This window comes from Peromyscus maniculatus, chromosome 13 (genome assembly GCF_049852395.1).
Source record: "Peromyscus maniculatus bairdii isolate BWxNUB_F1_BW_parent chromosome 13, HU_Pman_BW_mat_3.1, whole genome shotgun sequence".
Classification (NCBI taxonomy): domain Eukaryota; kingdom Metazoa; phylum Chordata; class Mammalia; order Rodentia; family Cricetidae; genus Peromyscus; species Peromyscus maniculatus.
This window is the reverse complement of record NC_134864.1, coordinates 21,690,567-21,762,655: the sequence shown is the minus strand read 5'-3', so window position 1 is coordinate 21,762,655 and position 72,089 is coordinate 21,690,567. Positions and strand designations below refer to the sequence as shown.

Genomic DNA, 72,089 nt, shown 5'->3' with positions numbered 1-72,089 from the left:
GGCAATCTCTTTTAACAAACTCCACTATCTTGATGAATCAGCTCCAAAAATGTTTTGTTCTTATGCTGCTCAATATTATAACTCCAAGGAGAAAAGGAGAAGAGTGCTAATTGACACTGAGTAATGTATGCATTGCTTAGCCAGGGATATGATGAGCAACTTAACTGAGGAATCCCCCCAAGATTGTTGGCAATAGGAAGGGGGTTCTTTATCAATGGGAACCCGAGGTATTATCGTAAAAAGAGGAAATGTACCATAAACAGACAAGCAATGGAGCTCCTTGCTGTACCAGACAAAGACATGTTGGGAAACATATCAACTAAATTGTAGTAAAATCCTAATGAACAAATTTAGTTTTGCTGGCGTGGAACCTGTAACTAGCCTTTATAAGGCAGCAACAGGAAAGGAGTGTGGATTCCACTGTGTAGAGCTGTCCTTGAATAACCAGGTGAAAGAGTCTGAGTCAATGTCAGAGGAATGCACAGCTAGAGAAGGTCTCAGGATGAGGAATACCAGAGCTGGAATTATCCTGGGAGCCTAGAATAGTGGCTTCATTAGCAAATGGAACCAGAAGTTAACTTTAGAGATCTATTTATGCCACAAATCTCACCTAGTTATTTCTACTCTCACTTGTATTAGAAATTCAACTTCTGGTTAGTGACAGATTAGTCTGGTTTACTAGAAACCAGGGGCTTCTACAGATCTTTGGGGGACAAAGTAAGATTTAAGGTCGCTTGTGACTGGGGCTGGGACGTGGCTATGGTTCAGGGACAGGTTTTGCCTAGTGTGTACAAGGACCTGGTTCCAGTCCCCAGTGCTGGGGGAAGAGAAAGATTTTCTGTGACTTCACCTCTCTAAGGCCCTGCACACAGTTGCTGTACAACCTCACATAACAATGACTACCAAACAGCAGACACGAAATTGTCCTTTCCCCATTTTTTCCTTTACGACAGCCAGATGAAATGATTTTCTCTCTTTGTTCTTCCCCCAGGAGACCTCTCCCCCAGTTCTTCAGTGAAGGAATTATGCATTCAACCAAGCAGAGTCCTTAACTGAAATACACTCCACGTGAAATTGCTAGGTGATGTGATCTTCAGGCTTCTCAAGGAGAAATGACTAAAGTAAGTCATTTGAAGGTTAAAAACATGTATAGTGTAAATACACACAACAAAGATAAAAAGAATTCTTGGTCACAACTACTCCTCGGGAATCCCGGAGGCAATGTGAAACCCAAGCTGAGACTCTCAAAAGGAATGTAAAGTATTAGCAAGTACCATCATCACTGCCTAGAAATATTTCCCCCCTGCTTCTGAAACATCATCCTTTTTATCGGCTTTATAACAGCCCCTCTTCTCTCTCACTTGTTTTGCTGGCCAGTGGAAGAGATGAGTCATCTTACCATCTGGGCTAAAAGAAAGAGAGATGTATGGCTGAATAAAGCTGAATATTATCTGCATAATGATGGCCCCACAGTCCAAAATATCTCTTTTTCAGAGTGTCCTTATCTACACTTGTATCTCTCCAAAATAAAATTAAAGGGTATTCTACAAAAGCAATTTTGTGGCTACTTACTCCTGTGTCTAAGATGACATTTCCAAACTTTTGGCAATATAGACTAGAGGCAACACTGGGTTCTCGACAATCTGGGAAAGTTGGATTAAAATAATTTAGCAAAAATATGTAGTGCCATGTTTTGTTTTCTAAGTGTCATTCAAAATCCTCAACAGCGCCAATCCCTCAAACCAAAGTCAAGAGCTTAAAAAAGAAAGCCAGTGTTTGTTTGTAGGTAGAATCAGTGCTGTTCAAAGGCTGCAAATTGTGTGTGTGTGTGTGTGTGTGTGTGTGTGTGTGTGTGTGTGTGTGTGTGTATGTGAGAGAGAGAGCGTGTGTGTAAATGCTGATAAATGCCAAGTCAAGAAAGTAGACATATTTTCTTACTCTCATAAAATATAAAGATGAGTAAGGTAAAAATTGTATTTTCTTTCTCTAGGAATGTGAGCCATTTACTCAACGTGTCAGCAGATAATCAACTCTTGCTTACCTAAGATTAGAGTTATTTCTTTCATAATTAGAGAAGACTACATGGTTTGTGTATTCTATTATAGATTTACCTATACCTTTATACTCTAGCTTTAATTTTTTTCAAGTATGAGTAAGAGTTTCAGTTCCTTGAAGGAATACGTTTACTAATACTAGTCTAAGTACTATATTCTAATAGTAGCATTGGCAAGCATTTCTGAGGAGGATGACAAAATCTATGTGTCTTGGAATCAAGTGATACAATATTGCAACATAATACAAACTATAATGCTGTGGAATGTCGTTCAGTATGCTGTGAATATGTGTTGCTCTGATTGGTTGATAAATAAAGCTGTCTGACCAATGGTGAGGCAGAATAAGGTTAGGCAGGACATTCCAACTAGAGAGAGGGGAAGGAGAAAAACAGAGCTGAGGAGGAGCTGCCAGCTGCCCCCGCCAGAAGAAACAAGATGTAAAGTACTGGTAAGCCACAAGCCACGTGACAAAGTATAGATTTATAGAAATGGATTAATTTAAGATGTAGGAGCTATCTACTAAGAAGCCTGAGCCATTAAGCCATATAGTTTGAAAATAATATAAACCTCTGTGTGTTTATTTGGATCGGAGTGGCTGCAGGACTGGGTGGGATACAGAAAAACTTCCAGCTACACTATAACTTAATTTTTCCCTTAGTTTTTAACAACACGGGTCCTAAAATCCTTGTTATTCTCTGAGCTACAGTGGTGAGCGGATTTTCTTATTTTGCTATTTGGTCTTTGGCCATGGTTCCTAACTCAAAGTTCATTTCCTCAATTATAGGAATTTCTCTTGTTCTAATGAGATGCTCTCTGTTGTTGTTGGTTTTACTCTTTACTATTTATTCTTTTGGGGACCTGCCACCCAGCTTCCAAATAAATCACACACGGAAGCTTATTTTTAATTATAAATGCCCAACCTTAGCTTGGCTTATTTCTTGCCAGCCTTTTCTTAAGTAATTATCCTGTCTACATTTTGCCTCTGAGCTTTTACCTTTCTTACTTCTGTATATCTTACTTCCATTCTTACTCCATGGCTGGCTGAGTGGCTGGGTGGCTGGCCACTTGAGTCCTCCTCTCCTTGTTCTCTTGCTTTTTCTTCTTCCTTTCCTCCCAGATTTCTCCATCTGTTTATTCTCTCAGCCTACCAACTCCACCCATCCTTTCTCCTCCCTCAATATTGTCCATTCAGCTCTTTATTAGACCAATCAGGTGTTTTAGACAGGTAAGTAACACAGCTTCACAGAGTTAAACAAATGAAATATAAAAGAATGCAACACATTTTTGCATCATTAAACAAATGTTCCACAGCATAAGCAAATGTAGCACATCTTTTTTTTTTTTTTTTTTTTTTTTGGTTTTTTTTCGAGACAGGGTTTCTCTGTGTAGCCTTGCGCCTTTCCTGGAGCTATCTTGGTAGCCCAGGCTGGCCTTGAACTCACAGAGATCCACCTGGCTCTGCCTCCCGAGTGCTGGGATTAAAGGCGTGTGCCACCAACGCCCGGCTGCACATCTTAAGCTAATATTCTACAACAGCTCTCTGTGAGTCCTGGATAGTTTCAGGATAGAGACTGATCCAGAAAGACCAATCATGATTAGCAGTCTAGAACTTTCAGCCTGTCCCCCTCTTCTCCAGGAAGAGGAGCGTGTCTGACTATTAAGGGTGATCATGTTGATACCTCATGAAGCTGGCATGAAATCCCAGAATCAGAAGTTTAAAAGTTACCACTGAATATATATGCACACACTCACTGAGAAGGAGTTGCCCAGCATCTTCACAGGCAGCTCTGTGTTCAGGCCACTCCTAAACCTTTGAAAGTACTTGATCATGTAGCGTGTATCTGAATCCTTCATCATACCCCTTATAACATATGGTGAAGATGCTTCCCTGAGTTCCCGGCTTAGCTGTAGAAATCCTGATTTGTAATCAAATAAGCAAGAGGTAGAGTGACTTGGCAACTCACCAGGTGTGGTTGACATCTCAATCTGAGGGTAGTCTTGAGGACTGGGAAGCTCTTGGGTTACTAATGCCAGGTAGAAAATGCCAGGGTTGAATTGTAAAATACTTGGCCAGTGTTGGAGAATCAGCCAGAGTAAGGAAAAACAAACAAAAAACCCTACACATTTGATGACAAAAGTGTTGAAAAGGTTAAGTATAATGGAAGAAAATTTGTTTTTTTTTTTCATTCAGTTTCATATATCATTTATATAAAGAATAGCGGAGGGAACTGTGATATTCAGTACGAAAAACAGATGAGACACGTGAATATAGATCTTGGAATTTTGGGCCATCAGACCTACAACTCATGGGGATGTGTTGAGAGAAGGAATCTTATCTAAGGAGAAAATTTCTAACATTTCGCTTTTAACAATTTACAGTTAGAATGAAACTTTATTTCAATGAGCTCCACAAATATTGTTAAATGTTAAACTATCTTGGAGAAGAACTTCTTGTTGAATTAAAAAAAAAATCAATATAAATGTCCTGGCTAGCTCTATGTCAACTTGACACAAAGCTAGAGTCATCTGAAAGGAGGGAACCTCAATTGAGAAAATGTCCCCATGAGATCCAGCTGTAGGGCATTTTCTTAATTAGTGATTGATAGGGAGGGCCCAGGCCATGGTAGGTGGTGCTATGACTGGGCTAGTGGTCCTGGGTTCTATTTAAAAAAAAAAAAAAAGCTGCTGGGCAAGCCATGGGAAGCAAACCAGTTGGCAGTACCCCTCCATGGCCTCTGCATCAGCTCCTATCTCCAGGATCCTGCCTTTCTTGAGTTCCTGTCCTGACTTCCCTTGATGATAAATGGTGATGTGGAAGTGTAAGCCAAATAAACCCTTTCTTTCCCAACTTGCTTTTGGTCATGGTGTTACATTAAGACACTTAACTAAGACAGTCAACTCTTAATTTTTCAGATTTTAATTTTTTTCACTACTCAGTTCATAAAGTGTTGTGGATCACATAGCTTATTTGTCCCTGTGTTTTGCAATTACTGTAATTAAAATATATATGGCAAGTGTCCTAAACATCCACATTTTAGAAAGTTAATGCTAAATGCTGTTCTGATATTGGCTTAGTGCCCTGCAACGGATGTTTGTCGTTTCTTTTGGGATCTGAACTTCTTTCCTATTCGGACAATTCCCTACCATATACATGTTATGCAGAGGCAGATCTTCCTATTATAGTATCAGAAAGCATTAACTACTGCCATCCCTCTTTCTGCTGGCACATGACTTTAGGCTCTGGTAACCAGACACCCCTTCCAGGGACTTTGGCTCAGGAGCAGGTGAGATACAGAAGCATGGTCAGAGAAGGATTTGTTTTGGCAGAGCCGCAGCCAGTTTTGAGGAGCCAAGTTGTTGGAGCCTGGACCAGAGCAAGCCATGTCATCCCATCCCATGCCCAGTGGAGTGGCTGCAATGTCCTTGCCAGGTTGGCTCTGCTGCAAGTCTCAAGCTCTAAAGCCACATATCCAACCTCCTCTTGCACCCGCCAGTTTCCCAAGTCAGTCTCTCCAGGCTTCTGGGAACTACCTTTCAGAAAATAAGCCTTTCAATTATGCCTTTTGTTCTTTAGCCAGCCTGTTTCTATTACAGCCCTGTTACTGTTTTCAATATAAGGAAATATAAGTAGACACTTTCAGTTTGACGTCTTCCCCTTAAAAGTCGGAGATTCGTTATGAGTAGAAAGAATCTCTACTATCTATAGTGATCTCTTCTCGCCAGTGCCCAAGACACACATGGACATATAACTCAGAGTGTGCCTGCTAGATTTGAATAATCTATTTGTGTGTGTGTGTGTGTGTGTGTGTGTGTGTGTGTGTATGTGTGTGTTCAAAATAGCACGCTATCTCTTATTCCTCCTGAATATATTAGGATAATATTGGAGAATTTTCTAACCACAAGTCAAAGTCATGAAGATTACGGGAAGGGGGACAGAGATACAACACATTTTTTTAGAAAATAGTTTTCGGTATTACTGATGGATTCAGACAGGAAAGCTACAAACTCAGAATTGCTTGGAAGGGGTCCTAGTGGAGTGGAGAAGGAGGAGAGTTAAGCCTTTCCCCCAGCTGTGTAGGATTTGAGAATGCTAGGTTTTGTTGCTACATCAGTCGGCAGTCAGAAAGGTCTGGCTCGGAAAACAGGCCCACCAGAACAGGTCAAATCAATACATCATTTGCAGTTTTCCAGTAGCCCAACTTAAAAGGTATAAAGGAAGGTTAAAATTAAATTTAAAACCTAACATATAAAATATTAATACTTAATGTAGAAATTTTTAATGACATATATATTTTGGGGGATTAAACCTTTAAAAAATTGTCTTCATACTTCTATTTCCATGTATCTTAGTAGGGTGTGCAGTGTCCTCCACAACCACATGAGTTGCCATACTGGACAATGGAGCACTCCATGATGCTGTATGTACAAACATTTAAAAAGCAAATATCTTTTCTCTCCGACAGACAAAGGTTTAAAAAATTTCCCTTTAAATAAGTTTAATGTTCCAATTCACATGTTGGCACTATAATATTTGGGGGGTTCACCAGTAAAACAGTCAGCTACTCCTCAAATAAGGTCAGATCATAGTCACAGAATTTCCAATAAATAGATTATTTTCAGTTCCAAATGCATACCGAGTATCATCATGCACTTGGAGAAAGGGGAATGCTAAAATGGGAAGACGCTATCAACGGTACTGAAATAAATATGAATTCATTCTAGAGAGAGGAGGAGACCCCCCCATGAAAAGGAAACCTGGAAGTCGAATCTTTGGAGGAATGAAAAATAATGTTATGTTAGTAAAGAGCAGCGTGTTATGAAAAGAAATCATAGAAATGAAAAATAAAGTGATCGAAATAACAAGTCCCAAGAAGCGATTAAAGGTGAAGTTTAGAACACCCACAGAAAGACAGGCAAAAAGATGACAGGGTGATGGTAAGGAGAGTGCGGAAGTACAGAGATAGGAGGCTGTTCTAGGACAGTTTCTCTCTAGATTCAAGTCTGTACACGCAAGGATTTACCCAGTGCCCAGCAAGAAAACCCCAAACAACCCACATTCAGAAGTCATAAAATTTGAGTTCATATACACAGTGACACCATACTCAGTGTTTCTAAAGGGAAAACCAGGTCACCCGCAACACCATTTAGAATCATTCTAGCAAGTTTAGGCAACATTCACACTACTTTACAGAAGGCTGGTAGAATAGACTCAAATGTAAGTATCTATTAATTACATATAAATAATATATTTATATATAATATACATAGATATAAGTAAATATAGAATTACATCTAAGTCACACTGGTCCACCAAGAGAACTTCTATCCACCCCACAAGAAAACAAAACAAAACAAAACAAAAAAAGCCCAGAGTACCAAGAGTACTTGTTGCTCTTTCAGAGGACCTGGCTTCAGTTCTCAGCACCCCTCTGGTAGCTCACAACTAAACATAATGTCAGTTCCAGAATGTCCTACACCCTCTTCTGACCTCCATAGACACCAGGCACATGTGTGGTACATATACATACATGCAGGCAAAACATACATACACCTGAAATAAATAAACCAAATTAAAACAAAACAAAAACAACCTTAGCTAACACTGTGGTGAGACATGGAGGTAGACACAGCACCTGTGGAATCTGTAACTCCAGGAGCAGAGGCCAAAAAACAGATTGAGGCTGTCTAGCAAAGGATAAGATGAATCAGATGAGCTCAAGCAAGAAGTGGCTACTTGTAAAAAGAGTAATTAAACGAATTCCAGAAATTTTGAACTACAAATGAATAGAAACATGAGCCTCCAAACTGTAAGGTTAAAAAAAGCAAGGAGAGGTTTTGTTCAACAAAGGCTAACCAAGACTCAGGTCTGCGTCTCCCACCCAGGCGCTATACGGTCTCCAATCGGTCACTGTTAAATTGAATGACAGGCAAGGAAGAAAATAATTAAGCAAGATGAGAATTAAATTTGGGGAAAAAATACTGAATATGGCTAATACTGGAAGGGAAGGTACCAGAAGTTCACCAACATTTGGAAGGAATTCTAATGCTGAAGAACTATGCGTCTAGACCAAAAATGTGTTTCCCTGCAAAACTTCAAAACACCTTTCCAGTAGGCTCCTGGTTGCAGCTGCTCCTGATTACTTCTCTCCTTCCGAAAGACAAGACAGAAGCAGGGAAAACGTATGAGGAGCATCTGAGCGCCGCCAAGAGTTAACAATGCTTCGGTCATGACTGTGAAAACACCTGAGCTAAGCTTACCATTCAGCCTGACATTGGTCAAAACATGTGTCAAAGAGAAGTCTAAGCAAGTGACATCCACAATGGCCTTATTTCCCAGGAGACAAGGATTTGGGTTCAAAACTGCCCAAGGGAATTGTTTTAAAACCTTCATCAGAGAGTGCTACAAAGAAGGACCTAAGAACCTCTGTAGAAATCCCCTCAAATCACTGACTGAATCAGTTAAGACACATCCAAGGAGCAACTGAAAAACAACAGCAGGTGGAATGTGGCAAGTCTACCTGTCACTAAGCTTGCTGTGTTGCAGACTGTCTTGATAAATGAGAGGACTGAGCAGATGCCATGACAGGCTGCTCAGTCTTCGCTCAGAGATCAGGTCTCAATTTCAGTTTTCCTGAGACTGGACAGGCAATTTCTCTAAGAGCCACGAACATAGGACAATTAATCACTGTTGCCCCTGACCACAGGGACAAGGGAGACAGGACGCATCAAGCCTGGTCCACTGAGCCAGCCTCTATGATCAGTGCATACTAGAACAGCCAGCCTCCACAGCAGCTCAAGGACAAAGCCTGAGACTTGTCCAGGTCTGCCCATAATTGGAAAACTACAGCCTTGACCAGCCCTTAACCAGCCCTAGCCAATTAAAACGTACTAATATGATTGCCACTTGCTTAAGCCAATCATATCTAAAATGACTTAACTTCTCTAAGACATCCCCTTGTCTATGCTTAAAAGGAGCCCACACATCTCTCTTGGAGTCTTTGCCATCTTGCCTATGCGTTGGATGGCAGGCCCCAGCATGCTGGAATAATAAATGCTCTTGTTGATTGCATACTTGGATGGTGTTCTTTTGTGAGACTTCTCCAGGATCCTAACAATAAACAATTTTTTTTGAATGTTGTAGGCTCTTGGTTAATTTCCAGAGTTCTGGGAAAGTTGTTTCTGACCATTTTGCTAGCATTCCCAAGGCTTATATCAGTGGTTCTCAACCACAACCATAAAATTATTTTTGTAGCTACTTCATAACTGCAATTTTGCTACTGTTATGAATTGTAATGACTCTGATATGCAGGAAATCTGATACGCAACCCTTGTAAAAGGGCTATTTGAAAGGGAGTCAAATCCACAGGTTGAGAACAACTGGCTTATATAGAAAAGAGCATTTTCAGAGGTCTTTGTATCTCCATGTTTGTTGACCTCACTCTAAAACTATGATTAGAAGGCAGGTACTCTCTTTCCTGGTTGATTCTTTGGCTTATGCCCATGACTATTAACATCTATGTGCATCAGGATTACCTGGAAGGTTTGTTAGAGATAGCTGGGTCTTCACAGGGGTTCTGATTCAGGCCTGAGATTGTACCTGCAAACTTGCATTTTCAAAAAGTTCTCAGGTAAACCAGATGCTATTGTTCTGGTGAGCATTCTTTGAGAGCACACCACACTGTGTGGTGCCTGCTTCAGGGACTGCTTGCCAACTACGCAATCAACAATACATTTACATTAATACATACTATTATCTCACGCCCATACAATAATACAGTTCATAAACCCATATGTATTTAGTACTTCATTCTAGGCATGATGTTTTTCATGTAATGGGTTGTTTAACCTGTACCAACAATGCAAAATGGGTACTATTACTTTCGAATATTAAAATGGTAAATTCAGGCCAGAGAGGTAAGTAGATTACTCAGAAGCACACAAGTTTGAGTGCAGGAGCTAGTGTGAGAGTGTATCTGTCTGGGTTTAGAGTTCAGGCTTTAAGGCCCCACCCCAGCCCTTCTCTGCAACACACATCATTTGTGATGCCTTGGATGACTGTACTTAGGGCATGCTTGCAAGATGAAAAACAGTGACTCAGATAGTGAGAAAGTGATTGCTATTTTGGGTCTATTTTTATATCCTTTGATGACATCGCAATAAAAATGTCATTTAAGTGCTGTGTCTTTATTATATGTCTAATGTTTGATAATGTACCCTTTCAAGAAAGAGCCTTCAGTTGATGTATTAGTCAGGGTTCTCTAGAGCCACAGAACACACACACACACACACACACACACTATATATATATATATATATATATATATATATATATATATACATATATATATATATATATATATATATATATAGAGAGAGAGAGAGAGAGAGAGAGAGAGATGGAGCTAGAGTTTTCCTGCCTGGCCCACAGTCAGGACAAATCTCTGTCACCCGCCAGTCCCACAGCTGCTTAGACCCAACCAAGTAAACACAGAGACTTATATTGCTTACAAACTGTATGGCTATACAGGCTTCTTGCTAACTGTTCTTATATCTTAAATCAACCCATTTCTATTAATCTATATCTTGCCACGTGGCTCATGGCTTACCGGCATCTTCATGTGTTGCTTGTCATGGTGGTGGCTGGCAGGTCTCTCCGCCTCAGTCTTCCATTTTCCCCAATTTTCTTCTCTTTGTCTCGCCTATACTTCCTGCCTGGCTACTGGCCAGTCAGTGTTTTATTTATTACCCAATCAAGCATCATACATAACATACAGAAAATCCCACGGGGGGGGGGGGGGAGAGAGAGAGAGAGAGAGAATTCCATATATGTGTGTAATTTATTGGAATGACTTATGGGCTGCAGTCCAACTAATCTAACAGTGGCTACCTATGAATGGAAAGCCCAAGAATCTAGTTAGTTAGAGTTAGTTGCTCAGTTTCATAAGACTGGGTTTCTCAGCTGGGCTTCTTTATATGCTGGAAACCCAAAGAAGTAGGCTCTTATGCCAGTGAAGGAATGGATGTCCTAGTAAGGTGAGGGCAAACAGGCAAAAGCTTCCTCCTGCCATGTCCTTGTATAGGCTTCCAGAAGAAGGTGTGGTCCAGATTAAAGGTGTGTGTCTTCCCACCTCAAGATGTGGATCAAAGGTGTGTCTGCCTACCTCAAACGTCAGGACTAGAAGAGGATTCACCCAGTTTGAACCAAGCAGAATATCTCTTACAGGTGTGCCCTCCATATCGGGATTGTAGTTCATTCCAGATATATTCAAGTTGACAACCAAGAATAGCCATCACAGTTGGCAACAGATTTGGACAGCTATTATTTTGCATTCACTTTTCTTAGTTACCCTCAACTTAGTTGGAAGGTGGTATTGTTTTCCACTTACAGTACTTTCATAATTCTCTCTTTAGAAATGGAAGAAAAATAGATTCATATGAGAAAAATAATACTGAAAGCAGTATACACAGATATGGTATGGAAACAATTGAAAGTTGAGAAACCCTGCGCTTGCCCACTGGTTAGTGTGTTCAATTGAATCAACCTGCAAGAATCTAAAGGGAAAATTAGAGGAATGTAATTAAAATATAAATTCTCTTTCAAGAAGACAAGGACTTGGAAATGCGTAAAAGACAGAGTAGTATCATTTTTTAAATAAAATATGTGCTACTGTGGTAGTCTGGGAATTAAACGTGGTTTCAAAAAAAATGTCTAGCAAATTCTCGTAGCCTGGGATTCTATGGGAAATTTCGGATAAATTGTTTACATCAATGGCGGAAAAAATAGTTCCAGTTCACTGGCGGATTTTACAGTTAAAGGACATCAGAAGAATTGGGGTTCTTAATTCGTAGGGGAGGCGACGCAACGTGATAAATATATCCCGGGCTTTGGGCACTAGGCGATGGAGCTGCAGATGGGGGCGGGGAGTAAGAGAAGAAAGCTAGACTGTAATCAGAGATGGGGGCAGGCTTCGGGATGAGAAAAGAGGACATGTGTGTGCATCACTGACATAATGAACTGAAACTGTAACTGGGTTTAAATTAAGCAAGGTGTCCAGGGACTCCAGCTGTTGTATTTATTTTGGTTACATGTGACGAGAACTGTTACCTCCCAGCCTGACAACCGATTTAGCTTAGAGATGTCAGCTGCTAAACTCTGGTCAGGCCAAATCTACATGTCACCTTATACCTGCCCTCTCTGAACAGAACCAGAGAGCAGGGCGGGGGGATCTGGCTGGTGGCGGACTAGGCTCTGCGGAGAACCGTGAGGGCGAGCCAACGAGCTCTTCCTCGGGTGATTTTCTTCCCTCCCACCCCCCACCCCCCAACCCCCGGCTGCCATCAAAACTGCAATCGCTCGAGGGGGGTTTCTTTTCTAGTACTTAAACCGCAAATATTGGGCATCTTGCACCTAGACTGCAAATATTGGGGATCTTGTACTTAAGCTGCAAATCCTAGTGGGCATCGGAACCGAATGCAGCACCTCCTCCATTTTGCCGGGGGCCGCGGGGATGCAGAGAAGTGTAACTGCGCCAGTGCCCGGCTCGGCTCTCCACACCCCTTTTCCCCTCCAGGAGACCCCGCCCTTTTCTCCCAGCCCAAACCACAAAAGGCTGAACCGCCTCAGCCGGCCGCGGCGCCCCGCCCCCGCCCTAAACGTCGCAGTGCTTGCTGCAGGGGAAGGCGCAGGGCCAGGCAGGGGGCGGAGCCGAATGCGTCTTCCCGCTCGTCGACCAATCCGCGAAGGCCCTGGGAGAGAGCCTGGGGAGCCGGGCGGGGCGACAGCCCGAGTTATTTTCCCTTTTTCTGCCACGTCCAACCACTGACGTCAGCCCACTCCTCGGGCTCCGATTGGGCGGGCGCATTTCCCCCGCAGAGGGCCTTGAAGTCTATTGGGTACGCCTCCGAGGGGGGGCGGGACCAAGGCACTCAACTTCCTCCGCCTCCTTCGCGGCGCAAGGGGCGGGACGCGCCGCCGCCGCCGCCGCCGTCGCCGCCGCCTCTGCTTCCGCCGCCGCCACCGCCGCCGCCGCCGCCGCCGCCGTCGCCGCTGCAGCCGCTGCGCGTTCGGCGGGGGAGGAGCCGGAGGCGGAGAAGAAGGCGGTGGTGGCGGGTGGAGGATCGAGCGCTGTCCTCGCTCTGGAGCCGCTGCACATTTCGGTGAGGGGGAAATCTATGTCTCTCTATTTTTTTATTTTCTCCAATCTGGCTGGTTTGGTCGGAGGGTTTTGGGGGGAGGAAGCGGGCCGCCTCGGCGCCTCGGCTTCCGTGGGTCCTGGGGAGCGGGCCTGGCCGCGGCCGGCCATGGTGGGTGGGGTTGGCGGCTGAGAGGCCTCTCTCGCCCTCCCGGGCCTCGTCCAGCCCGCTCGGGGACCGCGCTCTAGCCGGAGCCGCCGCACCCGCCGGCCGCTCGCTCCCGCCGGCTCTCCGCCGTCCTTGGTGCCCCGGGCCAAGGACCTGGCGCCTTCCCTCCCTCCCCCCCCGCCCGCCCCCCACTCCGCGGCCCGGCAGTGCCGCCCACCCCTCAGGCCCGCCGCGGTGGACCATGGCGCCGCAGGCCTGCGCAGGGGCCCCTGCCCGTCCCCCCCCAGTATCTGCGTCTTCCCCCCCGGTTGTCACCGAGGCCCTGTCACACGGTGCCAGTGGCCTAGCGCCTTCTCGATCGGCAGCGTTAGGCCCGAGCACGCCTGTCAAGAGGCACCTTCAGGGCTGCCGTCCCCCCACCCCCACCCCCACCCCCACCCCAAGATTCCTCCCGGTTAATCCTTTTTGCGCATCTAACAAGATGGTGAGTTGAGAGCTGCCCAGACCCAAGTTGAAGAAGAGGGGAGAAGGTAAACAGTTTTTGCTGGAAGAAGAATCGGGGGGGGGGGGGGGAGGAGGTTTCCCTCATCAGGCATTTAAAAAACAAAAAATGTCTGCATGAGACAACTGCCTTGAGTCTCCCCGGTCTGTCAAGTATAGGATTCCCTGTTTAAAGAGGCCTTACTCTATTTCTAATCACGAAATGTTTGCTCGTATTTCTTTTAAGATGGCAGTCATCGTTGCTGAAGACTAACAGGTCATTTGAAGAGTATGTCAATAAACATAAAAATAACGGAAATAAACGTAACAATTTTTGTGATTGTCTTCTGGATTTCATGTCGTTTTTATATAAAATAACTTTAATCTTTTATTACAGGCATGCAACCTTGGTGTGAAATTCAGCAGTATAAAGACAGGAGTATTAAGTCAAATGTGAATATTTTCCTCCTCCAGTGCCACAACCAGTATTTAGAATTGCTGCTCATCTTTCAAAGTGCTTTCACAAATGCACATTTAAAGACACATACACATGCAGAGTTGTCTTATGCAGGGGTGCGGGTGAGGGTTATACTGAGCACATTTATGTAAAGCTTGCTTCTTCACCTAATTACATATCTTGGACATAGCCCCATGTTTTATGTAGGTCTCCCTAACACTTTTCTAAGAGTACATATTTCTTTATTTTGATGGGCTTGAATTAAACTTTCCTATTGAAAACCATTTAAATTGATTGCAGTTGAAAGTTAGGCTTTATACTAAAGGTGATTCATTGATAATTGATGATGAATTGTAAGCTTTAAATCCTTGATTTTAGAACATTTCACGGTGTGGGAGACTGTAATGGGAAAAGAGTCTTTTCCAGTTTCCCTTCTAGTGTTTCCTCCATCCCAAGATTTAGCCACTGTAATAATTGAAAAAACTGTGATCATTTCTGGGGCACAGGTCCATGGGAATAGAATTGCAGAGGTAAAGGATTTGAATATTTAAATTTAATAGCCACCTAACCCTCATTATTACTCTTTTCAAAGATATTTTGAGTATTTCTTCTAGGTGATGTTTAGACCAGTTGTGATTTAAATTTTAAAAACCCCATTTTGAATAAGGTTATATATAAATTCTTAGAACTACTGTATAGTCTTTAAGCCCCCCCCTTTTGTTCTCACCTTTTTTTTTCACATCCTGCTTTATATTAAAGCTTTAGTTATTCCTCATATATATTTGACATTCCTTTTCAGTATTTCCAGTTCCTTTATGGTTGGGTTGCTGTTTGTAGATGAAAACATAACATTTCTTTTCCCTGTCCCTGGCAATATAAAAGCTTTTGGTTTGTTTGTTTTTCATGGAGCCAATACTTTTATTCAGTTGTTAATTACCTGAAAAGTCAGTTTTGTGGTTTTCTAATTTTTTTGTTTTTTGTTTTGTTTTTTTGTTTTTTGAGACAGGGTTTCTCTGTGTAGCTTTGCGCCTTTCCTGGAACTCGCTTTGTAGATCAGACTGGCCTCGAACTCACAGAGATCCACCTGCCTCTGCCTCCCGAGTGCTGGTATTAAAGGCGTGTGCCACCACCCCCCAGCTGGTTTTCTAATTGTTATAACATTGTATTCATTGCATTGTCCAGTAGGTACTACATATTGTTGAGTAGCAGAGCTAACAGTTAAAATATGGTGTTATTTCTTACTTTAAGGTAAGCTAGCATTAAATATACTTCACAAAGCTTCCTTATAGCCAATATTAAATTAAAACATGGCCTTCTATTTTTAGTTTGCCAAGATAATACTATTTTTATTTTTAAAAACATTATTTGGCACTTACGCACGCGCACGAGAGGTCAGAGGACAACTTGTAGGAGTTGGTTCTGTCCTATCACACGGGGTTCTGGGAGTGAATGCATACTGTCAGGCTTTGTGGCAGGCACCCTTACCTACTAAGCCAACTCATTGTCTCCTATTTTTTCATTCTTGTTAATATTTTTTAAAATCCTTAAGTAGTGGATGTTAGGTTTCTTTTTTCTTCCTTTCTTTTTCTTTTTCTTTTCTTTTCTTTTCTTTTTTTTTTTTTGACATCTTTTCAGTTACATATGTGGTTCTGTTTGGGTATTACCAGTACTTCTTGTATACTAATTCCCTGAAAGAGATTATCTTCTCAAAAAGTCAGCCTTGTGGAGAGTACATTAGAAATAATGAAATGTACTTATTTAAAATGTGCAGCTCATTTGTTTTCATAAAGGTATACCCTTGTGGTCATCACCTGGAGAATAGAATATACAATATAATCAGGATAGTACTTTCATCTCTGCAAACTTTCCTTCCATCCTTTGTAGTCAGCCACACTGGGACCTGCATTCCCAGGAAACCACTTAGCTTTTTCTCACTATTCATTGGTTTCACTTGGTCTACTATTTCATATAAATGAAAGTATTTCTTTTGTATCTGCCATTTCCAGTATCATTTTTGGAGATCTGTGTGTGTGTGTGTGTGTGTGTGTGTGTGTGTGTGTGTGTGTGTGTGTGTGCGCTCACTTTTATTGTGAAGAAGTTCATGATGGTTAGTTTACTACTGTTTTAATCATTTGATCTATTTATGGATATTTGGGTTGTTACTGATTTAGGATTGTTATTAATAAAGGTGCTGTGAACATTCATTCTGAGTTCTTGTATGAACTAAAAAAATCACTAGAAGTGATATTTATGGGCTTGTATGGAAGCCAGCCAGTCTACCCAATCAATGAGCTCCAGGTCCAGCGAAGAGACCTTGTATTCATACATACACACACATGCATGCATGCATGCACTCACACAAACATAAAATGAGCAATAGAGTTACCTGACCCAACTCCTAACCTTGACCTCTGGCCTCTAGCTCTTCATGACAGATGGACACACATGTACATATAAACACAGACACATATATACTACTGTGGTTTGAATTAGAAATGTTCTCCATTGCCTCATGATTTTGAACACTTGACACCCAGTTGATGGCACTGTTGGGGGAAGTTTAGGTGGTACAACCTTGCTGGAGGATGTATGTCACTGAAGGCAGGCTTTGAGATGAAAAAACCTTGCCTACTTCTAGTTTGCTCTGTCTTTGTGTCATTGTTTCATGGAGATATGAGCTTCGTAGTTTTTGCTTCAGTTTCACCATGCCAGCTGCTTACTGCCATGTCTGTGCGCCATCCTGAACTCTGATACCTCTGGACCCAGAAGCCAAGATAGGCTGTCTCATGCTTGAAGTTGTCTTTGGTCTTGGTGCTTTATCATAACAACAAAATAGTAACACGCGCACACACACACACACACACACACACACACACACACACACACACACACAATTTCGGCTGTTCTAGTTCCTCATAAAACCTGTAGACGCATTTTTTTTTTTCAGCAAAAAAAAAAAAAAAAACCCTTAGGAATTTTCATTTGGATTGTGTTGAAGCATAGGTCAATTTTTTGAAGAATTAATATCCAACTGAATGTCCTAGTTTGCAAACATAACCTATTTCTAGTTATTGAGGTCCTTTTGGTCATCTTTTTGTAAGCATGCTATAGTTTCAACATTTAGATATTATCACCAATTTTGTTTGTGCCTTATTCATGATGCTGTTATAAATAAGTATTTTCTGAGATTTGTTTCTGGTTGTTTACTGCTATTATATAGAAATGCAGTTGACTTTTGCTTATTGGTCTTGAAATCTGAAGCCTTCTAATTTGTTGTGGTAACTATTTCATAGATTCTTTGGAATTCCTTTGTCACTGTGGCTAAGGAACAGTTTTACTCTTGTTTTGTGTTGTGTCTTCGCCTCCCCTCTTTTCCCTTACTGCACTGGTAGACCTTCCATCGTACTGATGAAGAGAGAGGCAATAGCAGCTGCCCTTGACATCTTCCTGATTGGAGTCTTGCAGTACCATTAATTATGATAGAGAATTACCATAGGCCAAGTGTTTGTGTCCTTCTCAGACTTTCTGAGTTGACAATTGTCCCCAGTATGGAAATATTTGGGAGGACTGGATTTTTGGGGGGTGTGATGTTGACCCTCCTAGGTAGATTATTACCTTTTCAAAAGAGTTCCCCAGCCACTTCACCCTTAATGAAGATGCAGTGAATGTCTGCAGCCTCTCAACTGGAAAGCCATCCTTTGCCCCTGAGACCTGCTCAGACTTGGGTCTTAGACTGTCTAGAGTTTCCGCTGTCTAAAAACCACCCAGTCTCTGAAACCGGTCTTACTAACCAGCCTTAATAGAACAAGGCAAGTGACCTTTTGTCACATTAAGTTCATTCCCATTCTGTTAGAGACATTGAATTTTAACTGTATAAGTATTGAGTTTGGTCAAAAAAAGTTTTTGTTTTTCACTATAGGGAGTTATTTTCTGTAGTTTTTAAATATAACAACTTCATTTTCAAAGGTATTACTTTACACCTTGCGTTCTATGGTTAAACCTCAACTAGTAAGAGGTTTGCTCCCCCATGAAGATACCTTTTCATTTCTTTCTTTCTTTTTTTTCTTTTTTGGTTTTTTTTTGAGACAGGGTTTCTCTGTGTAGTTATGGAGCCTGTCCTAGAACTCACTCTGACCAGGCTGGCCTCAAACTCACAGAAATCCACCTGCCTCTGCCTCCCGAGTGCAGGGATTAAAGTTGTGCATCACTGCCACTCGGCTCTTTTCATTTATTTCTAAAAAAAAAATTGTGCTATTAGTGTTCTTTATCTTATAAATTTTTTTACAGGATTTTTCAAGCTAAACATTTTTGGTGTTGGTTTTGGTTTATAGAGACAGGGTTTCTCTGTATAACAACTCTGCCAGTCCTGGAACTCGCTCTGTAGCCCAGGCTGGCTTCATACTCAGAGATCCGCCTGCCTCTGCCTCCCGAGTGCTGCGATTAAAGGTGTGCTGCACCACCACCACCACCACCACCACCACCACCACCACCACCTGGTTTAAAGTTGCACTTTTTTAATTCTCTTACTGTGTGATATTTTTCCTGATTTTTTTTTGGGGGGGGCATTGTTTCTTTTTCTTCTCTCTCTCTCTCTCTCTCTCTCTCTCTCTTGTCTGTAAGAGTTTGGTTTGGTTTTAGTTTTACCATTCATTGTTTATATTGCTCTTTGCAAAGAACCAGCTTGTTAATTTATTTTACTATTTTCAGTTTTGGTGGTTTGTATTCATGCTATTTCTGGGTGCTTTCTTTTCAAAGCGCCTTGCTGATTTCTCAAGGTGTAAACTTGCCTTGATGACTTGAGACCTGCTTTTCTTTCTAACTACTGTGTTCAGTGCTCACATAAATTTGATAGTTAATATTTTCTAACTTGTTGCATGATTTCCATCTGACCATGGTGATTGAAAAGTTTGTGGTTTCCAAGTGTTTAGTGATTTTGATTTTTTTGAGGGGGGGGGGGTCTTCAATTTGGTTAGTCTTGGTTTTGTTTCATGTAGTCTTCAAAACTGTGTGCTTTTTTATTTTGAATAGAGTGGTCTCTTACGTGTCAGGTCAAGTTGGTGTGGGGTTTTTTTTGGGGGGGGTTGGGTTTTGTTTTTTTGTAGTTATTTTGTGAATCATTTAGAGAAGACTTGAAGTCTCCAAGTATAATTGAGGATTTATCTTGTTTCTTTCTTGTCTGTTTTTACTTACTGAATTTTAAACCTCTCTTGGTACACATGGATGTCTAAAATTATTATGTATTGTGATGTGTAGACCCCATTATTATTAACTAATGCCCCTCATTTCTGAAATATTCCTCACTATTGAGTCTATTTTAATATTAATACAGATTTTCTATCACTCTGTTGATCAGTGCTTGTGTGATAGATCTTTCCCATCCTTTCATTTTCATTCTCTGCTATTTTATTTAAAGTGTATTAAACAGGTCACTTTTAAAAAAAAGGATTTGTCTGTGCATGTGCCTAATTATATGGATGTGCACTCTGTACATGCAGGAGCTCGAAGTCAGAAGAGGTGTCGGATACTCTGGAACTGGAGTTACAGACAGTTTAGAAACATGTGGATGCTGGGAACTGAACTCCCTTGTTCTGCAAGAGCAATAAGTGCTCCTAACCACTACAGAGCCATCTCCAACCTGCAGCTCACTTTTACTAACAATTTATTTTTTCATTGAGATGTTTAGGTCCTTTACATTTAATGTAGTTATTGGTAGGTGTGATGGCTGTCTTAGTTAGGCTGTAAAGAGACACCATGACTATGGCAACTCTTCTAAAGAAAACATTTAATTGGGGTGGCTCACAGTTTCAGAGGTTCACTCCATTATCATCATGGTGGGGAGCATGTTGGCATGCAGGCAGAAGTTGTGCTGGAGTTGAGAGTGCGACATCTTTCAGGCAACAGGAAGTCAACTAACTGTCACACTGAGGGAAGCTTGAGAAAAAGAGATTTCAAAGCCTGCCTCTACAGTGACACACTTCCTCCAACAAGGCCACACCTCTTAATAGTGCCACTCCCTTTGGGGGCTGTTTTCTTTCAAACCACCACAATGTCTATTCTTGGTTTTCAACTTGAGTATATCCGGAATGAACTACAGTCCAGAAATGGAGGGTACGCCTGTAAGAGATTTTCTGCTTGGTTTGAAGTGGGTGAATCCACCTCTAGTTGGACCTTTGAGGTTGGAAGACACACCTCTGATCTAGATCTTAAGGTGAGAAGACACACCTTTGATCCAGATCTTGAGGTAGGAAGACACGCCTTTAATCTGAGTCACACCTTCTCCTGGAAGCCTATATAAGGTCATAGAAGAAGGATTTGTTCTGCTTGCCATGTCTTGCTAGCAAATCCGTTCTTTCACTGGCATTGGAGCCTACTTCCTCGGGATTACAGCATATACTGAAGACCAGCTGAGATACCCAGCTTTGTGGAACTTAGCAACTACCAGATCCTTGAACTTTGTGTTCACAACTAGCCATTGTTGGATTAGTTGGACTGCAACCTAAGTCATTCTAATCAATTCCCTTTATATATAAAGTTCTCTGACTCTAGAAAACCCTGACTGATACAGTAGGGTTATCTGTTAGCTTACAAATTGCTTCCTGTTTAGCTTACCTGTTCTTTACTTTGTTTGTCTGTCAGTTTTTTGGGGCCAAATGATCCTCCTGTCTCACCCTCCAAATAGCTGGGATTGTCTCATTCTTTATACATGAAGAGGCCATCTCAGGCTTCAAACCTTCACCACCACCCCTTCTCCCAGGAGTGTTGGAGCATCCATGTAGTAGACAAGTGTTTTATATCAGAGCTGTGATTCCACCCATCTACTACCCAATTTTAGCTTAGTTTAACTTCATTACTAGATCATCATTTATACCTGTGTTTTCTTCTAAAAAACATTAAGTTTTGTCATGGCTGCATGTAAAATGTTACCTCCAGGCGCATGCCTTTGAATACTTGGTCTCTGGCTAGTGATTCTGTTTTGAGAGGTTGTGGAATCTGTAAGTTGCTTCTTGTCAGGTATGTATTGGTCACAGCAATAAGAAAAGTAATAATAGCCCGGTGGTGGTGTCACACGCCTTTAATCCCAGCACTGGGGAGGCAGAGGCAGGTGCATCTCTGTGAGTTTGAGGCCAGACTGGGCTACAGAGTGAGTTCCAGGATAGGCTCCAAAGCTATACAGAGAAACTCTGTCTCGAAAAACCCTGTCTCAAAAAAAAAGAAAGAAAGGAAGGAAGGAAGGAAGGAAGGAAGGAAGGAAGGAAGGAAGGAAGGAAGGAAGGAAGGAAGGAAGGAAGGAAAGAAAGAAAAAAGAAAGAAAGAAAGAAAAGCAAAGAAGTAATAATAGAATTTCTCTGTGATTTATATTACAAGTCTCTAATCACAGGCTGTATTCAAGCAATATATATAACAGGTTATTTCTTCCTTCCTACTGTCATTTATGTAATTGTACATTTTATTTTACATATGCTATAAATTTATAATTGCTTCTCACAATTGTCCTTTGGCATCTGTAGGACTTACTTCTGAGGATTCACTGTGGATACTGACACTCAGGGATATTAGTCCTTTATATAAAATGACATAATTTTCACATCTGCCCACATTCTTGCACATACTTGAAATATTTTTTACAATGCCAGTGTGATGAGTAGTAGTTATCCTATATTGTTTGAATAATTAAAACAGATCAGAAAAAGTCTATTAATGTTCAGTGTTGGTGCAGTTTTTTCCCTTGAGTATTTTCTATCTGAGCTACATAAGGTAATCACTAGGGAGTGTAGCTATTTAAATTGGAGTCTGTAATAGTCACTATATGGGGTTGGAGCGATAGCCACTCTTGGGGAGCTTTGCAGGGATGCAATCATTCGCAGTATCACTGTTATCTTGTTTATTTCAGAGTTTTTTTTTTCGAGTCACTTTTTGACTTTAAAAATAGAGTTTCCAACTTTGTAAAATTTCTTTAATCATCTTTACAGTTGTTCATTTGTGGCCGTTGGCTGTTATATATTGAAATATTTCTTGTGTAGCTTCCAACTACAATGGTTATAGTAGTAGAGTACTTGTTTGTTTCTATAGTTAGCTATAATGTTGTTTTCTAGTTTTTAGTGAAATACAGGGATGCTATCACCTGTCCTTTTTTATCCTGTATCTACCTGTTAGAAAACAGATGTACATAGCAATTTTTCAGTTGTATTATAAACAAACATACATGCTTATGGATAGAGGATAGACGAGCTAACTGCATAGATAAGAAGAAAGGAATAAGCTGGTGTGATAAATCATTAAGTGGAAGCTTTGATATTACTCAGAAATTTTCACATATTAATCTCTTGGAATATGTGCTTTGCCTTAGCGGCTGAAAATAGGAAGATAACAGTGTGAACTAAACTACAGTGTAGTTGATTCCAAGATGTATGAAACAAAAGTTAGAAACATTTGTTGTAAACTCGTTTTGTCAGTTTTATTATTAATTTGTAGCTCTGGTGTAATCATTGGTGTAGAAATTTCCAAATTCTGTGTTCCTGAGGTATTACTTTTTATCTAGGTAATGCAGGTTATATAATCAAAAAGAATTTTAAGTGCATTTTAGATGACTTTTGAAGCATATAATGATAAAATGTTGGCAAATATAAAACAAATCCTGCAATAGAATTGGAAGAATAGGGGAAAACTGACTTTAAATAAGAATCAAATTATATTTGTTTCTCAAAAATAAACCTCCCCTTTTTTTTCTAGAGAAAACACTTGTTATTTTTATAAGGGCATGGACCCAAGCCGTCAATTAAAACATGTCAGCTCAGCTGATTTTACCCTTTCTCTCCTAAAATGGCATGTAAATTAATTCTAAAAGTAAATGTTCTTGCTTTGGTAGTTTAGCGTGTACCTATTAGGTGATAGTGTATTGTGGGTACCAAGCAACTGTTCTGAAATTGACAGAAAGCAAAAGACCAGTATATTTAATATACTCCCATCCTCACATCTGTTCTCATTCAAAATTTTTTTTAAAAAAATGTATTTTCATGAGATATTGTATAGAAAACTTTGTCCTAATAATTGAAAATATAAGAAAACTCAGTATCTAAATATTTTTTACATTATTTATATGTCATATATTGAAGGATAGCTAGTAATGTGTTACCCTTAGTAAACTTAGCAGCTTGGATATGTATTGTCTCACAATTTCTGTGGGCCACAAATTTAATAGCGGCCTGGCTATGTGGTTTGTTTTTTTTTTTTCTTCAAGGCTTCTCCTAAAGTTACAGTCATAGACAGCAGTTATGAGGGCTTGACTAGAATCTGTTTCCTCCATGTGAAAGAAGACCTCAGTGACTCTTGGCAGGAAGAAGATGACCAGTATTTCACCATGTGCCTCTTTGCATTGGGCTAGTTGTGTGATCTCCCAATGGGGCACCTGCTTCTCCCAGAGTGAGCTGAGAGAGCACAAGGAGAAACGATAGTTCCTCTATCCTTGTCTTAAATATTACACAGTCACAGTTACCACTTCTTTAGAGACAAGTCACAAGAGGGGGCTCTACTACTGAAAGCAGTTAAGTGTCAGGGTTTGACCCAGTGTATACCCCAGCTCCTAGCCTTCTTTCTGTTACAATATTTCCATCAGTGAAAGGAGCTCATTTATTCAGCTACTGTTTAAGTATTAACATGTTTTTATTATCAGAGTTCTCTAGAGGAACAGAACTTCAAGAATGAAAAAATTTATGTATATATATCATGAATATATATGAATGAATACACACACACACGTGTGTGTGTGTGTGTGTGTGTGTGTGTGTGTGTGTGTGTGTGTGTGTGTGTGAGATTAATGGCTTACAGTCTGTGGTCTGTCTAGCCCATTAATAGATGTCTACCAACAGAAGGTCCAAGAATCTAGTAGTTGTTCAGTCCACAAGACTGGATGTCTCAGCTATAGACACCAGAATTCCAAAGAAGTAGGCTCTAATGCCAGTGAAGGAATGGACTTGCCACCAAGAGCAAGAACAAGCAGGCAAAGAGAGCAAGCTTCCTTTTTCCATGTCCTTTATATAGGCTGCCAGAAGAAGGTATGACCCAGAATTTGAGGTGGATTTTTTCCACCTCAAAAGATCCATGTTAGAAGTGGGTCTTGCCACTTCAAATGATTTAAGAAAAAAATAAAAAATCTCTCACAGTTGTACCCAACCACTTGGGTTTTAGTTAATTCCTGATATAGTCAAGTTGATAAATAAAAATAGTCTCTTAGATAATGTAACAGTGTTTCCAAGTAAAATAAAACCAGGCCATTGTAAGTTCAGTAGTTTACTGTAGGCATTTTTGTCCCATGCCCATGCCTGTCTTTCTGTTTTCTGTTTGTTTGTTTTTGTTCGTTTGTTTTTTTTTTTTTTGTTTGTATAGCTTCTCTGGAGCTAGTGTCATAATATCTTAGATAAAGTGATGGTTGGTATCTGAGCTACTAATGGGAAGATTTCAGACTAATGCTTCCTTGACCCTCTTTACAGCAACACACACTTTTAATTAGAACCGTATATAAAAATCTCAAAGCATTTGGAATGAATAGTTACCACAAATAGAACACAGTCATACTAATTCTGGAGGAAAATATTGAAAAAATTCAGAGACTAAATACTCCTTGTTTTCTTTAGAAACAAACCCAGAACTGGTGAATGAATCATTTCATCTTGACCCTTAACTATAATCTTTGTATGTCTCTTCTCCCTGTTCTAGGTTTCATACTCCAGAGGGGTGTGGAAATAGATAACACTGTCATAGATAGTTGATTATCATGGCATCAGATAAAATAGAGAAAATTGGTATATGCAGAGACATTATAGTCTGTCTAACACAAGACCCATCATTGAAAGTAATAAAGAAAAGGGAAACAAGAGAATAAAGGCAATTAATTGTAAATTATTACAGAGTAAAGGAAAGTGATTTAAATGTCTTAGTCCATAGAATGAAAATATGGAAGAAAGTTTCAAAAGATTAAAACAAAAGGTTAGTCCCTGTTGGTCAAATAGAGATAATAGGAAAGAAAAAAGACGTCTTTGTGACACTGATAGAAGTTTTTTAATTAAAATAGCCCAGTTATTATTATGAAGGAGAAAATCTTAATAGCCTGCCACTAAGTACATCCTTTTGAAATTATAGGATATCAGCTTATTAAGACGAGATCCCAAATAGTGCACAGAGAAAAATGTAGTTTTCCTACTGAAGCAGTAGTAAATTGGTTTGATATTTCCCTAACAGGAATAAGTATATTAGGAAATAGTACCTTCAGGGTTTACAAAAATGAGTTTGGGTTTTTAACTGTACTAAATGGTGATAGACTAATGAGAACATTTTATAACATGCAAAAAAGTCAAAGTTTGCCTTCTCCATAAATTCTCTGAAATAGTTATTTGAGGATCTTCTATTAAAGGGAAAGTGGGGGGACAGGGAAGAAATATGATTCAAACCAGTGATCTCAGTTCAATGTGCAATCAGAATATACTACAACAATAACTGGTAATGAGCCTTGAAAATAAGTGCATTTAGGTCAAGATGGTGAGAGCCTTTGTGAGTTTGTGTTTTTTGTTTGTTTTTTTAAAACAGTGTCTCACTATGTAGTTCTTGCTGGCCTTGGTATTGGATGTGTAGACCAGCCAGATCTCAAACTCACAATGATCTGCCTGAGATTAAAAGTGTGTACTACCACATCCAGCTTCGAATGTTTAAGAGATTTTCACAATGTAGTAAAATAATTGCTGTTCTGTAAGACGAATTGCTAAATGTCATATTAATAAAAAAAAAAAAAAGCAGAGCCAGATATTGGAGTGAAAACCAAGAGATCAGAGGAATGGGACAACCACAGCCAACCTCACCTCACCATACCTCAGCCTCCAGAGAGACCTACTTCCTGTATACCCACACCTGTATGCCTTTCTGCTCTGCCATCTCACTTTCTCTCTCTGCCCAACTATATTACTTCCTATCTGTCTGTACAGACCTCCACACCTCTATGGTTAGTGCTGGGATTAAAGGTGTGTGCCACCACGCTTGGCTCTGTTCCCAATGTAGCCTTGAACGTGCAGAGATCTGGATGGATCTCTGCCTCCTGAATGCTAGGATTAAAGGTGTTGCTACCACTGCCTGACATCTGTGTTTAATACAGTGTATGTCTTTCCCCCCTAATCTCCAGATAAGCTTTATTAGGGTACACAATATATTGGGGGACACAAGCTGCAGTCAGCAAAAACATGTTTTTCCTTAGAGGCCTATAAACAATTAACAAGAGCCAGTTGTAATGAATAATTTGAAGTAAATTCATTTCTATCTGCTATACCTGGGAGGGGCATGAAAGCATATTCCAAGAACAGTTCCTTGTTTTTGAAAAAACTGAGGTCACAAGACTCTTGTCTTAGTTCCTTGGAGTTTTCTCACAAGCACTCAGAAATCTCCTCACATGTCTCCATTCTTGCACCATGTTCCTTCATCTCCCCCTTTTAAATTCAGAGTATCCAGAGTGGTTTTGATTTGAGATGTTTTAGATAAATATAATTGTCATTTGATGCATCAGTATCCGATAAGGAAACAATACTAGAACAGTGAAAGCTTTGTGTGTGATATTCTGCCACTAAGAACAGGGATCTGAACTGTCCAGTACTGTTGTTTACATTATCATATTGATCAGAAAAAATCTAGAAAATAGCTTGAAAAGAGACTCATATGATTAGTAGTTCTGGCTTCTTATAGTACATTAGCCCATATTTGCCCTTTAGTAGGAATACACCCTTTAATAACTCTTGGTTCTTTTCTTTAACCTAGGATAAAGGTCTATGGCATATATTTATTCCTTATTTTTATTCTGTACTGTAGTTTTAGGTCAGCAGATACATCCATTCATTTTATTCATTGTTATATTCTCAGCTCTGAAAATAGTGCTTGGAACATGTTAGACTGTAGCCTGTCCTAAGAAGACTGGATATGGATAAAGTATTTGTGATGTGAACTTAAATCTGTGATGATTCTTAGAGATTGCCATATACTACACAGTTATCTGTGAAGTCAGGTTATTTCAGACTTTCTTAAGAAAGCAATGTTAATGAGAACCTGTGTTTTTTGACAGCATGATAAAATTATGATTTTTATACACTCCTTTGATTTGATCCAGATACATTAGAAGATGGTATGTCCTCATATTTGTTATTTTTATAAATGAATATAGATATATGCTCTCTGATGTATCCTACTGTTTAAGTAACAGTAGTCAGGCATAAAAATACATTTTCAAAGTGCTTATCTAATAAGTTTGTGTTAATGGTAGAAAATTAGTGGTAGTTTGTATGCTCAAATATTTAAGTGTTTAAATAAGAAAAAAGCTTCTGCTAAACTTAAAAAAAGATCTTCAACATCTGTAATAGTAAATGTATTAATTTCAAATTGAGAAATTGGGTTTTTTGTTGTTAAATGATAAGTGTTAGTCTTTACTGGTTTAGATTAGGTTCTGGGGTTAAATTATATGATCATAATTGATAAGGACATCATTACTTGTATACTGTAGCATGAATCTTAAAAGATCTTATTAATAAAAAACAAACCCGGGAGCCAGGTATTGGGGTGAACACTGAAAGATCAGAGAGACAGAACCAGCCACAGCTAACCTCACCTCGCCAATTTCTCAACTGATCTAGTTTCCTCAAACTGGAAACCTCTGAGTCCTCATCTGAAATGAATCTCAGCTGAATTGCTGCTCAAAACCTAAAAGCTTAACCAGGCTCTAGTTCTTTGTTCTCACGCATTGCATACCTTTCTGCTTCCTACCATCACTCCCTAGGATTAAAGACATGTGTCACCATGCCTGGCTGTTTCCTGTGTAGCTTTGAACTCACAGAGATCCAGACGGATCTCTGCCTCTGGAATGCTAGGATTAAAGGTGTGTGTGCCACCATTTTCTGGCCTCTATATCTAGTGGCTGTTCTGTTCTCTGATCCCAGATAAATTTATTAGGGTGCACAATATATTGGGGAACACAATATCACCATAGTGTAATTTATATATTTCAATTTTCCATTAAACATTTTTAAGGTAAGAATTGTATTTTTAAGCTTAAGAATTTCGCCAATGAAAGCTAAATGAATCTATGGAAAAGCCAAGATAGCATGGTGTGGTAGACACCACCATAGTTAGGTTACTATTTCATCACTGTTGCTGTGATAAAACAATGACCACAAGCACTGTGGGGAAGGAATGGGTTTATTTGGCTTACGGGTTACAGTCCATTGTTGAGGGAAAACAAGACAGGAACTCCAGGCAGGAACTGAGTTGGAAACCATGGAGGAATGCTACTTTCTGGTATGCTTTCCACAGCTTGCTCAGTTTGCAATCCAGGACCACCTGCCCAAAGGTGGCTGTACACCAATCATTAATCAAGGAAATTCTCCTTGATGTGCCCGTAGGCCAATCTATTATAGACAATTCCTTCATTGAGGCTCCTTTTTCTCAAATGTCTAGGTTTCTGTCTAATTACACAAAAACTAACGGTGTCACATTTTCCAGTCAGTTCTTCAACAATGTATTTGATTATTTACTTACAAATTAGTTCTGTATATGATTGTTTGGGGTGTTTTTTGCCTGTTTGTTGTTGTTTTTGTCAGATCAAGTTACATTTCTGTAAGTGAATAAAAGGTCAACAATCTTCACTATTATTGTCAATTGTGCCATTTTTCGTTTTCTTCTTTTCTTCCTAGTATTTTGTTCAATGCATTGTTTCTTTGCAGGAACCGTTTGCAGCTTATTTACTGTACAAGTAAAAACCAAATCCCACCCGTAATTCTACTGAACCGGGAGCCTAGCCGCTGCCCTCTATGTCGCAGTACACTGAAAAAGAGCCCTCAGGTAAGGAAGAGTGGTGCTTCTTCTACATCTGCATTGAGTATTCCCTTTCTGTTTCCTGGGTTCTTGAGATAGAGTATGTGAAGCCAGACATAGTGGCTCACACTTTGAATTCCAGCACTTGGGAGGCACAGTCAGGTGAATCTTGGTGAGTTCAGGGCCAGCCAGGGCTACATAGAGAAATCTTGTTTCAAAAACAAAACAAAACACAGACAAATGAAGAACATTACATATGATGTGTTATATCCTCTGATAGGTGATCTTATATCTTTACTCATTTTAAGTCATCTATACCTATTTAATATTTGTAAAGATTAATTTCTTTTTAAAATATTTTTATTTATGTGTGTATGAATGTTTTGTCTGCATGTAAATCTGTTTGCCACATGTGTGCCTGGTGCTTGTGGAGGTCAGAAGAGGGCATTGGATCCTCTGGAACTAGAGTTACAGGTGGTTGTGAGCCACCATGTAGGTGCTGGGAATTGAGCTTAGGTCCTCTACAAGAGTAGTCAGTGCTCTTAACCACTGAACCATCTCTCCAGCCCCTTAATTTCTAACTTAATATAAAACGCCCCCTCATTTCTATCATATGTCCATTTTGGAGGCTGTTCTTTTGGAGGAGTGGTTAAAGATGTTGATTCTTATTGAGACAAGTGATAAAATACTTTTTCCCTTTTTGTAATAAAATGTCATTGTGTAGCTTAGGCTGTGCTTCAGTTTACCATGTCCTTGCCTTAGTACTGGGGTTACAGGTATACATCTCCATGCCTAACTTCTCAACATTTATTTTGATTTTTAAAATAGATAGTGGTTAACATCTCAAGGTTGTTGAAGGGATTAAAAAATAGTGTAACACTTGATAGCATTTGAGAAATACAAGTTTGTCATTTGTACTTTGAAATGATTGTTTTACTTTATTGCAAAACAAAAATAGAAAACTTTCATTTATTAATTATACTGTGTACTGTGAGGAAATACCCTATTCTTACATAGATTATATAATAATTGACTAAGCAAATTTAGTATATTTGCATATAATACTGTACTGTTTAGTAAAAGGTGAATTAATATTCAAGTTGTTTAAATGCTGGTGGCTTTTCTTAATTTATAATAGCCATTTGTAATTTAGAAGATGGAATAGCATGTATTTGATTTCTCCTGTGATTATTTCGTTTTAGAGAATTTAATCTGACCCTAGGCTTCAGGGCATAACTATTTAGTTGTTTCTTGTCATCTCTACACCATTTAAACAAGACACCTGTTCAGTGGTATATAGTTTAGTAAATAATAGCATACTTGTGGAAGCACTTTTCCCCCAACTTGTTGCCATAGTGAAGGTCATTGCTGACCTTCTTTAATTTAATTTATATTTTCAGTAATGGATCAAGAATCCAACAAAGCTGCTTGGCCTAAACCAGCAGGAGGATATCAGACTATTACAGGCAGGAGATACGGAAGAAGACATGCTTATGTCAGTTTTAAGCCATGTATGACCAGGCATGAAAGAAGCTTAGGTCGGGCTGGTGATGACTATGAAGTATTGGAACTAGATGATGTTCCAAAGGAAAATTCCTCAGGTATGTAACATGGAGTCAATTAAAGGCTATTATTTTAAAATTCATATTTTTGATTCTAAATATAGTACATTTTCTATTTGGAATTTTTTATTGAATTTAATAGAAGTACCATATACATTAAATAGAGAAGATTCAATATGGCCAGTCACTAAGGTAACTAATTGTTATGGTAATGATCACACAGTCACATCCATCAGCTAACTCCATTTTTAAATCTCATCTATATTTGCCTTTATAGCTGAAGTGACTGAATATTACTTTTCCACTCACAAGCCTTGCTGTCCTTACAAGACCTAGGAGAGTTGAGGGATTTGTTCTCAATGCTTTACTTGGGAAGATAGACCATGCCAAATCTTTCCTGTGAACTGAGAATGTTTTTCCCTGCATACTATATTTAAGTAACTTTTAACTTCCTCTAAATAGTTTAGCTTAGCTTATTTATTTTTCTTTATTTTGTAAAATATCTGGTATTAGTTATTCAGTTAAACCTTCTTAATTATTCAGTGGTTTGAAATGTTATATACAGATTTCTTATACCATAGTTACATAGTTATGTTTTATAAAACTATGTTTTTTAAACGAGAAGATTTTACATATTTATGTATATATCTGTATATATATTTATATATGTATATATATATATATATATAAACTAGTTTCATTTTTCTGGTTCTAAGTAAACTGGATAATTCTAGAATATTTTTATTGTCATTTGTATATCAGATTCTGAATTGATAGCTAAGTGATTCCAATAAAGAACCTTTTCTGTTGTAAGATTAAATTTCATGTATTTTATGATTTATGCATTTGGTTATAACAAATCTCAATATCTTTGTGAAATTAATTATAATAAAAGATAAAGTTTAAAATAATTAAAGATATGGCTTTAAGTGTCAGAATTCTAACAAAGTATGGCAAATTGAATCAGTATACTCACTTTTTTTTCAGTTGTATCTCTAATACCTAAATTATAAATGTATTAACAATATATTTTGGGCACAGAAATCTGATGCATGTCTAGAACCTTAGATGTAATTTTTTAATTAACACTAAAATTTTTAAAATTGTATAATTAAGAGGTAGAATTGGAGAGTAGTTAGAGGTTAGATTATTCTGACTGCTTTTGTTTCTCATTATGTAGCTTTCTATTAGCTTCTTTGGGGGGGGGCGGTCAGAAAGCAGATTTTGATATTGGGACTTAGGTTTAAGAAAAAAAATCTGTAAAAGAAGCACAAGGAGAGAGTAATGAGAGGCTGTCCAGGGGGCAGAACTGAGTTCGCAGTGTAACCAGTCTGACTGTAGTAAAGTTAGGGAATATAAAAGCACTTGGCATATTGTCAAACCGAGAATGATTTCTTATGGAACTGATATTATATAAAATTTTATCTAAATTAGTCCCTCCAAAATGGTTTCTTCTGTTCTTTTTATGAAGGTTCCAATTCACTGGATCAAGTCCATCCTTCTTTACTCAATGAACCTACATTTGAAAAAAGTGAAACAGAAATTTCCACTTGTGGTCCAGCACTGAATCAAACCACTGAGAGCAGTCCATCCATTGCCACAGTATGTCCTAGTGAGGAAGTCAGGGAGACTTTAGAAAGCAATGCGGATCATCATAATCACACTGAGGCAGAGTATTATTCTCCATCAGTCTGTAAGGTCTCAAGTGTCCAGAATGGAATTGTGTTGGTTCCTACTGACTTGAATAATCCAGACAGCAAACATGATGAGAAGAATGACTCTCTTCAACTCTCTGCAGAAGCTGTGGAAGGTGGTAGATGTCAGGAAGTATTAGGCAGTACAGTGTTTGAGCTGGGAAATGGAGAAGCAGAGGTGTACGCTGATCTTTCATCATCAGTTCCCTCTCTCAACTGTGAAATAAGTGATGAGTTTGAAGAGCTAGATCCAGCACCTTTAGAGAACAGTTCTACTGGTGATGCTGAGCTTCTCCATCAGAATGGGCAGGAATTTCAGAGGTCTTCTGAAGATGGCATTGTTAGAAAGAGGCAACAAGGTAATGCTGATGAGGGAAGACAGACAGAAAATTCAACTGAAGACGTAGACTGTGTCCCAGGACATATTTGTAGTGAACAGAATACTAGTGGTAGAGCCAACCACCATGCAAGTTCTCCTGAGCAGGTAGTAAGGCCCAAAGTTAGAAAAGTGATAAGTTCAAGCCAGGTGGACCAAGAAATTGGTTTTAATAGGCATGAGGCTAAACAAAGAAGTGTTCAGAGATGGAGAGAGGCTTTAGAAGTTGAGGAATGTAGTGCAGATGACCCTATAATGAAGTATGACGACCCTGATGTAGAACAAGATTGTATGTTCTTGACTCCACCTTATTCAAGAGCTGCACGAAGGGAAGCAGAACATAATCGTGCAACATCAGAAAATGGAGCCACAGCTTCAGGAAGGCCAGAAGCTCGGGATAATTCCTTCTGGAATGGCTGTGGAGATTATTACCAACTCTATGACAAAGATGAAGATAGGTAAGCTTCATGCAGTATTTGGTTGATGTGTGTATTGAGCCAGGTTCTTTTCTTTTTAAAAATAGTATATATTCATTATACAAAGTTTAAGGGTCTCACACATGTACGTCTTGTGCTTTGCCTGATTGCCGTGTTTTAGCCTGCCTTTCCACCATGCTGGTTACCTTTCTCTTTCAGATAGTTCCCCTTCCACTTTCATGTCCAGATTCTGCACAAGAGAAAGCATGCGATGGTTGTCTTCTGGGTCTGACTTGCTTTGTTTTACATGAGAATCCCCAGTTCCATCCACTTCGCTAAAATACCAAAGTTCTTTATGAATGAACCAAACTACATTGTTGATGTACATCACATTTCTTTATCTGTTCATATGTTGATGGACATATGGTCTGATTCCTCAATTTGGGTATTGTGAATAAGGTTACGATAGAGCCAGTGAGATGGCTCAGTGGGTAAAGGTGTTTACTGCCGAGCTGAGCCTGGTGACCTGAGTTCAGTCCCTGTGTTTCATATGGTGGAAGGAGAGACTTGATTCCCAGTAGTTGGTCTCTGACCTTCACACATACACTGTGGCACACTTAAATCTACATACCTATACATGTACATATAAAATAAATAAGATTTTAAATTTCAGTAAAATGGTGCTGAAATAAACACATGTGCAGGTTGTCTGTGATATGCTGACTTAGATTCCTTTGTATATTTATACCCAGGGTGGTATAGTCTGATCATATTATAGTTCTATTTTCAGTCTCTTGAGGAATCTCCATACAGATTTCCATAGTGGCCGTACAGATTCCCATTCCCATTAGCAGTTAGATGGATTCCTCCCTTGGTGTATACTCCCTGGTATCTTGCTTACAGCCATTCTGGCTGCGGTTAAATAAGACTCTCACTGAAGTTTTGTGTTTCCCTGGTTGTTGAGGATGCTGAACCTTTCTAAGTAACTTTTGGCCATTTGTACTTTTGAAAACTGTCTGATCAATTCATTGGCAATTTGTTGATTGTATTAGCATTACTGTTCCTGTGTGCTTGCTTTTCTGCATTAATCCTCTGTTGGATGTATAGCTGGGAAAGATTTTTTTTTTTCTCATTTTGTAGGCTCTTTACTCTGGTAAGTGCTTTGTTGTACAGAAACTTTATAATGTCATGCAGTCCTACTCATCAGAAAGTCCTTGCCTAGTCCTATACCTTAAAGTGGTTCTCATCTGTTTTTGTAGAGGGTGAGGGATAGGAATCACCTTTGACCGTTTTCCAGGTGGAGACTCAGTTTCTCCAGCACTATTAAAGAGACTGCCTTTTCTCCAGTGTGTGCTTTTGACTTCTTTGTCAAAGTCAGGGGCCACAGCTGACGGGTGTGTTTCTGGGTTCTCTGTTGTATTCTATTGGTCTGCGTGTCTGTTAACAAAGTGCTCTATAGTAATAAGAGGTTTGATGGGCTGTCTTTGGTGTTAGAAATTAGACATCTTGATGATCAGATACTCTGAGTATGAAGCATACATGCAAACTGCAGAGTATTTTGCTTTCTTTGAGGCATTTTAATAACATATGGGCATTAGACTTTTATATACATAATGATTATTACAAAGAATATAGATGCTGATTATTTTAATTCACAGTATTTCAGTGAATTACATGCAAAATATAAATTAGTTGTGTTTTTTTAAATTCGTGTTAAGAGGTCTATTTAAAGAGTGATTAAGGTCACTTGATTGGCAATACTGCATTACCTTTGTTAATAGTTAATGTCACCCATTTCTTTATTGGGTCCTTGTTCTCTCTTCCTATCACTAAGCTACTTATTGCTTATTTAAAAATTAATTTCTGAGTATGGTGCTATAGACCTGTTATCCCATCATTCATGAGGTTGAGATGCAAAGATCATGAATTCAAGGCTAGCCTGGCCTACATATGGAGACCATATTCAAGCAAAAGGTCTCATTATCAGTTCTGTATGGTAGCTTCTATTTTTTCCTCTGTTTATAGATCAAGAAACAGAGGTATAGAGAATTAACTAATTGGTATGTCATAAAGTATGTAAGTATTTATTACAGCTAGAATTTGATGCCTTGAACTCCAAGAGGCTATATTCTCTATGTTGTACTGTTATTGTCAAGACTTTCTAATTCCTTTTCAAACATAGATTACTTCTCCCGTCCCAAACTGTAAAATAGCAAAGGGAGGGGGGAGTTTTTGTATAGCTGCTCCATTTTTATTGCAGAGTCCAGATTTTTATAAATCTTTTTAAGCTAGTTGCAGCCCCAGCAGTACTCAGTTACACACATATTTCATAAACTATTAAAACATTATTTTAACTAGAAAGTTGTATAAAGAGAATTTACTCATTTGGACTTACTGTTTCTTGCTTTGTTTAAACAAGAGAAAAGTCATTTTTTTATGTGACTTTCAGAGTTCAATACATAATTGTTTAAAAAAAAAGATCAGATACTGAAGGAGGCAAGAAAACGTGGAGAATAGCGGGTGGTGGTGGCGCACGCCTTTAATCCCAGCTCTTGGGAGGCAGAGGCAGGCAGATCTTTGTGAGTTCGAGGCCAGCCTGGGCAACAGAGCGAGATCCAGGAAAGGCGCAAAGCTACACAGAGAAACCCTGTTTGAAGAATAAAAAGGAAGAAGGAAGAAAGGAAGGAAGGAAGGAGGGAGGGAGGGAGGGAGGGAGGGAGGGAGGGAGGGAGGGAGGGAGGGAGGGAGGGAGGGAGGGAGGGAGGAAGGAAGGAAGGAAGGAAGGAAGGAAGGAAGGAAGGAAGGAAGGAAGGAAGGAAGGGAAAACAAAACTAGGAGAAAAGGAATAATGGAGAAAACAACTTAGATTTAAAATTGCCATATCACTGAAAAATATGTGTTGAAATTGATCAAGAAAATGGAAAACGTACCAACCAACTCAGTGTCAACTTCTAACTTGGAACTAATCCAGAGGTAATTCCTTGTGCTTTATGTAGACCTTCATTAAGCCTTCCTAAATTCTTTCTGCTATGCTGTATTTGACAGTGATATTATATAGAAGTGCAGGTTTAATTATCATGGCTATATATTTAATAGCAGAAACATTAAATATTTGATCAGATGATATTGTTATAAATATAAATAGCTATTACATAGATTGGCATGTGCTACAGAAATACATAGGATAAGTTCCTCGTCTCTAAGAGTTAGGAATTGCTAGAAGACATACAGCATACAGAGCTGTAATAACTAAATCCATACTGCTTTGACTAAGCTGTAGATCAACAGATTTCCTAGGAGAGTAGAAGATAATCAAGATTCATATTGATTTGTAAGACCTACTGTTGTTAGGTCAACCTACTGTTGAGAGTAAAGTTAAGGTATTTCTCAATTTATATGTATCAGTTGGAATCCATTGTCTTTTATTCAAAATTTACAAAGTTTCAAAATCATACATTAGCCACAAAACTCGATTTGAAATTAACTTTGGTAGATACTCTGGATCAAAACTAAAATGAGATACTTTTTCAAGCAATCATATTTTGCTCTAGAAATATTGATGTGTTTAATAACTGTTTGCTGGTCTGGATTCTATTGAGTGATGTTAGCCATTGCTTATGAGCTTGGGAGAAAAAAATTAAATTCTAAAAAATTCAGCTCCAAGATTTTTGGATTTGATCTACTTGTAGATCACTATTAAAAAGAAATAAATTTGCCATTGTAAGATTGTTATTGTTTTTCCCTAGTTACACATTTCTTGAAGAAAAGTATTTAACTTGTCTGTGTCTTTACTATTGTGGACCCACTAAAGCAAAACGAAATAAAGGCCCTTAAGTTTGACTTGCTTTTTCTTTTTCTTTTTTTCTTTTTTCTTTTTTTTTTCTTTTTCTTTTTTTTTTTTTTTTTTTTTTGGTTTTTCAAGACAGGGTTTCTTTGTGTAGCTTTGGAGCCTGTCCTGGAACTCACTCTGTAGCCCAGGCTGGCCTCGAACTCACAAAGATGCACCTGCCTCTGCCTCCCGAGTGTTGGAGTTGCTTTTTAAATGAAACTGTTAAAATCTTTTTTAAAAAACATCCCTAAAACAAAATATAGTTGTTTTCATGGGCCCTGCTTTTTAAGAGTTGGTTGTTTTTCCCCCTAGTTGTAGAAAGTGTATTTGTCTAGGGGAATTTTAACTGGTTATAGCATGTTTTCTTAGTGTATTTAGAAGTGATGTTAGTATTATGAACAATGGTAAATTTTTGTAAATACAATGGACAGCAGGAGAAACATTTAGTGTTAATAAAACCTTTCCTTTCAACTCTGTTGTAGTGTATCGACTGGTAGGACTTGCAGTTGGATGTGCCAGAGTGATGGAGTTAAAACTCCCTGAAATGCTAGAATAGGTTTATGTTGTTCAGTTAAGAATCACAGAAGGTGAGCATGGAGGCACACATCTGTAATCCCAGTATTTGGGAAGTAGAGGTAGGAGATTAGGAGTTCATGATTTTCCTGACTATGTAGTAAGTTCAAGGCCAGTCTGGCCTGCATGAGATCCTGTCTTTAAAAAAAAAAAAAAAAATGCAGAATAAATTCTGAGAGATAGCGAGTTTACTTTAGACTTCAATTGTATTTTGTAAGATTTAAAATGAATTATATGATTGAATTAATTCAATCTATTTCCTGCTCTTATTATCTGACTCTACTAAGTATTTGTTACCAGATGTCTTTTAATCTTGTACCAGCCTAATCCAAAATGGAGTAGCCACGGACTGTAGTTTAATTTGACCCCTACTCATCTGCATGTTCACTCTCTGTAAAGCTCTAACAGTAGTTCACTAGAGGAAAGGGGAAGCAGGGACCACTTTTCTAAAGTGTCTGAGATGGAAAGTATACAGAACTTTATTTTAGAGTTAACTCTCTCCTTTGTAAAACTTACCAGTGACATACTTGAAGATATTTTTATTGTGTTTGTATTACAAAGGTAACACAGAACATTTATCAAGAATACAACTAAAATGCATTTGGACACTATTAGATACTTGAATTTGTCTACTTTAAAATAATAAGTGGCGGGGGCTGGAGAGATGGCTCAGAGGTTAAGAGCACCGACTGCTCTTCCAGAGGTCCTGAGTTCAATTCCCAGCAACCACATGGTGACTCACAACCATCTGTAATGAGATCTGGCGCCCTCCTCTGTATACACAATAAATAAATAAATCTTTAAAAAAAATAATAATAATAGATGGCTCACCGGGTAAGAACATTTGTTGCTCTTGCAGAGAACCCAGGCTTAGTTCCCAGCAACCACATAATGGCTCACAACCTTCTGTAACTCCCAATTCCTGGGGATCTGACTCCCTCTTCTGACCTCTGTAGGTACCAGGCATGCATGCATACACCAGGTAAAAGCTAAATACACGTAAAATAAATAACTCTAAAAACTTTTAGTAATAATTATACATTTCTTTATAAGTAGAAAAGGATTTGATTAATGTGTGGTCACTATCTTCCTTGAAAAAGTCTTAAGTGATGGCTTAATCATATCAGAACACTGCAGTCTATAGGATAAACATTTGTGCCGGGCGGTGGTGGCGCACGCCTTTAATCCCAGCACTCGGGAGGCAGAGGCACGTGGATTTCTGTGAGTTCAAGGCCAGCCTGGTCTCCAAAGCGAGTTCCAGGAAAGGCACAAAGCTACACAGAGAAACCCTGTCTCGAGAAAAAAAAAAAACAACAACACAAAACCATTTGTGCTAGTAGCATTGTTCTGAGCTGTTTTACAGAATATAGGTGCTACATTATTGAATTAGAACTGCAAAGGAAATTGTAGCAGGCAACATAGAATTACCAGACCTGGGATCAGACCAAAAGACTAAGGTTAACACTTCCTCTTTTGAAATATACCCTGAAAACTGTAGTAACTGAGGACCAGTGAGGGGAAGGAGAGAGAACTAGCTTGCTTTCAGTAATACTGGCACATTTTAACCTTGGGCCTAACTGTTTTGAAGAGAGACATGCCCATCTACTGACTATTTCTTATAGTACTTGAGGCTTCTTTGAGAGATTTTCCTGTCACTAGGACTTAATCTTGCTTAAAAGGTTAAAGCAAAACAAAAAAACACCTTAACATTAGGGAAAATTTCCAAGACAAATTTGAGTCAGGCCTGGAGTCCCAGCTACACAGGAGGCCAAAGCTGGGATTACTAAATTTCTTTTGAAAACAAGACAGAAAAAGTCTGTAAAAATGCTTAAGCATGTGATAGAAGGACTTTGTTTTGGCTGCTTGTGGATGTTTTAATGTTTTCTTAGCTGTGGTACCTGCATGTCAGAGAAGCTCTTTCTGTTTGATACTCAGACAAATTATAAAGAACAGGAAAGAGGCAATCTCAGCCTTATAGCAATGAACTTGTGTATTCTGGTCATTTCTCTGTAAGGCTGCTGGTCACCATGGGAACAGGGAGCATTATTATGTATTTAGATAACACCTGTAACAGAGTCTGGTACCTTTTAATATATCAAACTAAACTCAAAAGCTAATCTGCATTTATCTCCCACCAATGTCAATAAACACAGGTTTTCTGGTTTGCACTGTGTGGTTATAGGGATTAACCCTAAGGCCTGCCTCACACATGCAAAGCAAGCCTCTCCAGCTGGGCTGTGGCTCCTCCCAGATCCACCTCTACCTCCTGCCTTACCTTCAGTTCTACTGCCTCTATAGTTTTTTCTCATTATAAACATTTATTTTAACAGTTCAATCAAGTAAAATATTTTAATTGTAAATCTCAGCTGAAAGTAAGATCAAGTACCATCCAAGAGCAACATCTCATTCCCTGATTCCTCAAAGAAGTGCTGTGTGTGTGTGTGTGTGTGTGTGTGTGTGTGTGTGTGTGTGTGTGTGTGTGTGTGTAAATGGTATTCAGGGTAGACCCACATCCATATGATGGTATCCTTTGTCTGGACCTCAGCTCTGAAGACAGTTTTTAAAGGATCGCTATAGAGTGGATGTTTTTGAGTTTGTGAAAAAAACAAAGGAAAAGGTTATTAATTTGAAATATATAGAACTACTTAGATTTAAAATTGGAAAATGAGAGTCCGCCAGCACCCGATTGGACTAAGAGTAACATGGAGCTGAAAACTCACCTGGCCATTGGAGGCAAGAAGTTTGCATCTAGTGGGTTCAGTATCATGGTGTCGACTTCTCAGAACTGTCAGACTTTCATTACGTCAGTCATCAAATTCCTGTCAGCCAACACAATTTTGACTGTCTGAACCTGGACTGGCAGTACCCTGGGTCTGGTGGACGCCAGTCTAAGGACAAGTATCTCTTTACTCTCCTGGTGAAGGAAATGCATGAAGCTTTTGAGAATGAACCCTTAGATGAACACAAGACCAAGCTGTTAATCACTTCCACAGGCGCTGGTATCATCTCCATCATTGAGTCTGGCTGTAACATCCCTGACCTGTCACAGTCCCTTGATTACATTCAGGTCATGACATACGATCTCCATAGCTACAAGGATGGCTATACAGGAGAAAATAGTCCCCTCTACAAAGGTCCAAATGACCAGGGCATTAGTGGCTGCCTCAATGTGGACTGTATCATGACTTGCAGGAAGAACCATGGGGCTGATCCTAAGAAGTTCATTGTTGGATTCTCCTCCACATGTAGACAAACCTTCACCTCGAGTGACCCCTCTGAGCCTGGAATTCATGCCCATACCATTAGTGCTGGACAACCAGGGAAGTACATAGACAAAACAGGACTATGACTCTACTATGAGATTTGCAGCTTCCTGATTTACGGAGCCACTGAGCTGGAATGTCCCTCAGGAAGTACCCTATGCTTTTAGGACCACAGAATGGGTTTGGGCTATGATAATGTCTAGTGCTTCAAGATGAAGTTGTAAGGCATCTTATCGTGAGGAGCTTTAGCCTGTAATTGGTCCTCAAATCGTGAGAATAAATGCAAGATCAGCAGCTCTGGGGCAGTGGGTTCTCTGTCAGCCTCCTGTAGAAAACATCAAAAGTAGCTTCTGCTCCTGCCTGAATTGAATCACACACCAGCACAACTGTATGTAATGCATACCAACATCTGTGATGCAACCAGGCATGGTCTTCACCTTTTACCTTTGTCCAAGCTCTGAACATACTTCCATGCTTCTTTTAAAGCCTCCTATTTTCCTGCCTAGCTTTTAAAAATAAAATTCATGTTCAAATCTAAAATAAAATAAAATTGGAAAAATAATATCTTATTTTCTGTGTCTTGAAGAAACGGGTGACCTAGTTTAGGTGATGGTCTAGGGTATAGTTTGATATAGTAAAGCTGATCTTTAGTGAAAAAAAGACTAAAGTTGGGTTTTCCAGGAAGCTGATGTCATCAAGACAAATGAGGTGGTGTAGAGTAGCTTTTCTTTGGCACAGACAAGGGAGAAATAGTGGTGAGCTAGTAAGCAACCCACTGAAATATCTAAAAGGACATACCATGCTTTACAAGAAGTTAATGGTTGCCTTTTAGAACTATTTACCACTTTCCAAAAATTGTACTACATACTTTATTTCCAGATTTTCATCTAAACATCATTGTAGGCTTGAAACTTGAATATTAATATGTCACTTTATAGATGAGGAAGTTAAACAGAGAAATTATTCTGGATTCTAAGTCATATCAGTCTGATTTCAAAGCTTGTTCATAGAAATTGAGTTTCATCAATACTATTGTGTCTTCCATAAAGAAATTGGCTATGGAGAGTTGGAATTTTTAGTAGAAGAAAGTTACAGTGTCCTCTGACTTTCTTAGGCTCTATAGTTACAAATTAGTAATAAATACTATATTGACATAATTAATAAAATTCACATTGAAATAGTACTAGAAATTGTTCGTGTATTTTTATCATTCATCACAAAAATGCATACACTTTTGGAACTTCCTTATAAATACCTACTGCTGATCTTTTTCAAATCAGATACTACTAATAAAATTTTATATTTGAAGCTGTATGATTGAATAGTCTTTAGTACCTATTAAGAGCCTGTAAACATTTAGCTCTTCTGTCTTTCAGTTATTAGGAAACTGCTTTTATATTCATATAACTAGGAAAATATCGTAGATCAATTAAATTTTGTAACATTTGTTTTAGTAAAACAAGACAAATATAATTCATGAATTGGCCACCTCTCAGAACTAGAGGAGGATGAAAAAATTACTCGAGCAATGCAATTAGACAGAATTTGGAAGATGGATGTAAAGCATAGGAAACAACTTAATTGACTACATCTTAGTTCATCAGTCTTCATCAGTTACAGCTTAATTCATTGACTAGAAGGCCATCTACAGCCAGCCAGAGCTGGGTGGGACTAAGCTATAGGTTGTTTTACTTTGTTAAGCTCAAATCCATTGTGAATGCTTAAGAATAGTAAATTCAGTGTTGAAGAAGTAGCTGCAGGACAATGATTTGGACTGAGTAAGCCAGATGCCAAGTCCATGAATAGTTGCCCCCCTTAAAAGGTAATATTACCTAGAAGTATCTTGAAAGAAATGAAGTCTGGTCTAGTCCTGAAGGCTGAGAGGCACCAAGTGGCTATGAAAACATTTTGATGAAAATAGAAACACCTTGTGTAAGGGAAGAGGCACTAGTTATAAGAAGGAAATAGGATTGTGTGGTTGTAAATTCCAAGTGTTATTTAAAGAAGTTTGAATGCTTTTTCTGTAAGCTAGCATTTGCAAATTAAATACATCAAGTGGCACCCAGGTTAAGATTTGTGATTTTAATCAGTACTTATTTGAATGAGAGTTTAAAAACTAGCTGGCACCTCACACCTGGGATTTAATAGATACAGCTTACTCTCTAACTAAATGTATTTGATTAAAAATATGTTAAGGAAATGGTTTTGCTGACAGTTATTTGTGTCTTTCTATAGGCATTTGTGTCTTTCTATAGACATAAGTAGACATTAATATAGTGATATATATATATATATATATATTAATTTTCTTGTCTCTCACATGAGCTCAATAGCCATTAGATGCTGCTACTGTATTCACCTGATATGTGAGAAATCAAAGACACACAGCAATTTTCACAACTGCTAAGAGGTGGATTTAAATCCAGGAAAGCTAACTTATGTGGTCATCTTTTGTACTTTGGGAAACACTGCAAATACTGAACAGTAGAAAAACTGTGAGGGTGCTAAATGTTCAACTTAAACTTGTGAAATACTGCTTTAGGGAGAGAAGACAAAGCTTTGAGCAGTTCGTGGAATTCTACTTTGAATGTAGCAGTTAATGTATAAGTTGAAATGATGCTAGTGTTCAGAATGTATTTTTTAAGTGAGTTGAGGAGGTCGGCTTAAATTTGGGAAGATCAGTCATTAGGTTCTACAGTTCCAGGCTGGTAGAAAGTCACTGGATGGTGGTCGCTGCTGCTGTCATTGTATTGTGGGATTTTTTTTGTTTTTTCTTTGATAGTAGGAGAAGTGAAGAAAAAGGTATTAGGATGTAAGAGCCATATACAAAGAGAATGGAAAATAAAGGTTTTGAACATAGAAAATTGGGAAAGAGTTCAGCTAGCTTCCAAGATAAAAGCATGGTGAGACGCCATTTAATAGGTAGATAGTAAGGTAAGAGACTCACCTGGTAGATGGACTCTTACAGTAAAAATATAATTTGAGAGGTTAGTAAGAATGTTCAATGGCTAGTTAGTATTCTAAATGCTTAGTAAGCTGCTCATCGGTGGCTAGGGATATACTTTCAGAAGTTTCTCCTTGATGGAAGGCTACTGTGAGTATTAATAATATAGGCCCAGAGCACATTTTTTTAAAAAAGCATCAGTATATAATTAGAAAATTGTTTCATTTAGATCCGGTGAGTAATACATACATTATTCATTCTAGATACTATTTTTTGATTCCCAAATTACATTTAAATTTTTATGTAGAAATATGTCTAAACTCTTACATATGCCATTATCATTTGAAAGAGTTACGTTCTGTTGAGTCTATTTGTTTCTGTTGTTGTTGTTGTTTTGTTTTTTGTTTTGATGTTTTTAAAATGAATGAGCAACTGACTAAGCCTGGACATGAGTAGTCCTGCCTCCCATCCATAATGTGTGGTAACTGTCCACATACTAAGAATAACGTAGTGTGTGATAGCAGTTTGTTTCTGTTCCGGTTTGCAGTTCAGAGTGCAGTGATGGGGAATGGTCTGCTTCTCTGCCTCACCGATTTTCTGGCACAGAAAAAGACCAGTCCTCAAGTGACGAGAGCTGGGAGACTCTGCCAGGAAAAGATGAGAATGAACCTGAGCTACAGAGTGATAGTAGTGGCCCTGAAGAGGAGAACCAAGAACTGTCTCTTCAGGAGGGGTATGTGTAACAGGGAGATTCATTTTTTAATTGTGTATTATGCAAGAATGGCATGCATCACATTCAAATGTTGCTGTACATTAATTACATTTATAAGCCCATGTTGAACAAATAAATTGCCTTTACATGGTGCTTTGGTATTTAGTAGGGGACAATTTTAAATACTAGCAATTTCAGTATTTTTCTGAAGATATAATGTGTGTTTTCATGTTTCTTTATAAAGGAAATTTGAGCATTTAAAACAGTGGTTTTCAGCCTTCCTAATGCTGCAGCCCTCTAATATAGTTCCTTGTGATATGATGACCCCCAACCATTATTTTCGTTGCTACTTCGTAACTGTATTTTTGCTGCTGTTATGAGCCATAACCTAAATATTTTTAGAGATGGGGAATCACAGCCTGCAGGTTGAGAACTGCTGATTTAAAAGGTCATTTTGGCTAAGCTAGGAATAATTGAATTAATGTTGCCCATTGCCATGCACTGAAGAGACTTGGGAGAACAATCTGCCTCGAGGTAAATCAGCATGGTAAATTACACTTAGCATGTCATTTAAGTGATTCACTCACAGAATGGAGGCAGTTAGTTGCAAATGAAGTTTTAATATATTTTTATCTAGCTTGTTTGGATAGTATTTCCAGAACATCAAGGTCTATAGTAAACATGTCTGACTATACCTTGAATGGAAATAGCCTTAACCTAGGAGTTCTCAAACTTAACTGGTGAAAAGCCAAATAAATATTGTTGGTTTTGTGTGCCAGTCAGTGTTGCACTTCTCATGTGTTCTGTTGTATCATACAAGCAGCATAGGTAATATGTAAAGGAATTGGTATAGCTGTGTTTCCAAAACAAAACAAAAGGAATGGCAGGCTAGAAAGAACCTGTGGCTCTCAGCTCCCCAATCCTTGTTCTAGTAGTTCATCAGTAAAAAAGCTTGAAATCTTTTCCCCTACCCCTCATGTATATGTCTCTGTGTGTGTCTGTGTCTGTTCTTTTAGAAGCTGTTGTGAATGTAACTTTCTCCTTGATTTACTTCTCAGCAAGTTCATTTATTGCTATATAGAAACTACTGATTTTTTATGTTTTTTTTTTTTTCCTATTCTTCTACTTTGTTTAGTATTTACTGAATCTTTGAGCTTTCTGGGAGAATCTTTTGGGTCTTTTAAGAATAGAAACATACTGTCTGCAAACAGAAGCAATTTGGTTTCCTTCCTATTTGTATTCCTTTCATTTGTTTCTCTGCCTTACTGATCTAGGTAAGACTTAAAAAGCACTGTATTGAATAAGAGTAGAGTCAACACTCTCATCTTGTTCCTAAATTTAGAGGAAAACATTTTTTAATCTCATTAAGGAATAACAACTTTTTAATTTATTTTATGGGATTCTACCAAGAACACTGAATTTTAAGTCTTTTCAGTGGGAAGATTAAAACAAAATCATTTTGACCTGTTAAACATAGGAATTTTTGTTTAGCTAGACTTCTTGATATTTATCTATCCTTATATTTTAAAAATAAACCAAACGTGATCATGTAATCATGGTTTAATGATGAATTGTTTGCTATTATTTTGCATAAGATGTAACTGTTGAGATCTTTAAGTAAGCATGGTTTTTAGATTTAGATTTCAGTATCAGTTTGATACTTATTTTCTTTTAAAAAATAATGTTTTTCTTTTTTTCTGTACTCTGCCTCTGTTAAAATAGATTATTTATCTGGTAAATGTTGTTAGCATTGGGTGATGAAACACCATCTAACCATTTAATTATAAGGCAGTGTTTTGATTATTTAAATTTTTATAATGACAAATTGTTTCAATTTTTAGCTTCTAATAGGATAAGTTCATAAGTTATATTTTTAGGCTAATATTGACATTTGTACATTTTGAACTGTGTAAATTTCTAACTTGGTATTATATAAAAGCATTTAGGTAGGAAGGGTACATAATAAGAAAAATAAAAGCATTAATTCCAGACTGTTTACTGCAGAGAGAGTAAGACAGTAAGTAATGAGACAAATGGTAGCTAACAGAAAACTATATCACTAATTAGAGTGGTCAGGAGGATGCCCCAGAAATTGACACCCTCCCCACCCCGGAGACAGAGTTGCTCTGTGTAGCCCTGGCTGTCCTAGAACTAGACCAGGCTGGCCTTGAACTCACAGAGATCCACCTGCCTCTGCCTCCTAAGTGCTGAGATTAAAGCTGTGCTCACCACCACCACTGCAGCCAGCAGAGCAGCAGTGAGCTTTTTAAATGGAGAATTAACTGATCTCATAGGCCATTTAAAGAGATTATTTTGTGCTGATTAATTGGAAATGGACTGGAGTTTTTAAAAGGAGAATGAATTGTTCTGATTAGTGGATACTTGTGAGTTTTAGAAAACAAGCTTTATGGCTAAGTATATAACTCTGTGAGAGAGTACTTACTAGCATCCATAAAATCCTGGGTTTGATTATCAGCTCAGGCCCTCTCCCTCCAAAAAAAAAAAACCAGTCAAAGTTTGAGACTATTTTGAAGTTTCAAATAATAAAATAGATTGTTGGATGAGGAAAAATGAGCAACAGTTATGACTTAGGTTTTCACTTTGGTCACTAAGTAGATGGACAGACAGCTCTAGGAGAGCTAGGAAATAGGAACTTACTTGCAAGGGTTAATTGTCCATTAGGCACTATAGATGACAGGTAACTAGATATAGTTTGAAGTTTAAGAGGATGTTCTTCCTTGAAGTTGAATACCAAGACACGTAAGAATAAATAAAGTACATTTCGGGATATTAGCTGTTTTCATCAACAACATTCTTTAATGTAATGTCATGTACCTGGTAATTTTGCGTTGCTCCAAGTGTGGCAGGGATAGAGCTCAACATTGGACACCATTAATTTTTAAATGGCTGGGAGAGGTCTATAGTATTAGTTCGCATTGTGTTGCATGTGTATAGTAACATTCTAAGGATAATTGCTACAATGAAGAAAATAAAACCATATGTATTAGGGACTGGAAATATAGCCCAATGGCAGAATGCTTCCTGGTATGCACAAGATACTAGGTTTTGTCCCCAGAACCAGGGAGAAAGGAATTGAAGCATAAAAAAGAACATTAAAATCCACACAAAAAGAAAAATACAGAAAAGGAGAAAAAAAAAGAGTAAAAAGATAGGCTACAGAAATAGTTCTTGCAATTACTAGTTGCAAATATATATATATATATATATAAATTGATTGATCTTTGTTTTGATAAGGTAACGCTTATCAGAATTTTAAAAGCTGAAAAGAGACACATTTAAAGTATAAATCTAGCCAGGCAGTGGTGGCGCATGCCTTTAATCCCAGCACTTGGGAGGCAGAGGCAGGCCCAAAGACTTTGGTTTCCCGGAAGCTGCCCGGCGGGTCATGGGAATAACGCCACCGCATCGGAACTACGACGGTATGAACTCTATGAGTTCGAGGCCAGCCTGGGCTACAGAGTGAGTTCCAGGAAAGGCGCAAAGCTACACAGAGAAACCCTTTCTCGAAAAACCAAAAATAAATCATTTAATTAATTAATTGATTGATTGATTGATTGATTGATTGATTAAAGTATAAATATATAGAAAGATTAAAAGAGAAATACAATATTTCAGGCAAACACTAACCAGAATATAACTATAACAGTTACATTAACATTTACAAAACAAACTTAAAGATTGAAAAAAATGTAATTAGAGGCTGGAGAGATGGCTCAGTAGTTATAATCACTTGTTGAACAATCTGAGTATCGGAGTTCAGATCCCTGCACCATGGGCTCATTCCTATAACCCCAGCTCTGAGAAGGTAGATATGAGGCTTGCTGAGGGTTTGCTGGCTTACAGAGAACATGAAAGTCCTGGGTTCAAGGAGAGACCCTGCCTCAAAGAAATTAGTGGAGCATTACAGAGGAGGATACTTATTGCCTTCTTTTGGCTTCTGAGTTGTGTACAGGCATGCACAATCTGTGCTCTCACACACCCACATCCGCACACCACAGAGAAATCTTTTAAAAAGGGGTATATGTGTATGTGTGTCTCAGAGGACAACTTATGAGAGTTGGTTGTCTCTACCATGTGGGTCCTAGGGCTTGAACTCAAAGTCCTTAAGTATGGTGACAGGAACTTTGACCCACTGTGTCATCTCACCAGCCCTTTTATTTTCTGTTGAAACACTTTTGCAGGTGAGGAAAACAGTTACTTAGAATCATAAGTACCAAGGACTTAAAACTACAAGAAAGACAGTGGTGGCCCACGGATTTAATCCCAGCACTCGGGATTACATGTACTAAGTAGAGTGACTGTAAAGTCCGGTGTGGTAGGTGTGAAAGCGATGTTTTGTTTTCTTCCTTTCTTACAAATGTTTGTCTTAGGGAGCAGACATCCTTGGAAGAGGGAGAGATTCCCTGGTTACAGTACAACGAAGTCAATGAGAGCAGCAGTGATGAAGGAAACGAGCCTGCCAATGAGTTTGCCCAGCCAGAGGCCTTCATGCTGGACGGTAACAACAACCTTGAGGATGACTCCAGCGTGAGCGAGGACTTGGATGTGGACTGGAGGTACGTGGCCTCGTTACTACATGCTCCGGTACTCCTGAGCGGAATTACAGTGGGAACTGCGTCTGACAGGTACCAATAGGCTTCTGCCAATCTCATTTCAGATGTCACTGTCTGTATGGACCCCTTCTTTGACTTTACATCTTTCTAGCATTGATTGGAAGAGAACATGTTTAAAGGTTGTTGTTTTGAATATGTCAATACCCGAAATAATTCCAGACTTAGAGAAAGTAGACAGAATGGTACAGAGTATTCCTGTATTCTTCACTAAGATCCCTTAAATGTTAATATTTTACAAATGTTTATACCATTTCTGTTTCCTTTTCTTCCTGTATTAATGGTAAGAATTCTTCTGGTCTTTCTATGAGTCCACAGACATTATTTATTTACCTGTAAAAATTCTAGAATGAGTTTCTGAAAGTGTTTTTTTTACATAACACAGAATTGCTGAAATCATTAAGTTAGTGTTGATATAGTGCTAATAATTTAATCCCCAGAGCTTATTCTAATGTCCATAGTTATCTCACAAATGACTTTACAGAAAATGTTTGTCTGATCTAATTCAGGATGGTCATTGCATTGATTTAACATGTTTGTCTTTTTTGTTTGTTTAATCTGGATATATCCTCAGTTAATCTTTGTTTTTCATGTCTGACAAATATTTGAAAAGTTTAGGCCATTTATTTTGTGGACTCTTCCTCACATTGTATTTGTCCAGTATCATACATAGTTATGTATTTTTAGCAAGAACAACAAAAAATGATACAATTTGTCTTTATAGTATATATCAGAAGACACATTATGGCATTGAATTTTGTTACTAGTGCTATTAATTTTGATCATCTGGTTATGATGTAGCCTTTCAGATTCTTGTACTGTCCAATTATCATTTTCCCCTTTTTAATGGCTGTTTTGAGACTATAAATAACCTGCTTATTCTTCAGCTTTCAAACCCCCATCTGCTAGCATTAGCAACCATTGGTAGTTCTTGTCTGAAACATGAATTTTAACACTGACTGTTCTTCAGTGGCCCAATTACAGCTACCTATCAGGTCCTGGGTGTCTAGGTTTGTTTATGCTACTGAAGAAAAGAATGATTGCAAAGTAATTTACTTCAGTCATTTGAATGGATTTTCTACAGGAAGTGAACATGGTTGTGTTGTTTCAGTAGACAAATATAGGGAAAGGTGAAAGTTTTAAGTGTAAACACTATTTCAGTTTTAATCTGACCCATTGAAAAGCAGTGTGCATGGAAGGATTTTGCTCATTTCTGGTGTGTGCATTCCCATGCCTGGGTTTCCTAATTTTGAAATACTTACTAATTCTAGAGACAGGGAAAAAATAGGAATCTGACTTATGGCGAAAGGAAGTAGCTTAACGTCAGAGTCAACTCTTGAAGGGCTCCTAATCCTTAGAACCAGAAGTCATAAAAACGACAGTTTGCCTGGGCATTTGTGGCACACACTTTTAATCCCAGCTCTGAGGAGGCAGAGGTGCTTTGTGGCCAACCTGGTCTACAGAGTGAGTACCAGGATAGCCAGGAATACACAGAGAAACCTTGTCTCAAAAAATAAAGCAACAAAAATGAAGAGTTTGGAAAAAGTCATTTTCTAGCTATTAATAAGTAAAGGAGGCCTGATTGTTAGCAGAAGAAGAGAGATTGAGGAAGGCTTGAGAAAATAAAAATCTTGCAAAACCCAAAGTAATTAAGCAGTTCAAAGTGGAGGAAAAATAGGACTTGACTAGTAATAGAATTAAATACAATAATTACCTTTCTCATATTTTCACCTTCACCCAGATTAGAAACTAAAATTAACAGAAAGAAAAATATAGGTAAAGGATTCTACGTGTAAGAATCCTACCATTCAGCAGGCTTTGGGTCAGAAACAGAAAGGGAGCATTTCCTGCATGTGCAGTGAGGTAGGAGACTGGTGAGCAAGTAATGTCCTTTTAAGTCTTAATTTAACACTTAGCTTATCTGTTGTTTTTTCTGTTCTCCCACAGTTATCGTTTTCTCCTGACAGGACTTTACAGCCTATCAGTATGGTAATATATAGTTATCCTCACTGTAAGATTCTGAAGTCTTAGTCATGATCTTGTTTTTTCAGCCTATTTGATGGTTTTGCGGATGGACTAGGAGTTGCTGAAGCCATTTCTTATGTGGATCCTCAGTTCCTCACTTACATGGCTCTAGAAGAACGCTTAGCCCAGGCTATGGAGGTATTTGGATAACTGATAAATACATGGAGGATTGGTAGAATATAAAAGAGGGTTAAAGATTTGACAGTGTCCTTTTTAAACTTCACTGAAGAGAAAGTGGGTAGTTTCCTGGGCACTTTCATAACTGCTGAGTAGTGGTCGTTACTGGCGTGTGTCCACGAACTCACTTGCCGTCATGCCAGTTGACTTCAAATGGCAATCGTTGTCGGTTTTTTCTACAGCAGGAGAACTCTTTTGCTTAGGTTTAGGAAATGCAGTTTTTCCCTGTCCTGAACTCTAGGTATGTGAGTGTGAATGTTTTACACATACACACGTAGACGCAGAGAGGCAGAGTTGTGGAGGTGAAGATCTAGGGACCTGGCACAACACTTTCCCTTTGTTCTTGCTCCAGAAGGCTTCCTTCTGCAGCTGGGTTTGCTGCCCTCACCCGCCACAAGTGCATGCTTTCCAGCAGCGCCCACATCTGCTACCTCTCCTTGCCACCTTTTTAGTTCTTTGAACTAAAACACAAACTTATTCTGAAATGTATTTGCCCCAGTTTAAAAGCCCAGACATTTTTACTTGGGAACGAACTTCCATAATACTGGTGAACCTCAATGAAATAAGTTCTCTCTAAATCATTAGTCGTAAAGTGACTCCAGGCTGAAACAACAGTGCTGAGCAGTTGAATGAGAACTGGTAAGGAAACAAGTCAGTAAGAAGGGACTTCCAGGAGCATTATGACAGCACTCCATCTTGAAATTCCTAAGTAGAAAGTTCAGTTCAGATTGGTAAGTTAGGTAGTGGGCAAACAGACATTAGCTCTGCTTTCCATCACGTTTTTGTGCATCCCCGTGCTTTTCCATTAGAGGGGACTTCAGTTATGCTCTAGTAGTAGATCGTTCTCAGAAATCACCATAGCAGAAATAGTGTGTGCTAGAGCGACCAACATGATGACGATCGCAGTCACCTGGGACTGTCCTGAACCCTTCTTCCCAAAGCCGACATAAACAATAACGGTACGGTGTGAGAGCTTGCATCCCAGACACAAGACACGGAGATTACGATTATGGAGAGTCGCCTCTATAAACAGTGGGGTGAAGCACATCCATTTTAGGGTTTGGTTTCACAATCTTTAAATCATTTTTCTGATCTTAGATTTTTAGTTCCTTGAGAAATATTGAGAACAATGTAAGATCTTATTTATTACTAATGGGCAGTGTGACATTTGATTGAAAGAACAGCTGAAAAGATTGGTCCTGAGAGGCATGCTGTAAAAAGGCACCAGTACTGTGAATAAAGATGAAGCAAGAAAGAATATAGTCTCCCTAGGAACTTGCAGCTTCAGCCATTGTTCTGTGAATGAGAACCCAGTACAGTGTTGCCACTTTCAGAGCTGTTCTTTCTTCGCTGTCCTGTGTCTCTGATGAAGCGTCCTTAGCTCTCTCCTGTCTCCACAGCATTAACAGTCTCATTACATTTTAGCACTCGACATTACTGGTTTAGAATTTTAATTGAGTTATTTCACATCTAGAGTATCACACTACAGAAATAATTTTTTCATGTCTAGAATGCATTTATTTAATAGTTTTTCTAATGGAATCCATGTTGATCCCAATTTTTTAGATTATACTTCTAAGTTACTAATTTATAAAGTGCAGGAAAGTATACAAGGAATAATACTTGGATTGTAGGTGCATGTTCATGAAGGTTAGTTTCAGGAAAGATTACTTAAGTTAAGTGAAGTTTTTTCTGAGAATGGTCACACTTGTGAACCCTTCAAGAGTCTTTACAGACTCACAAAAGCACATAATATTTACTAGGCTGTAAATATTAGGAGCATATGTAAAGGTCAAGAACATGAGCTCTTTGGCCACCAAGACCACTCATTGGGTAAGGGAACTCTGCCTGCTTGCAGAGTTCAACCCTTGGAACTCACACAGTAGGAAAGAATCCACTCCTGTAGGTTGTCTCCTGACCTCCTTATAGATACCATGTGCCTATATGCACCCTTACATGCACATGTACACTAAGTAAATTAGAAAACCTAATTTCAAAAGCATGATCTCTTAGGTTAACAGGCTATGTGATCTTGGACTATACCCTTAACCTCTAAACTTTAGGAGCCTCGTCTACAAAATGGGATTAATAGTTTCTCCGTTACCTATTATAAGATTGTGTTAAACCATGTACCATAATATTTATAGTATAGCAGTAGTAAGCTTTCAGGACTATATTCATTACTCATTTTAAATCAGCAGTCAACCAGGTTTCAGTCATCCAGCACCATGTGCACTAGGAACATGTAATGTAAGAACATGTAACGAAAACTGGCAGGCGAAAAGAGACAAGGCCTGCCTGTCATTTCATCTGAGTTGGAAGCTAGGAGAGGATGATTCATACTAAATGGCTGTGTGACCCTTTCTTTTTTCTAGCCTTCATAGACAGGTCATTTACACAGACATTGAACCCCTAAATGAAGTTGACCAGGTTAACCTGTAACTTGGTGACTACAGTGTGCATGTGATATAATTCTGTGCAACTTGGTGACTGCAGTGTGCATGTGATAACTCTGTGCCAGTAGTAGGTAAAACCCCCCGGGAGTCATTGGTTGTTTTCACATTAAACATTTAGTAGTCTTTCCACGTTATCTCATGAAGTGAGCTGTTTCACTCATGTGTTTCTTTCCTGATATTAGTGATCTCTCATAGGAGCTCTCAAGTTGGAAGCATACCATTCATCTGAACAATGCAGTTGTAATGAGCAAGTCGATTACTGAATAAGATGATAGGTTGGGCTTTCTGCAGACGTGTGCGTGCGTATGTGTACGCTGGTAAAAAGAGGACATTTGACTTAATGATCATGGCAGTGGTCCTTCTGGAAGAGAGCAGAGGAGTAACAGGAAGAGAATATGAGAATATGAGAAATATAATTTGATGAGACATCTTAAAAATAGTTCCCATTACTATTTTAAAGTGTCTGCTAACAAAGAACTATACCTTTTCTTTTTCAGACTGCGCTGGCACATTTAGAGTCTCTCGCAGTAGATGTTGAGGTGGCTAATCCACCAGCTAGTAAAGAAAGCATTGATGGGCTTCCAGAAACTCTTGTTCTAGAAGATCATACTGGTAAGGTCAATGTTTTCAAGTTTGGGATGCCATGTTGTATATATTGATGTATTATTGGAGCACCTAGGAGATCAAGTAGTTGATTGTTATATATATATATATTTTTATATTTTTTATAAGCCAGAAACTGACAAACTTTCACCTAGTAGAAAATGCTTAATAAAATGATAGGTTCAGACCAAGTGTTATGAAATTCCAAATTAACATGCTAGATTCCTGCTTGCCAGTTAATTGATACAAGTTCCTCTTCCGCCTTGCTTAGTCGTCATAGTGACTGGTCTTGTTAGCCCTGAACTTCACGTCTTGATGGATGCCGTTGTTTGTGTTCTCAGCTATTGGTCAGGAGCAGTGCTGTCCCATCTGCTGCAGCGAGTACATCAAGGACGACATAGCCACAGAGCTGCCGTGCCACCACTTCTTCCACAAGCCCTGCGTCTCCATTTGGCTCCAGAAGGTGAGTTGTCGATGGACTCGCTTAAAGTGAGCACTCGAATAGTGTCTCCTTCAAATAATAATTGTAGTCGCCATCTAGACACATAGTCATAGTATTTTATGTTAAAGACTGGTTTCCTTTTGTAGAAATTTAGGCAACAGTAACTATTTAATATATTTTCATTCACAGCCCTAAAATTCTTTTCAGAAATATCTCAGAAGTTTCTTTTACACTACTTAAAGCACACTGTGATAATAAAAGGTGTTCTGCAAGTGTGCACGGGTGTTGCTGAAAATGTGTGAGAAAAGTACACCCAATCAAGTAACCCCTCCCTCTTCTAGTTTTGGTGTGCCTACCTTAAAGACTTAGCAAGAATTCCAAGTGTAGGAGTTACCTCCAGCCCATGATCTCTGTTGTCACATGTCCTTCCCGTCTAGCCTAGTAGAAATCCCCAAGTTGCTTTCTTGCCACTTTTCTTGTCTGGCTCCCTCTTCCCTATAAACATTCCTTCTCATTTCTCTCTTCTTACCTCTGTCTTTCTCGCCTTTTATTGGAACTGTTTTACTCTTTGCTGTCACTTTATCTACCTAAAGCTGTATTTAAGAGCTCTGAAATCTAGTGTAGAAATGTGCACGATTCCTTTACACATTCAGAGGAATTGTTGCTGTTGCCTGCTATGTTGTCGTTAAGGGTGTACTCACTTTCTACTTTCCTCATTTGCTGAAGTCTTTATCATTCCTCTGATTCCCTCAGCTGCTGCTTTGCCCTGCCTCCAATAGCCAATATTCCCACCCACCAGTGGGCGTGTTTGCATGTTCCCCGGCTGTTGACATTTGTGGGATTTTTTTTTATTCACCCCCCCAAAAGGATTGTACAGTTTTTTCCAATACATAATATTTTTTATATTTTATTCCTGAGTACTTTTTTCTTTGTCTAAACTTTAAAAACACTTTGTTTGCTTTTCTCTCCCAAACTAATTCATTTTGGTTGGAATTTATTATTGTGATAGCACTGAATTCATAATCCTGTTGTAGACTTGCTCCAAAATACTTCCAGAGTTGAATTAATTGGACACAAAAATATCCATGAAATGCAGTGCTCTTTTGAGTTGAAGTTGGGAGTTCTAAACCTGATTACTGCTGGTATTTTTCCTTTTAATTTTAAGGTTTTTTTAAACATCCATTATTATGTTGATATGTATAGTGTACAATGTTGTGAGAACTAGTGTGATTACTTAGGAGATAATCAGCATCTAGTAAACACTAAAAACATAAATTACATCAGTGCTGTTAGTAAAAATTAGAGATGGCTTAATAATGAAATGGCAGATGTAAGCTTAATTGATGGTATAAGTTAGGAGGACCTCTCAGCAGACTTCGGTAAACTGCATGTTAACGAAGTGATTCCTAACCAAGTAGTGCAGAACATGGGTATTTCAAGTCTCTTAAAACTTCTGGCGTTCTAGGTGATTTTTTTTCTTAATTTGTTTATTTGGCAGTATGCTGATTATAGCATAGATGGCTATATCAAACAATACAATCTATCTACCTTGAATTTTATATAAAGTTGAAATAGATTGTCGTATTGAATGTAATGTATCTCCTATAACAAGTACCTGGTATGGCAAAGCAAGTTGGCAGAAATGAAGGTGAGAGGTAGGCAGGAAAGAACTTGTAATTCTGTGCACGACGGACGGCAGAGGGGATGCTAGCGAGCAGGTTTTCTGAAATGAGGAGGAGAGCGGAGACAGGCTCCCAAGGCTGCACTGTGTGCACACCCAAGCCTGTGGTCATGGCCACCCCTGCACATCAGCCCGTCAGCGTCCACCTCTTCACCTGGGGGTTTGCCTACTTCTTTCCTCGTCTTCATTCTAGATATCATCGAAATTGTAGCTCTGCTCATGTTCCGTCACTTGCCTTAAAGGAGAGAGGTTGAGGTTGGTTTTCTTTCACTTGCAGAATAGTGGAATAGTGGGTTTCTGTCTTGGCTTTCACGGTTTTCTGTGCTGTAGCTCCCAACCTGTCCCTTCAGACTTGCTCTTCTCTACGTTTAGTCTTGTTTCTGGGCGTTTGTTCATGAAGCCTGGCTTCCCTCCATCCCATCTATAAGATGAGGTGATCTAAGCAGATGAGCTGAAACCTTGCCTTTGCTGTCTTCCACATAACAAGCTTTCTCTACGCCCTCAGTTGTAGAGACTTAAGAAGGACTCAGTCTTTCGTACAATCAGTTTCAGTCGCCACGAGATGATTCCCCTGTGTTTGTCCATTTCATCCTCACAGAGCTGGAAAATGTACTGGTGTTCTATTCCCTAGTCCAGTGATTGTTACCTGGGTTAAGAGGCTAGAGCTGGTACCTCCTAGGCCAAAACTGTAGGATTTGTTTTGTAGGATACTGCTGTAGAGAGCAGGGACACACTGTACTTGACTTTGCTAGAGCCCAGACTAACAATCTGAGTTTTGTCCTCTGACGGAAGAATTTAGTATAAAGGCCCCCCTGGGAAGAAGGTTCCGAAGATAAAATTCTTTGTCACCTTCAGCAGCATGACAACTTCGCTGCCCTTTTGTCAGGGAGATGTATTCGGAGAAAGATCAGATTTGCAAGGACATGGTCTGTCATCTGTTAGATGATAGATCTCTGTGGTCTTCCATTGGTCCTGAAGCGACTCCCTTCCCATCTTTCCCAGATCTGCGGTTGATTTGTTTTGTTACTAAGGAGGAAGTATGTGCCTAGTAGATAAAAATAATGTTGGATTCAGGTCATTCCTAAGTTTAAGTGACCTCCATGAGGCAATGCACTAGTTCTTTGTCAGCTTTGACCACAGCGTCCATGCCAAGCATGGACGCTCTAAATAAACATTGAGTGAGTAAAAGGCGAGTTGAGTACAAGGTCCGAACATGATCATAACACACTGTTCTGTATAAAAGAAATTTGAGCCGGGCATTGGTGGCGCACGCCTTTAATCCCAGCACTCGGGAGGCAGAGGCAGGTGGATCTGAGTTTGAGGTCAATAAAAGGCTTTAAAATTTTGTCTTTATGTCGTGTGGGTTTGAGGTATATTTTTTGTTTTTAAGTACTTGATTTGGGAGCTGGAGAGATGACTCAGCAGCTAAACATGCAAATGCCTCTCACAGAGGAGCTGAGTTTGCTTCACAACACCCACGTCAGGTGGATCGCATTTGCTGGACCTCCAGCTCCGGGGAAGGGGGCGGGGGGGGGGGGGGTCCGACACTCTTGTGGCTCCTTTGGCATCTGCACCCATGTGCATAGACACACACATACACAAAATGTAACAAATCTGTTTTTGAACGATCCTTGATTTGTGTGTAGGATAATGATGCTATGATTTTTCTATAAAGACGAGACAGTGTATTTCTTCTGTTGACTATTAATTGGTTTGTTTATTTGTTTTTCCCTCCAGTCGGGAACATGCCCGGTGTGCCGCCGTCATTTCCCACCTGCAGTTATTGAAGCGTCGGCAGCTGCTTCCTCTGACCCTGACGCCCCCCCTGCCAATGACAATGCTGCGGAAGCCCCATAAAGCGTAACATTGAAATGCGATCTGAATTCTATCACAGTAATCTGCAAATTTCTTCTAAATCTGATGTGCAAATAATTATATATAAATATATTTAAAATGCTATATATAGTATATGCCATAGTTTAGAAAGAGAATATTAACCTTTCTAAACTGAATTTAGGTTTGCAGAACATACTAAACATTTTCAAGCTGAATGTTCAAGCAGTGCATCCATTTTCTTTAGTTGAATATGTTGGTGTTCATTGTAAAGTCTGTAGTCATCTCTGTGGCATATGTTACTAGTTCTGTCTGAAGTGCTGCCACTAAGAGATCATAATTAAGCTCTCCTATCCACATCAGATGTGAAGACTGTGATCACAACAGTAGTAAAATTTGGTTTCGTTGAAAATAAATTGAATTCTAAAGCATGCTTTTTCACTGGTCCCTTTGCTTTTGCTACATCGAAACCTCTTGGTTTATAATAATACTGAGAAGGTTAAGATTAAAGCTTTTCAGAATGCCAAACAAAGACTACAGCTTTGACCAGAACACCGGAAGAACTTTACATCTTAGATGTAAACCTCCTGAGTTGGTTAGGTAATAAAATATTCAATGAACGTTGGATGTGTTTAAAGAAAGGTTAGTGAGGTATGTGAATAATCTGATGTGCTCAGTTCTTGGCACAGTTACATGTGTTTGGCCTTATGAAACACTATCTAAGCCCTTACCCAATCCGCTTCTACTTGTTAAATACTTGAAGGTCCAGAACACTCTTGACATACTTGTTGAAGAAGTTAGATGTAGTTAGTTTAAGGTAGTTTGGTTTCTGAAATATTTTAGAAGGTCTGAAGATTTGCACATGGTCATGTTTGTAACTATATCACCCCGAATAAAAATTACACAGCTTTTAGGTGACCACATGGAGTAGGCAAGTCTATACAGACACGGTGTAATAGGTAGCTTACAGATGAGGCCTGATATCCACACTAGAGAACAATGGCTTAGAAGGTACAATACCAGAGCACATAGTGAGTGCACATCTACCTGGTCCACTGCTCATCTAGTTTCGGGAGTGTTTGAATAGCTTCCGAAGTGCACAGTTTCATTTCATTTGTGTAATATCTCTGAGTATTTATATTCGTTCTTTTTTTTCTCCATTCTTAAAAATAAATGAAGTTTCACTGTTGGCACATTTGAGGCTTAAATATAAAAAACATAACACTTGCATTCTGATTTTTGCATATATTGTAAATGTGGCTGGTATTTACAGCAAAATACTGTGTATCCTTTTATGGGTAAAACAAAAGTGAACATTGCATGCAAGTACTGTGGTGACTTTGTAATTTCGGGGTTCTCTGGGGCTTCTGTGACTTTGGATGCTTACATTCAGGCCTTAATGTTGCTCTAGCTAGCATGCTTCCTTCCGATGTATATAGACAACGTTGTATAAACTAATCTGCTTGTTTTCTATTCTGTGATCTTTCCATGCCATATTTCACTGATGATCAGTTAGTGTCAAGAAGTCGTACCAGATTAACATTAGTTCTCCTGTGTGTACTGTGGAAATTTGTGGATTGTGTGGTTTATTTGTTTGTTTTCTTTTATGTACTGTTGATGAGTTGTGGCACTTACTGATTAAACTTACATTGCTGCAGATTGCTTTGTAACAAGCCACATGTTAGGTTTAGTCAGTATTAAGGGACCTTGGTTTTATTCTCCTAGATAGCAGCTGTCCCAAAGAAAATATTTCTTCTTTGCCTATTAAGATTTAGCTATTCTCTGCCAGTTGTTACGAGGTTTGGTTCCAAACTCAACCAGAGAGTTGAACGTAAGATAGCTGTTGTACTTTTTGCTTCCCATCTGTTAGCGTCCTTCATTGTTGGCTCCCGACTGTGTCTACACAGCTGCTGTGAAGGAGAATGCTGAATGAGACTTGCTTTAAATTTTTTAAAAAGAAAAATGAAGTTTTAGAACTTTCATGGTAAGAAGCCAGTATAAGCTGAGGCTGACAAGTTCAGACCCCAATGTATTATTTGATCTTATCTTGGATCCTTTTGAAAAGTTAAGAATATATGAAGGTAAATTAGAAATAGTAAAAATATTGATAAAATGCCATTTATCTTATTTCTATTTTTTTTGTTGTGACTTGGCCTAATAATTTTAATTTTTTGAACATTTTCTCATTTCTTGTAAGATGAATGCTGATATTTAAAGTTAGACTCATGTGGATTTCTTTTGTGTTTCTTAGTTTATCTCTAAGCTAACTAACTTTTAAGATTATTTGTGATATGGATTTATATATAAGCTGTTAAATATATATGAGCTGTTAAAATGGAATGCAAGGTTTTCAAAAGCCCAGGTCTAACTGTAATGATTGGTTTATTGTTCTACAATCCCAGCCCACCATTTTCCGTGTAAATCATAAACAATAAACAGGATATACCCGGTGGTCATTTCTAATATTTAATTGTGTAATCCTATCACTTCTATAGCATAATCCTTGAAGGATTTAGAGTCAGTAACAAAGTTCACAACTATTAAAGGACTCTAGACTGAGCAGACAGGGTTTTCTTTTTCTAAAGAACTCTAGAGGGCTGCGTAGATCACTTAGGGAGGCAGCTGGCGGGCTTGTGCTGTTGCAGAGGCCCTGAAGGAAGAGCTGTTGCCCTTACCTGCTGACATTCTCAGCAGCCCCACAGTCTTCTGCAGAGCCTGGCTCCTGTGCTGACTTAGACCATGGAAACACTAGAAAGTTCTGTGATGCTTCACTTGAGTGGCTGTCTCCAAACTCAGTGCGGGACTGCTGTCAAATATGCCCATTGAGAATAATCTTTTAGGGTTCAGGGCTTATTTCGGGGTCAGTTAGATAGTAGATTATGTCCACATATTAAAGTCAACAAAAACTAATTTTGTATAGAGGGTTAGAATCCTGTTTTCCTAATCAACATGCTAGAGCAATGCAGTCAGAGTTAGGAATAACAGTGGTGGGCGTGCATATGCCCCTGCTGTAGTGCAGACGCACTTCCAAGGTGGCGTCTTCTTTGTCCAGCCATGGCTGGTGCAGCCACCTTGTACCCCCGCAAAGGCAGGAGTTCTCTATAAAAACAGCGTCGTTCAGACCTTTGTAGATAGCACACATCTCTTCTGTGTGCCCAGCTCTTCGTGTCCTCCCTCAGGCTTCACGGTTTTAAATGTCCCATGATATCTGATCCAGACCAGTCTAAGGCTGGCTCATCATTGACTTAAAATGTTTGCTCACAAAGTAAACAGTTCTTCTGTAATCTAACTAAAATACACGGTTCAAGGACATTTTGCCAATTTCAAAATTATTCTGAAGGTGTAGGTGCAATGAGTTGCGTCCTCATTCTTAGGCAAGCGTATGGCATGGCCGAAGAACTCATGGGCATTGCCATCAAGCCTGTGTCTACTTCTGACTTAGTTTCTTCATAACCTAACTGAAGGGCCACACTCATCCTCACTGCTGTTACCGTCCGGAGGTCACTATAGACAGCCCTCTAGTTGGCACTTGTCGTACGCCTAACTACCCGTTGTCACCGTGTGTGGTCATTCCAGCCTTTCCTGGAAAAGACACCAGAACATTTTTGCCATGTTTCAAAGATGTCTTTGAAATTAGTTTAATCTGCTAGTGTACTAAATTAAGAAAGGGAAGGAAGTCAGCTGGAAATGCCTCCTTCTTAACAAAACTGCAAACTCTGTTTCCTGTTGCTCATATGCCATCTGTTCAGTAGGCTGTTTTAGAATTGATAAGTCTTCAGTGTCAAGTTCATTTCTGGAACCTACCTTTTCCCTGCTCAGAAATTATCTTTGAAATAATATGATGTTAACAAGTCACATAATAACTCGGCTTCTAATTTTGCTATAAAGTGATAAATCTAATTAGGTTCTGTACTGTTGTCCATGAGTAAAAGTTTGAAACATTTTTTGTTTATGTGCAATCCTGATGGGAATATTAAGTGCTTGGTTTCCGTCGTTGCTTTTAGCAGTGCCTTTGGAGTGTGATGAGCATTGCACATAGAAAATTGTAAATGTGTCATAATCACCCCAGGGATTGGAAAATTTTGACAGGAAAACCTTTAAAATAAAATTTGAGCCCCACGAGATGACTCAGCAGTTAAGAGCATTACTGCTCTTCCAGAAGACCAGTGGTCAGTTCCCAGCATCCATGTCAGGTCTCACAGTTGCCTATAACTTCAGCTCAGCTCCAGGGTTTTCAATGCCCTTTCCTGGCTTCTGCAGGCACCTTCACACACATGACGTGCAATCACATGGACACATAACATAAATAAAAATTTTTTTTAATCTTTAAAAGAATTGAATTTTACTAAAAGGCTTGGATAACACAGTAAAAATAATAAGAATTTGGCTACTTGTTATATGTTCTCATAGTCAGAATTTTTATAGTGAAAATTGATGAAGAGGTCTTTCTCTTATTTTTAAAAGGAAACTACTCTTAAACTCATTGTCAGCAAGAGAAATTTTGCCAGCCATTATGATTTCTTTTCTTTTGACTTAACAGCATTTACTTACAGGATTCATTGTTAAGCCCACTTACATTTTAACAGACCCTGTAGACAAAGTCCTTAACTAAGTGTTAGTAAGCCCATATTTAGCCCCCTGTTGTAACTGGTCTTCGTGATAAATCTGAAAGGTCTCAGAGATGACCTAAGAGCCCTGGTCTTTCTGTTTCACACCACCTCCCTGGTCTGCATCAGTTACTTCATCCTGTGAGATGTGGTCGGATTTTCTTTAATGAAATAACCTTACAAGGAAATAAATCTTTACTGAGCATTTGTAGGCTTGCTTTCTGATCACTATTCCTTGATGTTACATTGTAATAGGTATTATAAATAATGTAGAGATGATTAGTGATACATGTAAATCATATACTATGTTTTTTGGGAGAGTTGAGCAGCTGAAGATTTTGGTATCCACAGGTGCCCTGGAACCTGTCTTCTGTAGGTAAAGAAGGATGACTGCATTATATTGTGCCATAGCCATTTTTATACTGCTAACCAAAATTTCAGTGATGTTCTGGTTCGTGAACCACATTTTTTAGTCACTTATGCACTGATGAGACCTTCCTGCCTTTGCCTGATGACTGGGATTCATATTATTTATTCATTTATTTCTAAGAGACTGTCTCTGGCCACAGATGTGCAGCATCCTGCTGTCCGGTTAGGCAACCAAAGACCTGACTGAAAAAGAACACAGTAAACCTACCCCGAGTTGATTCTAAAAGGCCAGTCAGTCAGTATAGTAATCATACTACAAATGTATTGTAACAACTGTCTGTATGACTTGGGATATTTTTAAAAAGCTCCCCCGTTTTCATATGTTGTGGTGTGTGTGTAGGGGAGGGTGTGTAACTGCACTTGTCATCCACAGGCGCTCTTCCATCTTACTCATTGAGGCGGGGTCTCTCAGTCAAACCCAGAGCTTGCTCAATAGGTAGTCTTATTCTTAGCTGGACCCAGGCCATCCAAGCCTGGTATTTCAGTGGTCTAGGTTTGGTTTCTCCTCAATCGCAGAGGTTTGGCTTAGTTTAAATTCACACGTACAGCAAGTAAAATTGGGAGTACAGGGCTTCCAAAGTCAGTCTTGTCTGGAAAGCAAAGTATTGTCTCAGCTTTGATCATGTTGAAGAAAAGCAACAAGGGGACTTGGTTGCATCCCACATCTACATGAATAAATAGCACCTGAAACAACATGTCTAGACATTTAAAGTGATAAATTTGGGGAAAATAATACAGAGAACATATCAAACTGTCATCTTACCTGAATCTGTCAAGAACCATCACCAAAGCCAACAAATTATCATTTACATAACCTTACCCGAGTCACTTACTAAATATTTACCGAATGCCTAGTCCGTTGTAGGGAGAAGACTGCATGTAGCGCCAGCTCTTGGCCCTAGGTAGTAAGGAGGATCTCATCTGTAAGAACTCTGTTTTAGGGAGCTAAAGAGATCACTCAGTGGTTAAGAGCACTGACTGCGCTTCCAGAGGACCCGAGTTCAATTCCCAGCACCCACATGGCCGCTCACAACTATCTGTATACAACTCCAGGATCCAACCCCCCACACAGATAATACATATAGGCAAAACACCAATGCACATACAAATAAGTAAATAAAAGAATTCTGGGTTAGTACCTGGTACTCAGAGCCTTAGAGGATGTTGTGTGGTTACCCAAGCTAAGAACAAACAAAGAAGGGAGAACACTTAAGTATTGGAGAAATTATTTTGGCCACTCCACGTAGTTAAAAGGATATTTATTAAATGGCGTAACTCACAAATTAAGTAATGGGTAGGTCGCAGGGTCTGGGGAAGGTGTAATGTAGTCTAGCGGTGTTCTCCGGAGCTCTGCACAGTCAATCTGCACTGGTCAGCGTTCCGGCACCGAGAGAGCGCCCAGAGCAAGCGCTGGCCCATCCAGCTCTCAGGTCCCCAGGCGCCTCCCCTCGCCCCGCCTCGTAGGCGTGACAGTTGCCAGAGTCTCAATGGGGGTTGGAACTTCCAGAACCAAGCTGGAATGGCTACCCACTACATCTCCCCCTTTTTGTCTAAATGAGAAGGTTCTAAACTAATACAAGACTATATACAAAGGAATGGTTATCAAATATTGTCCAGAAATAATGAGAGATAATGACCTAGATAAGATGTAACTACAACCAATGTAAACAATATCAAGCAAGAAACACATACTAAAATCCAGAGAAGTATAGAGCATAGGTAAACAGCATGTTATAAAGATCATTGAAAGGTGTCCTATCCTAAAGAACCTGAACCTAATACTTAATATGTTTTATCTAAGATATTATATATACTAAGTTGTAACTATAACTGTTAGTCTTCAATCCCAAGCATTTAGAGCTGCTGTACGGCATAGGGATATTGTATGCTCATCATAAGTTAGTTTGAGATGAAAGAGCAGTTGGCGGGAAGCCTGCCACGGCCATACAGTTTATAAGTGATATAAGCGTCTGAGTGATTATTTTGTAACTGGATTGTGGGACTGCGGGGCTTGGGGAACCTGGAGAGAAGCCCTCCAGCTACACTTAAGTGCTGTTTCCTCTAAGGGGATGTTAGCTACCAGAGCGCACCTGAAGCTAAAAGACCCATTGCTAGGCTGGAGATCTCTTCCCCATACACCTTCCAGGAGCCACGATGTCTCACAGCCACAACACTTAAAAAGAATTTCTTTTAGCCAGGTGGTGGTGGCGCACACCTTTAATCCCAGCACTCGAGAGGCAGAGCCGGGCGCATCTCGAGTTCGAAGCCAGCCTGGTCTACAGAGTGAGTTCCAGGAAAGGCGCAAAGCTAACACCGAGAAACCCTGTCTCGGAAAAAAAAAATCTTTTTTTGGGCAATGGGACTGGGAGAGAAGCCAGGGTTTCGGTTTCATCTGATGCGCGTTACTTTTTAACCTTTCATACTTCCCTTTGCTCTAAGACATTTTCACATAGCTAGACAGTTCTGAAACAGCGCTGGCAGGACTCTTCTTGTGGGAAAGTTTTAGTGACCACAAACACAGCAGTTCCCTACAGACTGCCTTACCTAAAGGCTTCACGAGGAGTAAACACCTCTGAAATTGTTAGACTTCCTCCACTGTGGCTCTCTCAGCTGCTGAAGAAGCTGTGTGGACACACACCCACTGGCTTCGGCCAGTGCATCACACCAGCTATCAGATCTGCAGCACACCACATAACCGATGTTCTGACGCGTTACAGCCACCACCCTGCTGCTCCAGTGAGGTCTCCCCACGCCTTGTCAGGAACTCTGAAGGGTCCTAGATTCGAGCAAAATATGTGACACCTGGGGGTGGGGGTGGGGCTTACTTCTCCTGGCCCAAGTACCCAAGTATCGTAACTGCATCAGTTGCTTTTACCCCATCTGATCGTAAGGGTGATGTGAAGGTCGTTGGCAATAGTTTGTGTCACAACTGAGGAAACCAGCTTAGGAAACCCATTCTTCTGAGGTAGCCACTGACAAACCTGCCTAGAGCGTGGCATTATCTGGCCAGGAAACAGATCTGTCGCCCAGTCTGAGGAGACCAATGCACGTCTTTAAGACTGCTTCTGAAAGGGTATCTTTGAAAAAATGATACGAAACACAGCTATCCATGCTTGTTGCTCAGAAGACGTCCAAAAACAAACCCCAGTCACCAACTCCGCCCCTGTGCAAGGGTGCTTGTAAAGGCCAGCAGTAGTGAGAAGGGAGCTGGGCCTGGCGTGGAGGGGGGTGCTAACCAAAACATGGACATCCTTAGGACGCTTGCATAAGCCATTACCGGAAAGGACAGCAGAGCCTCTCAGCCATTTGTAAAGCCATTTGATTGTAAAGGACAGGAAAGTTGGAAAAAATCATCGACATTAACATGTATTGGGTGTATACACTGAGTATATTTTGAAGTCGTTTTGACATGTATCATCCTAGCTAATCTTAACAAAAATTTTTAGGTGGAGATAATCAGATGATCTCCAAAAGGAACCGACAGATTATAGTAGTAGTCAATCAGTTACGTCGCCCTTACAAAAGGATTCCATCCAGTGCTCATAACTTTTGTTGTGTTTGCCTCCTGCCTAGGAATTCCACTCTACCTATCTTGCCCTGTCCTAATTGGTCTAGGTCGCAGGCAGCTTTATTTTGGTTAATGGATACCCGGAGCCCCCTCTTCTCCAATAGCAGATACCACGGGAGGCTTTGAGAGTGTTGCCAAAGCATCTTGGCAGAAGTGATTTGTCTGTTCCTGGACTGCTTTGTACTTAGAAACAGTAAAAAAAAATTAAGGACATAGATCACTATTTTATTAGCTACTTGATGAAGGCACCAATGGCTTGCCTGAGATCACAGTCACGGAAAATTCTGCGTCTGGGACTTGAATCTGCAGCCTCTGACCGCAGACATGTCGTTTCCAGTAAGTCAAAAGCCCACTAGGTACCTAGCCATTGTCATCCTCCTCCGGTGAGTCGGGCAGCAGCCAAGGTCAGATTAGAAAAGGGCTACGTGCGAGTCGGAGCCTGCCCTCCCACAACCTGTTCTGAGACGAAGTGCGCACAGGAAGGAAGCCCTAGGGAACTCTTCTGCTTCCTTCCCGGGTGGGGGTCAGATTTAAGTTCCGAGGCTTGGGTGTGGGAACAAAAGCCTTTCTCTCCAAGCGCTTGCTATTCAGCTGGCCCTTTATGAAAACAGAGGTACAGGGTGGAATTTCCAGCTCTTTAAAGACAACAGCACTGATTAGTAATCCCCGGGAGCTGCGATTGCTTCACGGCCCTGAAGCAGGAACCCTGCTGAGTTTTTTTTGAAGAGACGAGGAAAGGATCGGTTTGCCTTGTAAATTGCGTAGCAGCATTCTCTGGCATCCTGTTAATGTCAAGGATGAGGCCCACAAAAGTGAAGATGAGCTTCACCCACCTAAGGAGATTTTTTTTTTTTCAAATAGAAATGCAAATTGAGGGTTGTTCTGTTGGTCTCTACCCAATCTCCTGTGCCTGTCGCCTCCCCAGTACAACAGGGACAGAAAGGACGTATGTTTCCGGGTTATGAGGTTTGTGTCGGTATGAATGATGTTCTTAGAGTCCGTTCAGGGTGGGAACACTTCTCTGTCCTTAGGTGTCCGTCCACTTGGCAGGATTCCTCTGCTGGGACGCAGCCTCTCCTACCTCTCTTCTCCTGGGCTGACTTGGGGGAGCACTGGGAGGCACACACTGCCATGCCTGTCTCAGGTCCTTCTTCGCTCTCTTGGAGAGTGAGAAAGTGCCTCTGTCTTAGGTTTAGCCTGGCTGCCTATAATGCCAGAGCTTGATGTTGACCTGTTTCCGCCCTGGCCACAGAGTTCTTGGGGCCTTATTGAAATGAATGATAAACGGCGCTGGTTACCGCGAGGAAAGGTCATGGTCACAGTCCCAACAGAACCCAGTATCAGTTTCAGAGCTTTATTAGGAGGAACAGGGGTGGGTGGGGGGTACCAGAGAATCAAGCCTGGGAAGGAGGACGTGTGCAGAAAGCAAAGAGAAAGATGGTGGGATGGGGGGAGAGAGCAGAACAGAGAGGTGAGGGGGGGGGGGCCTGGTTCCATTTTTTAAGGTTTCCCGGTGAACATGCGCAGGCAGGCTTACAGAGCTACACCACGCATGTGCTGGTTGTGTGACCACGCCGCGTGCACATAGTCTCCAGTGCACACCGACAACATAAGACGCCAGACCCTTTGCTTAACTCCCGAACTGCGCATGTGCGGTCATGCAGCTGGAGCGCGGTAGAATCCTAACATTTATGATAATTTAGTCTCTGCCCAGGGCCAGGGACCCACTGGGATGTCTGAGTGACATCTAGTGTAGGCCCCATGGTCTGTCTCCCTTCAAGGTATTCTTGTGTCTGTCCACAAACGGCCAGGACTCCTGCCTACCCACAGTGTCATTCTCCCGACTCTGGTCTAAAGAGTGAATTCCACTGCTCACCAGCAGCATGTTTCTATAAATGATGGCAAGACCCAGAGTCACAGCGTCAGACTGACTCTCATGTCAGACACAAAGCAGTTTCAGGGCTCAGCATGAGCTGTGTGCAGACCGGTGTCACCCAAGTCCCCCCTCAAGTGTACAGCACTCAGAAGGAAGAAAAATGCCCTTTATCCTGTGTTTACCACTCCCAATGCTAACACCAAGGGCTGTCACCCACCCACCCCTCTAAGTGGTCTCCAGTGTGTGGTCCTGACTCATCCCAGGCTACAAAAACCCATCGCTCCCTGTACTGGTGGGCCCCGTCCGTCCGTGTCCTCTCCTGCCCCCTCGTAGGCTGCCTTAGTTAAACGGGATACGCAGCTTGTATTCCTTGTGCATCAAGGATGACTCGTCTCCATTGACTCCTCTGTGCTCACGACACCGGTGGAAGCCAGGGGCAGCCCGCGTGGGGAAGAATCACATGCGAGTAGTGAACACAGTCTAGGGAGTTCAAGTGCGGCTGCGGTCCGAAGCAAGGCTACTTTGTTTATGCTGTGCGAGTCGGACCTGCCCACTTAGCAAGGGTAGAGCCTGAGTGACTGCTCACCTTTTCCTGCATAGTCGGGCTAAGGCTCACAGAGGTGGCCATTATCAGTGGGGCACAGCACACCTTTGATAGAGCCGTGGAAGCCATTACTCAGAAGTAACAGGGTGGTGATAGAGGGGCCGTGAGTGATGATGTAACCAGCAATAAATTGTCGCGCATCTACAGTGGCAAGAAGGCTTGTGGTATTCCCATATGAAACAGACTTTTCTAAATTCATTGTGGGAAATAGGAAATTAATCAGGAACCATGCACATAATAAAAAACATGAATAAATGGCGCCTGGACCCTGGAGAGCAAGCGATGACATTTGGCCAGCAGGAAAACTCCTCCCATGTGCTGAGTCCATAAATACACCCACACTTCTTCCCATTTGTTCCAGGCCTCCAATGGTAAACTAATACCTCACATGCTCATGAGTTTGCCATCAAATGGAGCATGTAGGTAGAAAGCTAACAGAAAATTTGGGCCTAAGGAAGCCCCGGAGAAGAGCATGTACCCACTAAAATGAGCCATTTCTCTGTCTGAAAGGCTAATGAGTGACCTAACAGTCACAGGTGGACTGAAAACCTGTGGGCTGTCAGGACCCACACCCTCATCTAACCACCACACCCCACCCACCCACCCCCACTCTCCCACCTTCTGATAGAAGATCTGCATCCCAGCCTGCATTGCTATCCGCCACTCTGAGACTGCAGGGGAACAACTCACCTGCAGATGGAATTCCCATCCCCAAAAGTCCTCCCAACCCCCTCTCCCCCCACACTATAAAAACCCAGCCCCTCCCCCCACCCTGTGCCACATGCACAGTCTCCACTCCCAGGGAGACACTGGTGTCCTCCACCTGTTCTGATTAAAAGAACAGTCTGGCTTCTGGAGATGCCTGTCGGCTGCTCTTTATTTCACCTCCACCAAGGCCGATCTTACACTATCAGCTGTGGTCAGCAACAAGACGGCTGTATTGGCCACCGTCTGCTGCTCATTCCTTTACCCCTCATCATTGTCCAATCTGATGAGGACAGGGAGGTGTTACTCCCTCAGAATCCTCCGAGATCTCAAGAGTAAGCACTTGACAAAGGTAGGTACAGTCATTTTTCTAGGTGTCCCCCGCCCCCCCCCGGGTGGGGGGTATTTTGACTTACATCTTTTCCTTCAATAGTCCTCGGAGCTTATTTCCTTTAACTTCATAAGCTCTGCTCTGAACTCAGAACGACTCCTGTTTGTTCATGCTTGTTTGCTTTTCATAACAACCTTATACAAACATGGGCGCTTGAACGCGCGCGCACGCGCACGCACACACACACACACACACACACACACACACACACACACACTCCCCTGGGCATCCATCAGAATCTGGACTGAATGAATCCCACGGCTTCCCCACCCTTCCCAGCTCTACTCTGAGGCTGATGCTCTGAGCTAGAGGAGGATCACAAGAGCAGACACTCACAGCAAAACCAGAAGCAGAACGATGATGATAAAGTGAAAACCCAAACAAAATGGAGCTTCTCACGGGCGTGTCCAGGAAGACCAGGGAGATACAAAGAGCGGACAGAACATGTGGAATGCCCTGAGAAGAGCAGACACATCATAAACATAGGCCCTGTCCTTAGAGTTCATAAAATTGAGCATCTAAGCCAAAGACGAGTTAAACTAACGGGATTTAAGAGCAGGCTTGGATTATGACATTTGCTGTTGTAACACAGTTCTCCAGGTTTTTGTCCTTCCAGAGGAAGCATGGCCTACCTTTAAACAGACAGGCATCGGGTTCACCTGGCTGGGCTCGCAAAGCAGCCCTGGCCTGGGTCCCTGCTGCCTTCCCCTCCCCCAGAGTATGCTCAGTAGGCATTTGGAACGGGCCCTAGAAATGGGGCTCAGAACTCTGCATTCTAAGCAGGTTCCTGGGAGATTCTTATGCATGCTACAGTTTGGAGGAAGATTGCTTAATTTCTCTACCAAAGTCATTAGAAAACCACAGAGGGATTTGTGCGATCTTTCTTATTTCTTGAAGCAAAATTAATCCACTGCAATTATGCCTTGTGTGTTTGGATTTCAAAGACTTCACACAATGGGCTTTTTTTTTTTTTTTTTGTCTAGAAATAATCACTAATAGTTCGCTAATTTTTTTTATAAGACACCCTGATAGACACAGGTTGCCCTGTCAGGATTCCCAGTTCGTCCCCCATCCCATCTCTTTGAATCCTGCCATATTCAAGGCTGCTTCGCCTAGAAAGTCACTTTTCCTTCTTTGATCAGAATGAAATAAACTACAAGTGTTGGGTCTCTGTAAAGGGTTTCAAATTTTGCCAAATTCTCTGTTATTCCAATGCCCAGGGACACCCGGTTACGATGTCGCTTGTCCAGTCTTGAGCCCCAGTAGCAATCCAGTTAGGGCGGCTGGTGATCTGCACTGGAGGGGCGGAACACTGGAGGGGCGGGGCAGTGGTGGGCGGGACACTGGAGGGGCGGGGCAGTGGTGGGTGGGACACTGGAGGGGCGGGATACTGGAGAGGCGGGACACTGGAGGGGCGGGGCGCTGGGGAGGCGGGACACTGGAGAGGCGGGGCGCTGGGGAGGCGGGGCTCGTGAACTCCAGGGAATGCCCTGCCCTCCGGAATTTCACTCGGTAGAAGCTAGGAGCTCAGACTTTGTCCCAACCTCGGGTTGTTTTACCTGGTT

General features: G+C 40.0%; 1 protein-coding gene and 1 pseudogene across 4 annotated transcripts; both read left to right on the top strand.

Moving 5' to 3' along the window:
• Positions 1 to 13,071: 13,071 nt before the first annotated feature.
• Pja2 (praja ring finger ubiquitin ligase 2) lies at positions 13,072 to 60,796 on the top strand. 4 transcript variants are annotated; one of them, XM_076549755.1, is made up of 10 exons: positions 13,072 to 13,211; positions 29,037 to 29,154; positions 30,528 to 30,728; positions 32,161 to 33,217; positions 44,332 to 44,517; positions 48,888 to 49,073; positions 51,179 to 51,290; positions 54,283 to 54,397; positions 54,730 to 54,851; positions 58,249 to 60,796. In XM_076549755.1, the coding sequence occupies exons 2-10, from the start codon at positions 29,124 to 29,126 to the stop codon at positions 58,366 to 58,368; spliced, it is 2,130 nt and encodes a 709-aa protein (XP_076405870.1). In that variant the 5' UTR covers positions 13,072 to 13,211; positions 29,037 to 29,123; the 3' UTR covers positions 58,369 to 60,796. The 4 variants fall into 4 exon arrangements, with proteins under 4 accessions (XP_076405870.1, XP_076405869.1, XP_076405872.1 ...); XM_076549754.1 differs by having other exon boundaries at positions 48,888 to 49,142; XM_076549757.1 differs by lacking the exon at positions 44,332 to 44,517.
• LOC143268278 (chitinase-like protein 3 pseudogene) lies at positions 40,136 to 41,216 on the top strand (annotated as a pseudogene).
• Positions 60,797 to 72,089: the final 11,293 nt, after the last annotated feature.

Coding starts and splice junctions, on each gene's coding strand:
- Pja2 (XM_076549754.1), top strand. CDS start 29,124: ATGTCGCAGTACACTGAAAAAGAGCCCTCAG. Junction 44,518..48,887: donor GAACTGTCTCTTCAGGAGGG/GTATGTGTAACA, acceptor TGTTTGTCTTAG/GGAGCAGACATCCTTGGAAG. Junction 51,291..54,282: donor GCTTAGCCCAGGCTATGGAG/GTATTTGGATAA, acceptor TTTCTTTTTCAG/ACTGCGCTGGCACATTTAGA.